The sequence below is a fragment of the Silene latifolia genome, chromosome Y, assembly GCF_048544455.1.
Source record: "Silene latifolia isolate original U9 population chromosome Y, ASM4854445v1, whole genome shotgun sequence".
NCBI lineage: Eukaryota > Viridiplantae > Streptophyta > Magnoliopsida > Caryophyllales > Caryophyllaceae > Silene > Silene latifolia.
Window position 1 is genome coordinate 284,199,022 of NC_133538.1, and position 72,089 is coordinate 284,271,110.

The 72,089-nt window shown below is 37.9% G+C and overlaps 2 protein-coding genes across 5 annotated transcripts; one reads left to right on the plus strand and one right to left on the minus strand.

Moving 5' to 3' along the window:
* The first annotated feature begins 23,278 nt into the window (after nt 1-23,278).
* On the plus strand, nt 23,279-27,779 carry LOC141627013 (uncharacterized). Of its 2 annotated transcripts, XM_074440534.1 has the most exons (4): nt 23,279-23,449; nt 25,083-25,198; nt 26,533-26,986; nt 27,401-27,779. In XM_074440534.1, exons 1-3 carry the CDS (start codon nt 23,342-23,344, stop codon nt 26,960-26,962), a joined length of 654 nt encoding a protein of 217 aa, XP_074296635.1. In that variant the 5' UTR covers nt 23,279-23,341; the 3' UTR covers nt 26,963-26,986; nt 27,401-27,779. The 2 variants fall into 2 exon arrangements, with proteins under 2 accessions (XP_074296635.1, XP_074296634.1); XM_074440533.1 differs by lacking the exon at nt 27,401-27,779 and having other exon boundaries at nt 26,533-27,323.
* A 787-nt stretch (nt 27,780-28,566) lies between these two features.
* LOC141626422 (uncharacterized) lies at nt 28,567-50,602 on the minus strand. Of its 3 annotated transcripts, none has more exons than XM_074440248.1 (4): nt 50,398-50,602; nt 49,172-50,299; nt 31,536-31,913; nt 28,567-29,124 (listed from the first exon to the last, which is right to left on the minus strand). In XM_074440248.1, coding segments are annotated over exons 2-4 (1,401 nt in total). In that variant the 5' UTR covers nt 50,193-50,299; nt 50,398-50,602; the 3' UTR covers nt 28,567-29,122. The 3 variants fall into 3 exon arrangements, with proteins under 3 accessions (XP_074296349.1, XP_074296350.1, XP_074296351.1); XM_074440249.1 differs by having other exon boundaries at nt 28,997-29,124; nt 49,172-50,206; nt 50,398-50,568; XM_074440250.1 differs by lacking the exons at nt 28,567-29,124; nt 31,536-31,913 and adding an exon at nt 44,025-44,417.
* Between the last annotated feature and the right edge of the window lie 21,487 nt (nt 50,603-72,089).

Consider the following 72,089-nt stretch of genomic DNA (forward strand, 5'->3'; position numbering starts at 1 on the left):
AAGAAAGGTTAAAGCACTCCGTTCAGATCGGGGTGGCGAATATCTTTCAAATGAGTTTGATCAACACCTTAAAGACTGTGGAATCGTTTTAGAGTTAACTCCACCTGGAACACCTCAATTAAATGGTGTGTCCGAACGGAGAAATCGAACATTACTTGATATGGTTCGATCCATGATGAGTCACACGGTAGTACCTGATTCATTATGGGGTTTTGCTCTTTTGTCAGCTGCTCTTATACTTAACCGAAGTCCGACTAAAGCTGTCGACAAGACTCCATATGAAATGTGGAGGGGAACGGTCCCCAACTTGTCCTTTATTCAGGTTTGGGGCTGCGAGGCTTATGTCAAGTGGAGACAAGAGGATAAGCTCGACCCGCGATCGGTCAAGACATACTTTATTAGTTATCCAAAAGGAATGTTTGGTCATTACTTCTATTCGCCTACCGAACATCAAGTTTTTGTTGCGGCTAGTGCGACGTTCTTAGAGAAAGAATTTCTCGAGAACAAGTCAAGTAATAGAACCTTCGAGCTGTCGGAGATTCCAGAACCAACAACCGAGGAACAGATGGAGGAAGTTGTTCCTTCAACTGATGATACGGTTAATATTCCTCAGGAACCTAGAAGGTCGGGTAGAGTCTCTAATCCTCCAGACAGATACATTGGTATGGTCGAGGAGAATGACATTTTGCTCCTAGAAAGTAATGAACCCGCTACCTATAAAGGTGCCATGACCTGTTCTGACTCAAAGCTATGGCTTGATGCCATGCAATCCGAGATGGACTCCATGTATGAGAATAACGTATGGGATCTTGGTAATTTACCTACTAAGGTAAAACCTCTACAGTGCAAATGGATTTACAAAATAAAGCATTCTGTAGACGGGCAATCAGATACCTATAAGGCACGACTAGTGGCAAAAGGTTTCACTCAAGTGCACGGATTGCATTATGATGAAATTTTTGCACCCGTAGTTATGCTATGTTCCATTCGGATAATCTTAGCGATTGCCGCTTTTCATGACTATGAAATTTGGCAAATGGATGTGAAAACCGCCTTCTTAAACGGTTATTTGGAGGAAGAGTTGTACATGGTACAACCCGAAGGTTTCATAGATCCTGAAAATCCTAAGAAAGTGTGCAAGCTTAAGCGTTCCATTTATGGAGTTAAGCAAGCTTCTCGGAGTTGGAATCATCATTTCGACCAGGTGATAAAAGAGTATGGTTTCACTCGATCGGTCGAGGAACCATGCTTATATATCAAGTCGAGTGGGAGCAAGATTGTTTTCTTGATATTGTATGTCGATGACATACTCTTGATTGGGAATGACATTCCTCTCTTATCTTCGGTAAAAGGATGGTTGAAGAACCATTTCCATATGAATGATCTGGGTGAGGCACAACGCATATTGGGAATCCGTATCTATCGAGATAGATCACGACGGACGTTATCACTAAGTCAGGAGTCTTACTTGGATAAGATTCTTGAGAGGTTCAGCATGACCAACTCCTAGAAAGGGAACCTTCCAATGACTTCTGGGATGCATTTGACTAAGTCTCAGTCACCCACGACACCTGAACGGATTGAGCGCATGAGTCGTGTTCCTTATGCATCAGCTATAGGATCAATCATGTATGCCATGATATGCACACGTCCAGACGTGGCATATGCATTGAGTATGACGAGTCGGTACCAAAAGAATCCAGGTGAAACACACTGGATAGCTGTTAAAAACATCCTTAAGTACCTACGGAGGACTAAGGAAAGGGTATTGACTTATGGAGGAGATACTAAACTATGCGCAATCGGTTACGCAGATGCTAGCTTCCAAACGGATCGAGATGATTCAAAATCTCAGTCTGGGTTCGTCTTCACTCTTAATGGTGCTGCGGTCAGCTGGAAGAGTTCCAAACAGGATGTTGTAGCAGATTCTACCACTGAATCCGAGTACTATGCCGCTTCGGAAGCAGCAAAGGAAGCTATATGGAATTATGGATGCGTCAATTCTTACAAGAACTTACGATAGTTCCTAGTTCAAATGACCCGATCACCATCTATTGTGACAATAGAGGTGCCATCTTCCAGGCTAAGGAGCCTAAGTCTAGCAGCAAGTGTAGATATGTACATCGGAAGGCTCACCTAATTCGTGATTACGTGGAGCAAGAAGAGATAGTGATTGACAAGATTGCTTCGGATGCCAACATCGCGGACCCTCTCACTAAACCGTTGAATTATGATAAGCATGTAGGGCACGTTATTTCCATGGGAATTAAATGTGTTCCTGAGTTGTAGTAGTTGATTATGAATTCGATACATTATCTTTTTCATATGCTATTTATAACTTCATCGTTTTATTATAATATTTTGTTTTTCATGTGGATTGTACGACAACATTGAACGCCACAAAGTGAACTGAATTACATTATATTTGTTTTGGTCCGTAATTGCCTACATGAGCTGATAACTCTGGCTATTATTTTGTGAAGTCGATTGATGGTGGGTTCAACGAGCCATAAGTCAAACAGTTGGCTGATCGATCACAGATGCGAGTTATAACGATACCTCGTAGGACAAAATATGTGACAACGTAATGGAGTCCTAAATGTTTAAAAACATTCAGTGCCAGGTCGTGGATTGGACGTCCATTGTGTTCCTAGAGTCGATTCTTTTGACTATCGACTGTCTCTTGAGATTAAGGCAGCTTTTGGGTGACTTTGGTTTCTTTCTCATGGTCTGCCGTAATAGGAGGCTAAGCAGATTTTTTCCGGGTCATTTCATACTGTGTTTATATCTGCAAGATTCGAGTTGAAGAAAATATCCAACCTTTATCAGGTTTAGTTATTTCTCAGGACCACTCGAGGAGTTGTAACTGAAATGCATGGCCATGCTCGAATGATGATTCGTTGATCAGTTAAGTTACTCTCTAGTCGGGGAAACCACTCTTGATATTGATCACTTGTAAAATACGACCTTTGTGAATACGGATTTTGCAAATTGTTTTACATTGAGAGGGAGAAATTTTAGGATATGAGAATCGGTTATCGCACATACACTTGTGAGGACAAGTGGGAGATTGTTGGAGCTTGTGTCCTCCACAATTAGTGTGATAACATTTATAAATCTCTTATAGGTTCACAAGGGTATACTTAGTATTTTATCAGTTGATTAACGATTACCTAATAACGGTTGGCTTGCTGGAAAGTTTGACGTTATTATCATACTGATGGCGGTGATCAACTCGTCCCTAAAAGTCACACCTAAGATGTGATTATGAAAATGTAATCACATTGATGCCTAATATGACTAAAAGGTTAGTCCATGTATTTGACTAAACAGTTAGTCAATGTGATGATGAGACGATTATTAATACAATTAAATAATATTAGCTGAGATGAACTAACTGTCAAATTCGTAAATTGAATATAAACAGTTATATTTAATAGTTGTATATAATGTTAGCTTAAACGAATTAAGATGTTAATTCGTAATTAAACGTAACCAGTTATATTTAATTAGCTAATTATAAATATGTTATATTTATAGTTAATGTATATACGAGATTGTCATTATATATATATATTATTACAGACTGGTATTAATAAATCGACTACAAGCAGTTGTGTGTGAACTTATTAATTACGTGATGAAATAAATGGCAATTGATAAAAAATATACGGATTATATACAATAAAAAACCAACCAAAAATAAGGAGATTTCTCTCCTTATTTGGTGTGGCTCACGGTCAAACAAGAAAAAGGAAGAAAAAAAATATCTCCCCTTTCTTCTCTTATTTCGGTTATAAGAGGTAGAAGGGAGATCATTTTTACTCACTTAATTTTGACCTAATATTCTCTCATCAAAAAAACACAAAAACCCTAAATTAATTAGTGAATTTGGGGATCTCATTCTAGCAATTTCAGGGGTATTTCTCGGAGCATCTTGGGTGCAGTGATTAGGCGAATATCAATTTGATATTGTTCTTAGGCCATATTAGCTAGGACCGAAGGTTGATTCTTAATCTCTCTATTTTGTTTATGCTATTTCATTTATGACTCGTATTCATTATTATAATTTTGTTATAATCCTAATAATCTTAAAGGAAGTATACCTATATTTCCTACATGTAACCCACGACAAATTCCCTCATTAGCCGTGTAACACCCATCACCAACACCCACACATACACCCAAACAACCCGTTTTATTACACCCAAACCCGACACAACCACCTTTGACACCTGCCCCACCGTGAGCTTCCACACCCAGCCACCCAATCACGCCCTAACACCAGCTTCAACCACCTCCAACCGCCCCCAAACTCACGCCCTAACTGCTATTCCCACGACCCAACAAAACATTCGAGACCGACGCAACCTTATACAATCACGGTTTTATAGCACTATTCACAACTGCCACCAACAACCGCCACTACTGTCATAACCACCAGCCTTCCCTACACCCTAGCCACGACACAACGACCCACCTACAGCACCACTACAACCTCCCAAAGCCGACAGCAGCAGTAGCAATACCCCCTCCCCTGTTTCACGGTTTTTCCGCCACCACCACCACAAACCACGATATACAGCCACCACGACGCCACCTCTGAGGCCGAACACTCCACCATCTTCCATCCCCACCATACCCAGGTCAATTCAACGAATATTAAAGGGTTCCATTGGGTTTAAACGACAATTATGCCCTAGCTCATACTTCCGGCCAACCACCGTAACAAACACCACTATTGACCACCCTAACACCACCCCTGGGACCGACCAGACACCACGACTCTACCCTACCAATCCCAGGTCAGACGAGTCAGTCTAGGGGTTGCAAACCCGTATTCATTGTGTAACCAACAACCCACAACCACCCTTCGAAATGCCTAATAACAGTCCCCTTCCCACCGGTCAACGGTAGTCAATGGTGGGTCCGGTCACACCCTGGTCCCCCACGGTCACATTCATCATCTTAGCAAGTCATATGGTGGTCTAGGTTACGAGTTATAACATAGTAAAGGTGTATACATGAAGCGGTCTGACCTCGAGTTAATTAGCGATGTAAATTTCGTCTTTATTCCTTCTACGTCTCTCAAATATTCAGTTTGCATATGATAAACTAGAGCAAGGTATTATCTCTATTTATAGGGTAGGTTTGGATCTATAAGAGAGCAATTAGGAAACTATGTAATTTGCCATATTATTAATATTATACAATTACTTCTATTATTATTATTATTATTATTATTATTATTATTATTATTATTATTATTATTATTATCATCATTATTATTATTATTATTATTATTATTATTATTATTATTATTATTATTATTATTATTATTAAAATCATGAGTACACACGTCCCAAGTTGCAACCCAATCCAATTCCCATCTTACTTTATTATTTTATTATTTGATTACCGTCTTGTATACAATTATTAATTATAACGCCTTTAATTAATTATTTGAATTACGTAAATTAGTTATATGAATTCTATTAAATTACAGGGTATTACAATCATCTTCATTTATTCATCATGTTTTGCTTTGTTAATGTGATTGACAACCTTGTTAACATGTTAAACTTGATAATGAGTGAGTAGTTTCCTTAACTAGGGTTAATGGGTAATTAGGGGAAACCAACATGGGGGATGATTCATGCTTAATTTATTATGTTTTCATAATTTATTTGCTTGCTTGTTGTGATCTCAACTTATGCACATGTTATATTTGATGAAATGCGAGCCTGTGAATCCTTGCATTTTTTACCCATCACTTACCTTTTCAATGAGACTTGTAAGACATAAACCAACTCGAGTCTCATTAGACCATGCATATAGTTGAGTAGGGAGGATTAAGTCGACTTGTAGGTGTTGTACCATCTAATCGATTCGGCTCCGGGACCCAAACCTTCCTAGGATTGTAAGATATAAACCAACTCGATCCTATCACAACAATAATTGCTTGCTTATAATTTGAGAATATGTTTGTATGATCAATTCCTATGAATCCCCTATGAACCCATGACACCCTAGTGCTTTTAATCAATTGTTTACATCTCATTTTCGTCATCTTTCTTGTTCACTTTTATTGTTATTTAGTTTAGTAATCTTCTTATCTCAACCCAAATTGTGACACCCCTAGACACCACTACTTGCAATCGAAAATCCTACATCAATACCCGTCCTTTAGGATCCGACCTTTAATTGCCTCTTTACTAGTAGTAGAGTTGTTTGTGAAGTTATAAATATCCCATCATCATGCCCACAGTGCCGGCAACCCTCAGCGCTCACCGACGTCCACCTTGAGTGGACCCAACAACCTCCACAGCCTCCTCTTTGAAGCCCTCGCGCACCTCCTCTGTTTCTCTATGTCGGCCCACCGGCAGCCGACTACCCACACCGGCAGGCACCAACCATAAATCCTCTCTTCCTTTAATGGTCTCGCTACCGGTGTATCCACCGGCAGCCTACTTACCGGCATAAACCACCCACATCTTCAAACCTCGCATCAATTGTGCTCTATGTCAGTTGCCCGACAGCCGCCCAACCGGCATATCACACACAATCCATTTAATCCTCCCTTTGCTCCATGGTCTCGCTACCGGTGACCAGGCCGGCGGGCCGGCAGGGCCCCCTGCTCTGTTTTTGACGGGAATTGGTTCCTTGTGTAAGTGTTGTTTGATTAGTAATAATTTTAGTATTATTGTTAGTATTATTATTAGTATTATTATTATCATTATTATTATTATTATTATTATTATTATTATTATTATTATTATTATTATTATTATTATTATTATTATTATTATTATTATTAGGATTAGATTATTGTTATTAGTCTAACTAGATTTATAATTAGAGGGTGCTATATAAGGCTCATCTCTCCTTTGTATACTCACATTACCACCTTAGAATTAGACTAGAAAATAGAATTATAATAGTTTAGCTTATTTTCCTCTCTAAATATTGTAGAACCCTAATATTTCCTTTCTCATTTTGCTTCAATAAAAAGTTGTAATCTTTCTTAAATTTTTAGTTTAATTATTCCTTTGTTTATGCAAGTTCTTCATTTTCTCAATAGTTTACATTTGGTTTTGGGGTGTAATTTGAAGGAAGAAGACATTCATCCTCCATTTTTATTATCCAAGTTTGTTACTTTCCTCTTAATAGGTATAATTCTCATCTTTTGTTTACATTTACTTCATTTGTTTACATTTATTATGTTGTTTAATCATTATTCATCTATAGTTTCTATCTTTATCATGTTTACAATGTTTACTTGTGTTTTGTTGCAATATGTTGTTAATTTCTCACCCATGAACATGTGTGAGTAGTCCTCATCTAGGGCCTAGGGGGATATCGGGTCTATAATGGGTATGATTTTGGGTTAGAATTATAAGGAATTGGGTGTTTTATTGGTGTCACTTTCTTGCACATGAAGTGTTTGTAGAATTGCTCCTATGAAAGTTTGAGTATTTTCTCACATGTTTAGTTGTCTTGGTGTCTATACTAGTGGATGAACAATCTTGGTGTGTAGAGTATTGGATGATCTTTGTGTATGTGTGTGACGAGTTTTAGTTAATCATACGATAGTGGGTTAACGAATTCTAGGTGTCCTAAGACATTAGGCATAATTCCTTGACTAATTGAATCACCTATTCCCCATATTTGCCTTGTTTCATGCCCAATTACCTGAGTGAACCCGAAAGCTCTAGTCTTTCTCATATTGATTAATTACAATTTCATTTAGTTTAATTTTATTCCTTATTTGCATCTTAGTTTATCATAAATCAAACCTCTTTCATTATTAGGCTAAATTGGGACTTAAACGAACTAAGTATACACCCCCGCCATCTTTGTGTTCGACACCCGACTAAATACTACTTTTAATTGGGTAATTTATAAATTGTTTTTGGTACCGGAAGTGACGGCAAAACCCGGTCATCATATACCCCCCCCCCCCCCCCCTCTCTCACCATTATATCTTCATCCCAGTGAAAGCCCGAATTTATCTTTGTCCCAAAAAATCTTTAATGGGGATAAGTATCAATTGTGGGCAGATGCCGTAAGGAACGGTCTCGATGCTAAAAACAAACTAAGTTTCATCGAGGGTACCGTGAAGCGTCCGGTGATTGAGGAAGGCGCGGAAGAGACTCTGGAAGCCGTTGCTTGGAGACAATGTAATGCAATGGTTAAAGCATGGTTGTGGAATTCAATACATACAAAACTTCATCCAAGTATAGCCTTTTCCGGAACTGTTGTTGAAATCTGGAAGGAACTACGGGATCATTATTCTACTGGCAATGCACCCCGAGTCCACCAACTCAAAAGCGACCTCAACGAGTGCAAGCAAGCAAAGAATCAGTCCGTAGTCGAATATTACACTCAATTGAAGGCTCTTTGGGATGAATTAGCTACTCACAGTAAAGTACCTCAATGTACTTGTGGAGCAGTGGCTGCGATTCTTAAAGAACGAGAAGAAGAAAAAGTACATCAATTTTTGATGGGACTTGATGGCACTCTTTATGGAAATGTCCATTCTAATTTGTTAATGGAGGACGAAATTGCCTCGTTGAACAGAGCATATGCTATTGTTCTCCGTGAATAGAGCCATCATGTGGTCACAATCAAGGTGAAGGAAGAACCCTCGGAAGCAGCCATGGCCATGCAAGGAGGAGCGGGTAGCAGCAGTGGTGATTCTGCAAAGGACAATGAGAACACGGGTGTAATCCGGTGTACCCATTGCAATAAATTATAGCATACGGAAGCTAATTGTTGGGAGAAATTGGGCATTCGAGGCCGAGGCAGAGGCCGGCATGAAGGTCGTGGAAAGGGAGGACGAGGTCGTGGTGCTTCTCAATAGGATAATGCAGCCACTGTGAATGAAGGGGACACGCCAGGCTTCACCCCAGATGAAGTACTCCAAATACGGACACTCTTGAGTAATAAGGCCGAAGGTAGCCAGCCGAAGTCAGGTATGGATGATATATGATGTATTCGTTGGTTACTTTATAGCGAATGCTCGCACCATATGACAGGTAGACGAGACTTTCTAAAAGATGTTTGGAGAGGCAAGGCATCTACCATAAGTTTTCCTGATGGTTCTCAAATCATGACACGGGAACATGGGAGTGTGGTTTTGAACGAAAATTTTACACTCAAGGATGTCCTTTTTGTTCCATCTTTGACGTGTGATCTCATTTCTATACAGCAATTAATATTAGAAAACAATTGTATTGTGACCTTTTATAATGATCATTGTGTTATACAGGACCAATATACGAGGATGAAGATTGGACAGGGTGAGCACAGTGATGGGGTTTATTACTTCAAGGGTGATCAAGGCAATAAGACAGCACACGTGAGCACGAGTATGGATTCTCGATTGTGGCACAAAAGGCTTGGTCATCCGTCTAGCAGTATTTTGCCTCTTTTCTCCGATTTAGTTGGTTTTAATTTATCTTGGAATTCTGACAATATTTGTGACCCGTGTTGTCAGGCCAAACAAACTTGTTCGGTTTTTAAGCTTAATAATAAGAGAAGTGGTGAATTATTTGCTCTCATTCATTGTGATATTTGGGGACCGTATCACACAAGAAGTTTGTCGGGGGCCCATTATTTTCTTACGATTGTTGATGACCGAAGTAGACATGTTTGGGTTCGATTAATGCGGGATAGGGGAGAAGTAAGCCAACTTATGATTAATTTTTGCAAAATGACCAAGACTCAATTTGGGAAGGAGGTTAAAATAGTACAAAGTGATAATGGGACGGAATTTTTATCGAATATTATGAAAGATTATTATAATGAGCATGGTATGATTTTTCAGACTAGTCAAATCGACACCCCACAACAAAATGGTAGGGTGGAATGGAAGCATAGACACATTTTAGAAAAGGCAAGAGCTCTTCGATTCCAAGGAAATTTACCCATTGATTTTTGGGGAGAGTGTGTTTTAACCGATGCGTATTTAATTAATAGAACACCAACTCGTTTACTTGATGATTTGACTCCACATGAAATTTTATATGGAAAACGACCTAGCTTTGATAATATTCGTGTTTTTGGTAGTGTGTGTTATGCCCACAATAAAGATAAACCCAAGGACAAGTTCAATGAAAGGGGTAAGAGATGCATTTTCGTAGGTTATCCGCAACGCAAAAAGGGATTGAAGGTTTATGATTTACAGAAAAAGCAAATTTTTGAATCAAGGGATGTTGTATTTTATGAAAATGTCTTTCATTTTGAGCAAGATCAATTACCCACGAAAAATGCAGAGGCGAGCACGACTAATAATTTCGAATCCACGCCTTTTATGGATGAAATTGATACCAGCCACGAGGTTTTGTATGAGCTTGAGCATGGTGACATTCAAGCAGGGGATGACAGTCTTTTACCAGAAAATAACGAGGGCCAAAATGTGACTGATATGAATGTCGAAGAGCACGTCATCCCTCACGAGGAGCTTGTGCAGGCTGATGCAAGACCCGTGAGTGCAGAAGGGAAAGGAGCAAGTGCTGAAACAGAGGGCAGTAGTGCAGAGGGCTGTGGTGCTCGTAAAAAGTTCGATCCTTATTGGAAGAAAGATTATATCTGCAAATCGACCTGTAATACTCCGTATTTATGGTCTTGGGGGTACTCTATCGAGTAGCCCTTACTCTGTCGAGTAAGGGTATGTTGCAGAATAAAATAGTTTCTGACCTGTTGGGCACTCGATCGAGTAGCTCGGGCACTCGATCGAGTAGGAAATACTCGATCGAGTACCTTGGGTACTCGATCGAGTCGCCGGTTTTACGGGAGAGTTTTCGCGGGTTTTGTTAATTATGCGATTAAGGTATTTAAACCAATTCGTCTTTGTTTTAAAACACTTTTACCAAAACCTAAAACCTGTTTAGAGAGAAAGCAGTCAGTTCTTCTTCTTAATCGCATCCTTAACGATTCCGGAGTTGGACGGTCGATTCTCGTTGTTTTTAGTGTTGTTGGATTCCTTGCGTCGAGGGTAAGCTTCTAGCATAATTTTTATAATGTTTTACTAGTTTTGGTCAAACCCTAATTTAGGGTTTGGGGATTTTATGAGTAGGAATTGAATGGTAGTCTTTATGTGTTATGTATGATAGGAGGAGAATTCGTAGAGGAGCCGTTTTGAGACAATTTTGTTTAGATCGTCTGCGTGTTTGCTTTCCGGTAGGATTTCTACTCAGTATTAGTCCCATAATGGGATATTGGTGATGTGCTGTAATTAGCTGATTGATATGATGATGGTAATTGTGTTTGTGTTTGTGGTTGTGTTCGTTGATGGCTCTCGAGATGCGTTCTCGGCTGAGTGGGGTCACTTGCGGGAGTGATCTCACGCCCTAGTTTCGCCTTCTGTGGAACCCGCCACAGAAGGGATGTGCACATTAATGATACAGGGTTATCGCTCGTACGATGAGCGGGGCTTAGGTGGGAACGGCTGCGGTCCCCTGCGCGAGGACTAGTCCGGTGGACGATCGGTGATTGAGACGGTTGGTTGGTTGGTGTGTGTGTGTGTGTGTGTGTGGCGGTTGTTTGTCTATTTGTCTTCTTGTTGTTATGTATATTGATTGTGTGATTAGTAATGACGACCCGGTGTTGTTTTGTAAAACTGCGGGGATCCATTCGGGATGGTGAGCGAGATATTGAGCGGTATAGAGATGGTCTTGGATAGCCGGGGATGGCCACGACATGACGATAGAGTCTTCATTTGTAGTTTAGCTTTTATTTACATTTCAGTTGAGAACAGACAGTTTGAATAATGTATTACACTTTTAGTTTGGTTCCGAGGATTGTAACTTTTCATTAAAGCACTTATAATAAATGTTGTTTCTATTTTGTCTATTTGATTATCATACCTCGGGCAACCGAGATGGTGACGTCTCCATACCTGAGTGGTCCTGGTAAGGCACTTGGAGTATGGGGGTGTTACAAATGGTATCAGAGCGACGATCCTGAAACCTGTAAGCAATGAACTTAATGAACATAGGGAGTCAATTAAAATGAACCCGGGTAAAAGTTGTAGGAGCTAGTGCAAAGGCTTGGGAGACGTCCTAAAGTCGCAAGGGGTCGCCTACTGACTTTGAACCGGTCACGTGGGGTAAATATGTGTTGAGTCATGTGTGTGCTTAGTAACTTGTGTAACAATGTGATGGAATGTGATGATGGATGGATGTTTAAATTGAAAGTTGATGAGATGAAAGGAAGATGATGATATATATATAAACATTGTTGATAGCATGATGGAATGTTTTATAACGTGGCAATTAATAGCATGAATGTTATGATGTAATGTGATTTTATAAAGTTATCATGTTAGTGTATGACGTAATATGCGGGTAGCTTTTACGTATTAGTGATACTTGATCGAGTAAGACTGACTCGATCGGATAGGTTTTTGGCGAAACTGAGTCCAGAATCGCGTTTTGGGGCACTCGATCGAGTAACTAGGGGTACTCGATCGAGTAGAAATCACTCGATCGAGTAGCCTATATACTCGATCGAGTGGGTTAGTGACCAGGAAGGTCCTGTTTGGTTACGGAGTTTGGGTACTCGATCGAGTACATAGGGGCACTCGATCGAGTAGCCCGTTACTCGATCGAGTGGGTTTGGATACTCGATCGAGTAGGTTCTGGGCAGCGAGTTTTCGTGTTTTGAAGTTTAGTACGCATGTTCATGTTTACCCTTTCTTATATACGTATAGTTTCAAGATGCCGCCAAAGAGAAATGCCTTGTACGCTAGAGCAGAGCTTATGACTACGGATGACATCGTTACGATGTTAGAGCACCAGGACGCTCTTACTGAGACCCTGAAGAGAGTGAATGAGGACAAGGATAAGAGTAAGGAGAAGGAGGTTGACCATGCTAAAGTCAGCCTCTATATTGCGAGGTTTAACCCGAAGGAGTACAAGGGAGTTGAGGAGCCTAACCGTCTTGATAGTTGGCCGAGGAGATGGAGAACATACTAGATTTAGTCCATTGTCCGGATGAGATGAGAGTGGATCGACGCATTCTATCCGAGGGAGGCGGTGCTGGCAAGTGGTGGGATTCGGTGAAAGTAAGTGCCAAGGAGATATATACCAACCGGGGGTTACCTGCTATACCTTGGGAGGAGTTTCGTAGGGTGTGAGGAAGGAGTTTGTGGAACATGTGAGGAGTAAGTTGAGGGAGGAGTTTGATAAGTTTAAGATGACTCTTTGAGATGTCCGTGGTCGAGTACTACGAGCAGTTCAATGAGAAATCTAGATATGCGAGAGGACATGGGTTTGAGTGATGAGAATTTGGCTTTGAGGTTTGAGAGTGGACTAACCACGAAGATTATGGACAAGTTACCCGTGGGAGTCCTCACTGATGTGAAGGAAGCATATGAGAGGGCCAGGGGAGAGCGAGGCGGTGGAGATGGCTCGGGAGAGGTCTGGTGGTGAGAAGAGGAAGTCGGAGAGCGAGGGTGGTGGCCAATCTAATTACAAGAAAGGCAACCACAATCAATCTAAGGGGTTTTCTTCCGGGTCGGGGTTTAGTCTTTGGAACTTCCTTTGGGAGAGGTCGTGGGAATGTGAGCAACAGCTTGGGAGTGACCTGCTTTAGTTGTGGTGGCGTAGGCCACAAGAGACATGAGTGCACGAGTGCACCGGGATCCTTTCGAGACCCGCATGAGCTTTGCGAGCAACGGACCGGCGGGATCATGGCCAAACCGGGAGGTCGAGCTACCGAGTGGAGGCAACCGCAACGGCGGTAGTTCTTATCGAAGACACCGATGAACAACAACAACAACCAAGGGTCGGGTGCTAAGCCGACCGCATCGCCAAGTCTTGTCCGGGAGGTGGGCGGAAGACCGATGGCAAGCTATTCATGATGGACAAGAAGGCGGTGAGGAAGATGAGCATGTTATCACCGGTACATTCCTTGTTAATGGTATTCCTACGTTTGTTTTGTTTGATTCGGGGGCTTCTCAGTCGTTTGTGTCTTCGAGTCATGTAAAACAGTTGGGTTTGAGAGTATATGAGTACGTTAATGAGCAAGTTTTCATACCGTCGGGTGAGTCGTACCTTGTGGGCGGTTGTTTAGAGATGTATCCTTGATAGTTGGGCAAGTTGATTTCCCTGTAGACTTGCTAGAGTTTCCTTTTAACGGCTTTGAGATGATAGTTGGGATGGATTGGTTAGGAAAGTATAAAGCTAAGATAGACTGTCATCAAAAGAAAGTGTCCTTGAGAGGTCCTAAGGGTGTTAGTGTGTCTTACCGGGGGTTTCTAGTCAGACCCAAAGTTAAGTTGATTGCAGCTGTCACCTTGAAGTCTTATCGGAGGAAGGGGTGTCCTTTGATCCTGTGCCATGTGAGAGATGATCGGATAGCGAGTCCAACAGTTGATGAGATACCTGTGGTGGGAGAGTTTGCGGATGTCTTTCCAGAGGAGATTCCGGGGTTGCCACCGAAGAGGGAGATAGATTTCACCGTTGAGTTGAAGCCAGGGACGGGGCCAATCTCTAAGGCACCGTACCGTATGGGTCCTAAGGAGATGGAGGAACTTAGGAAACAGTTGGATGATTTGATAGAAAAGGGGTACATTAGACCGAGTGTATCGCCTTGGGGAGCACCAGTTCTATTTGTGAAGAAGAAAGATGGAACTTTGAGGTTATGCATAGATTACAGAGAGTTGAACCGAGTGACGATAAAGAATAAGTACCCTTTGCCAAGGATAGATGACCTGTTTGATCAGTTGAGTGGTGCAACGGTCTTTTCTAAGATCGATTTGAGATCGGGGTACCATCAGGTGAAGATTAGAGATGTGGACATACCGAAGACAGCTTTCACGTCGAGGTATGGCCATTATGAGTATGTGGTGATGCCGTTTGGGTTGTCTAATGCGCCGGCAGTGTTTATGGATTTGATGAATAGGATCTTTAGACAGTTCTTGGACCAGTTTGTAGTGGTGTTTATTGATGATATCTTAGTCTATTCTAAGACTAAGGAGGAGCATGAGGAGCATTTGAGGATCGTGTTGCAGACATTGAGGGAGCATGAGTTGTATGCTAAGTTGTCCAAGTGTGAGTTCTGGTTAGAGAAAGTGGCTTTTCTGGGGCATGTGATATCTAAAGATGGAGTAGCTGTAGATCCGGCGAAGATTGAGGCAGTGACAAAGTGGGAAGCACCAAAGAATGTTGCTGAGGTTAGGAGTTTCTTGGGTTTAGCTGGATACTACAGACGGTTTGTGAAAGATTTCTCCAAGATAGCTAGACCGATGACGGCGTTGATGAGGAAAGAGAACAGGTTTCGTTGGGATGAGAGTTGTGAGACGGCGTTCCAGACATTAAAGGAGCGTTTGACTACGGCTCTGTCTTAGCATTACTGAAGGAAGCGAGAATTTTGAGGTTTATACCGATGCCTCGAAGAATGGGTTGGGATGTGTGTTGATGCAGAATGGTAAAGTGATTGCCTATGCTTCTAGGCAGTTGAAGCCTTATGAGGAGAATTACCCTACTCATGATCTGGAGTTGGGTGCAGTGGTGTTTGCTCTCAAGATTTGGAGACATTACCTGTATGGAGCAATCTTTAAGGTATTTTCGGATCACAAGAGTCTCAAGTACATCTTCACGCAGAAGGAGTTGAACATGAGACAGAGGAGGTGGATGGAGTTAATTGGCGACTACGACATGGAAATCATCTACCATGAAGGGAAGGCCAATGTTGTTGCTGATGCTTTGAGTAGGAAGAGTGTACATTCCTTGTGTACAGCTCTATCTTTGATGAGGTTGAGGGATGAGGTAGCGAGCTTTGGGATTCATATGATGCAGAAAGGAGATGCCATGGGTGATATGACAAAGACATATGGAGTTTTATGATGACATTCGAGGTAAACAGGCTTTGGATCCTAAGATAGTTGAGTGGAGAGCGGGAGTAGAGAGAGGGACGAGTGTCCGGTTTTCGATACATACGAGATGGTAGTTTGAGGTTCGATGGTAGGTGGTGTGTTCCTAATGATGAGGAGTTGAAAAAGACAATCATGACAGAAGCACATTGCACACCATATTCGGTTCATCCAGTGGAGACAAGCTTTACAAGGATTTGAAGAAAACGTTTTGGTGGCCTGGGATGAAGAAAGAGACAACTGAGTTTGTGTCCCGTTGTTTGACATGCCAGAGAGTTAAAGGGGAGAGAAGACCACGGGTAAGATTCGGTCTTTGGAGGTGCCGAGTGGAAGTGGGAATCCATTTCCATGGATTTTATTGTGGGTTTGCCAAAGAGTCAACAAGGTAACAACATGATTTGGGTGATAGTGGATCGCTTGACCAAGTCAGCTCACTTTGTTCCAATGAAAGATACATGGACTAAGGCACAATTGGCTATGGCCTATCGAAAGAACGTGCTTAAGTTACATGGAGTCCCTAAGGACATAGTGTCTGACAGAGATGCGAGGTTTATATCGAAGTTTTGGAAAGAGTTGCAGGAAGCGTTGGGAACGACTTTGAAGATGAGTACAGACATTTCATCCTGCGACGGATGGGCGACAGAGAGAACAATCAAGACCCTTGAGGATATGTTGCGAGCTTGTGTGATGGATTTTGGTGGTAGTTGGGAGCAAGAGGTTGGATTTGATAGAGTTTTCGTACAACAACGCCTATCACACCAAAGATAGGTATGGCACCGTTTGAGGCTTTGTATGGGAGGAGATGTAGGAGTCCGATCTGTTGGGACGATAGTGCTGAGGCAGTGGTTTTAGGACCAGAGATGGTACATGAGATGGTAGAACAGATTAAGATGATCAGAGAACGGATGAGAGCAGCCCAGGATCGACAGAAGAGTTATGCAGATCTACATCGTCGGGACATAGAGTTTCAGGTTGGGGACAAGGTTCTTCTGAAGGTATCTCCGATGCGTGGAGTTATGAGATTTGGGAAGAAAGGCAAGTTAAGTCAGAAGTTTATAGGGCCTTATGAGATCTTAGAGCGAGTTGGGGAAGTGGCTTATCGGTTGGCTTTACCGGCTGCTTTGGAGAGAGTGCATAATGTGTTTCATGTATCGCAGCTGCGGAAGTATGTGAGTGACCCGTCACATGTGTTGGAGGCAGAGAGCTTAGAGCTGGATGAGTCTTTATCGTACCTTGAGGTGCCTAAGCAGATTCTAGACCGAAAGGTTAGAAAGACCAGGGGTGGTGAGACCGTCTTGCTTAAGATCCTTTGGTCTAACCACGAGACTGAGGAAGCTACATGGGAGGCGGAGGATATAATGAAAGAGCGCTACCCTTTCCTTTTTGATCAGGTATGTATGGTTACGGGGACGTAACCTTGTTTCTTTTAGGGGGGTAGGAGATGATCGCGAGAGTTTTTAGGAGTTTTATACACCTTTTATATGTTGTGTCGGGATGTTTGTCTTGGGTTTGTATCATGTTTTTGTTTGATGGTTGAGTCGGGTATGTTGAGGGAGTACCTTTGTTTTGTTGTGGTTTGAACTTCGGGGACGAAGTTCTTTTTAAGGAGGGAAGACTGTAATACTCCGTATTTATGGTCTTGGGGGTACTCTATCGAGTAGCCCTTACTCTGTCGAGTAAGGGTATGTTGCGAGAATAAAATAGTTTCGACGACTGTTGGGCACTCGATCGAGTAGCTCGGGCACTCGATCGAGTAGGGGGTACTCGATCGAGTACCTTGGGTACTCGATCGAGCGTCCGGTTTTACGGGGAGTTTTCTCGGGTTTTGTTAATTATGCGATTAAGGTATTTAAACCAATTCGTCTTTGTTTTAAAACACTTTTACCAAAACCTAAAACCTGTTTAAGAGAGAAAGCGCGATTCTTCTTCCTAATCGCATCCTTAACGATTCCGGAGTTCGAGACGGTCGATTCTCGTTGTTTTTAGTGTTGTTGGATTCCTTGCGTCGAGGGTAAGCTTCTAGCATAATTTTTATAATGTTTTACTAGTTTTGGTCAAACCCTAATTTAGGGTTTGGGGATTTTATGAGTAGGAATTGAATGGTAGTCTTTATGTGTTATGTATGATAGGAGGAGAATTCGTAGAGGAGCCGTTTTGAGACATTGTTTAGATCGTCTGCGTGTTTGCTTTCCGGTAGGATTTCTACTCGGTATTAGTCCCATAATGGGATATTGGTGATGTCTTTGTAATTAGTGATTGATATGATGATGGTAATTGTGTTTGTGTTTGTGGTTGTGTTCGTTGATGGCTCTCGAGATGCGTTCTCGGCTGAGTGGGGTCACTTGCGGGAGTGATCTCACGCCCTAGTTTCGCCTTCGTGGAACCCGCCACGTAGAAGGGATGTGCACATTAATGATACAGGTTATCGCTCGTACGATGAGCGGGGCTTAGGTGGGAACGGCTGCGGTCCCCATCGCGAGGCGGGTCCAAAGTGGACGATCGATGATTGAGACGGTTGGTTGGTTTGGTGTGTGTGTGTGTGTGTGGCGGTTCATTTGTCTATTTGTCTTCTTGTTGTTATGTATATTGATTGTGTGATTAGTACGACCCGGTGTTGTTTTGTAAAAACTGCGGGGATCCATTCGAGGATGGTGAGCAGATATTGAGCGGTATAGAGATGGTCTTGGATAGCCGGGGATGGCCACGACATGACGATAGAGTCTTCCGCTGTAGTTTAGCTTTTATTTACATTTCAGTTGAGAACAGACAGTTTGAATAATGTATTACACTTTTAGTTTGGTTCCGAGGATTGTAACTTTTCATTAAAGCACTTATAATAAATGTTGTTTCTATTTTGTCTATTTGATTATCATACCTCGGGCAACCGAGATGGTGACGTCTCCATACCTGAGTGGTCCTGGTAAGGCACTTGGAGTATGGGGGTGTTACACGACCCATCTTACAAACCCCACTGTCAATGCTCACTCCTCTCAATCGACATCCAAAGGGAAAGGTACCCGTTATCGTCCTTTGATTAATTATGTCACTACAAATTGTTTTTCTAAGAATTACAGGGGTTTCTTAGCCAAGGTAGATGCAATACGTGAGCCATGTAATTACAAAGAAGCCTCGAAGATTAAAGAATGGCAGGAGGCAATGGCGAAGGAATTTGATGCTCTTGAAACGAATGGGACATGGTCCATTGTTGATCTTCCAAAGGGAAAAAGGCCCATTGGTTGTCGATGGGTTTACAAGGTAAAGTATAAAGCGGATGGAACTCTTGAAAGGTACAAGGCTCGCCTCGTTGCACAAGGATACACACAAGTTGAAGGTGTGGACTATCATGAAACTTTCGCGCCCGTTGCTAAGATGACGAGTGTACGTTGTTTACTTGCCGTAGCAGTTTCGAAAGGGTGGCAAATCACTCAGTTGGATGTCAATAATGCATTCTTACACGGGAATTTAGATGAGGAAGTGTATATGAGGATGCCACCCGGATTCGAGAAAGGAGGATCAACTAAGGTTTGGAAGTTGCTAAAATCGCTATATGGGCTAAAGCAGGCTTCGCGTAATTGATTTGCTAAATTGACTGATTCACTGACGAGGTATGGATTCGTTCAATCTCTAGCTGATTACTCGCTATTCACTTACAATAAGGATGGCATTTTTTTTGGAATTTTGGTATACGTTGACGATATGATAATTGTAAGTGATAGCGAGGAAGCAAGTACCCGTCTCAAACGTTTTCTAGATCGTAGCTTTGGTATTAAAGATCTTGGAAGGCTTAAATATTTTTTTTGGGAATTGAAGTTGCAACCGGTTCCAAGGGTTTATTTCTCAGCCAAAGGAAATATGCTTTAGAAATCATTAAAGAGGCGGGTTTGGATGGAGCAAAGCCAATTGACATACCAATTCAGCCGAATCATTAACTGGCCTTGGCCGAAGGAGATTTGTTACATGATCCCATGAAGTATCGACGCCTAGTGGGACGACTTATTTACTTAACTATAACAAGGCCCGACTTGCTATATGTAGTTCATATTTTGTCACAGTTTGTTCACGCCCCAAGGAAAGAACATATGGATGCAGTGTTGAGAGCTATACCGTATATCAAAGGAAGTCTGGGAATGGGAATTGTAATAGAACGTTACATTGATCTATTATTACGTGGATACTCGGATTCCGACTATGCTCGCTGCCCGTTGACACGAAGGTCCTTGACAGGGTATTTTGTGACACTTGTAAATTCGCCTATTTCAGGGAAGGCGAGAAAGCAAACCACGGTTGCCAAGTCGAGTGCAGAGGCGGAATATCGAGCTTTAGGTGCGGTGACTAGCGAAGTAATATGGCTTAAGTCCTTTATTAAGTCACTGGGAGTTGATCATACTACGCCTATTAAATTGTTTTGTGACAATACGGTCGCGTTAAACATTGCCAAGAATCCCGTTTTCCATGACCGTACTAAACATATCGAGGTTGATTGTCATTTCATCCGCCATGATATTACAAATAAGACGATATCAACATCTCAACTACGCAGTAAAGACCAAATTGCAGACATTTTTACTAAGGCCTTGGGAGGAGAAGCTTTTCGTTTCCTTCGATCCAAGTTGGGCATCATCTTGCCGAGTGCACCAACTTGAGGGGGAATATTGAGATATTCGGATATTATCATATCAAGTGAAGATAATATTCGGATATTACCGTATATTTGTAGCATATTCAGTGTATAATATCTTAGCTTAGTCTATTGTATATTCGGTTTCCTTGTTTATAGGCTATAGAATAGCATCGTTGATCTCCTCTTGTACTTATATATTGACATAGCTTTGTATCAGTTAATGATTCATTCAATAACAATCTCTTTAATCCTTCCTTCTCCTTGTCATTCAGAAAATTAGACCTTTCTTGAATTATTGTCCAGCTAGCTATTGCATTTTTACTTCACCAAAAACTCTACATATTCACCTTTTATCTGACCTTGAAACTATTGAGCGCACCTTCAAGATGATACCGAGAAATTAGCCTACACTCTAAACTAGTTACAGTTCCAAGGAAGGTTAATACCGTGCAAGGAGTTCATTTGAATAGTGCCTCACTAAATTAGGGGCTTAATCACACCTGAAGCAAGATTTTTGGACTTAGCAGTTTAGCACAAGATGCATTATCTTGTGCTTGTCCACTCATTACGGTGCAAAAACACAGAACTAGAAAATTGGTGCAAGCGCGAAAGACCGTTAAAATATTCCCCAGAAAATAAACCTAACAATGCAATCAAGGAATACAGACCAATAAGATTCTGAAAATAAGAAATTAAAAGAAACCCACGTCTTAAACAAGTCAAGGAAAACCCATTGAACAAACACCAATTCAAAGTAAATCCACAACTCAAACATCAAAAATAACAAATACGAAGTATCCTTCAACCAAAATTCAAACATGAACAAGCAAACTCACTAAAACATTGAAAAATCCAAAATTTCATCCAAACCCAACATCAAATTAAATGCAAACAGCTTCATACAAACATCAAGGAGAAATTCAAATTAGGGCGCCTGCGACCAGCTGATTTGTAAGAAATTTAAGGGCCTTCTGGAAAAGATAGAAGTAGGGCTGAGAATCGGTCCAAGACCGGACCAAACCAGACCAAATCGGACCGGACCAAAATTAAAAATTTAGTGGACCGAAGACCATGCCTAAAACTTTCGGTCTTAGACCAGACCAAACCCGAAATATTTGGTCCGGTCCGGTTTTAGACCAAAATGGACCTAAAATTAGTTTTTTTCCAATATTTCGTATACGATAATTACATTTTAATTCCGCTAAATAAAATACATTTAAATTATTAGACGACTTTTTTATGAGAATCATTTACAATACTAATTTATAATGTTTTTTGAAGATAAAATATTAATTTAATTCATAATATTTTAATGTTGCGTCATTAAAAACATGAAATTTGGTCCATTCGATCCGGACCTAAATTAACCTATCTTGGACCGGACCGGACCGAAAACCAAATCTTGAAAAAATGAGGACCGAGGACCGGACCAAACTAATTCGGTCCGATTTTGGTCCAGACCAAATGATCCGGTCCGATCCATTTTTCCGGTCCGAACCTATATTTGTTCACCCCTAGATGGAACAGTTAATGTATTACTCCCTCCATTCAACTCCAAATGGTAGGTTTCTCTTTTGTACACTATTCACAAGTAAGAAGAATCTTCTCATTTCCTCCCAATATATAAGATAAAATATATTCATGCGGGATCTTGTTTTATTCGTCTTTAGGAGTACATTAAAAATATCAATTTTTTATAATTTTTAAAACATTGTAGCTAAAGATATTTACGGTGTAAAACGTGCATCGGCAAACGTGAAAAAAGAAATGTACCATTTGGAGTTGAATGGAGGGAGTATACAACTGGTTGTGGAAGGGTAAATGAGATTTTGGAGAAGAAAATTAAACAATGGTGTTTTAGGAGAAGATAAAGAGTCAATGATGTGTAAGGGAAGGAAACCTTGTGTTAGGAGGAAAAAAGTGCGGATCTAATAGTATTCTTATTACGGAAGCTCTCGCTTTAAAAGAAGGTGTTTTAGCCGCTAAACAGTTAGGAATCTCAAAGTTAATTGTGGGAGGTGATAATTTATATGTTATTAACTCACTTCGTAGTACTTGACAAATTCTTTGGGAAATCTCTAGTATTATCAAGGATGTGAAATTAGACCTTCATTTGTTCGATGAAGTGATAATTAAATATTGCTTTCGTGAAGCCAACAAGGTTGCTGACTTCATGGCTTCTATTGGACATTTATGTTCAACTCTTTCAGGGCGGTTTGAAAGCTGGTGGCTTCAACTTACCTCACTCATTCGAAAGCATGAGATAGGTTGATCCTACCTAGAAGACCAACCTAATTTTCTTACCTTATTAAAAAAAATGTAAATTAAAAAGAAACCGGTGCAACCGGTCGCCCTTCTACCTATATTACATTAAATGAGGAGGGGTGTTAAAGTTTGGTGTATTGTTAGTTACTCCCTCCCATTCATCATAATCTTCTCATTTTGTTTTGGCACAATACTTTAAGAAAAGTATTAAAATATGTGAGTAAAAGAGTTGTACGGGGTTGGTGATAGGAGAGAGTGATGAATTATTAGTAGTTAAATAAAGAATTGTGGGGCCAAAACATAAAGGGAACTAATAAAATAGGATTAAAAAAGTTGTGTGGGGTTTGGTGATATGAGAGAGGAATTAATAAAATAAGAGTAAAAGTTTCTAAAAATAGAAAGAGAAACATTAGTTTAATCCGTTTTGGAGAAAGAGGGAATATTATAGTGACTGAAAGGGAATATAATAAAGCAGAGAATATTTTGAGGAGACTGATAGTTCAGAGGTCTCATTAAATAACCGAAAACAAAAAGTGAAAGAAGGTCGAAGGGAGAGAAAACCTAAAAGAAAAAGAATGGGAGAAAGAGAGAAGATTAGCGAAGAAGACGTGATAAGGAAGCTGAAAGATGATGGAGATTTCGACCGTATTCGTCTCAACATCGTCCGCATCCTTAAACAAAATGTATCATCCTCTTTTTGTTTTCTTTTTCATCATCTTTCTTTTTCAACTTTTCAAGTGGGTAGCAGCATTAGATGAAACAATTGGTTCAAGATTCATGTTTATAACGAGTGCTGTATGTATGATGCAATTAGTCATACATGTTGTTGTCAAATTAGTGCACCCATTATACATGATAACTTCAATGATAACAATAAGGTTAAAATTGACATGGGTTCAACCCGATGAAATTATGTGACATGATTTGGTATGAAAGGTTTAGAGAATACTTCCTCTGTATCGGTCATTTGTTGTCCTTTTCCATTTTGTTGTCCTTTCTATTTGAAGAATGAACTTGATGAACAATTTGATAATTCACGCTCAATTTGTTCCACTTGTCATTTAGTAATTGACCCCTCCTCTTTCCTTGATATTTGTACCAAAACCAAAGGACAACAATTGACCGGGACGAAGGGAGTACATAACTTGTGGTATGAAAGGAGGCGGGGTCGAATGTACATGGCCTTACCCTCTGCTAGCAACGCCATGAGGTGGTTTCCAAATGACTGAATGAAAATTGTGAATTAACAGCTTCAAACTTTCATTATTTCTTTTATCTTTTGTACCTTGATTTTACTTGCTTTCCGTCAAATTACTTGTAATGCAAAGGTTTTCGGTCAATTATTTTGCATAGCGGTGTGTGTAGGCATGTATCACAACTTACAAGTAGACAAACACATTTTATTCTAGGATACAAGTTTATTGAGAATCATTAAATACATGGTGTTGAAACTATCTACGCATATGTTTTTATCAGCTGCTTAGCCATGTACATGGGCGGATCTAGGGGGTGGCCCAGGTGGGCACGTGCCCACCATGAAAATTTAGAAATAAATATTTTTGAGGATCACATATGTTTACAACTTAAATGTGGCTCAGTTGGTTAAGGCTTTCACTTTCTAAGCAAGTGGTGCCAGGTTCAGGCTTGTTTTTTTTGTGAAATAATTTTTAGGTTATTTGAGTCAAGGCCCCTCTCATTGCTAGTTATAATATTTAGTCAAAATTTGCTAGATATGGGATTTGAGCCTTGGACCTCCTGGTTATACATCAACTTATTAACCATCAAGACACTTATGTTTATTGTTCACAATAGTACTAGAATGTACTCCCTCATATTCTCTAACATCTTCCACATTTTCTAAAACGGCAAATTCACAAAGATTTTCCATTTTCCTTATTTGTGTATCATTTGTGGTTATAATAACTTGTGACCTCACATTCTCTCTCTTACTTTTATTTACATCCACATATCATCATACCACTAAATTTTACCCCAAAACAAATGTGGAAGATCATTGTGAATAGGAGGGAGTAATATAACTTATAATTAGAGATCTTACCAGAATGTAATATAACTAATAATAAGAGATTTTATTCGTCATACATTTATTTTAAATTCAAAAAAAAAAATTTATCAGATTACAAAATTACCCCGGATCAATTATTTTTCATTTTTACTTTGTACGACATTAGTTTACGGAGAAAAAAAATCCAAAATATTATTTATCAGATCAAAATTTTTTTTGGTACCCCCCTTATCAAAAATTCCTGCGTCCGCCCCTGGCCATGTATAATGGGGATTTGTTGGTTTCTGCAGGAGGATTTACGTAACAACATCATATCAGCAGTTAAGGATTCTGCAGCACTTAATCATGCTGCTGCTGAAAATATGACTCCTAGGCAACTTTGTGATGCCATTCATGATGAGATTAGGTCATTTCTTATTCTGTGCTCTTTTTTGTCACAAGTGCGACAGCTAGGCATGCAGTTAATCCGCCTTATACCTTGAAATCTTGCTAAACCTCACCCCCACTAACCCAAAAAAAAAAAAACGGAGATGACAAAAGAAAATAAACATGTGCACGATTTATGGGGGTGCCATCCAAACACGCAGAGAATTCCCTTTTGGACTTCCTCTCTACTTAGGAGTCAACTTCTTTGGACATGGGCCACAACCTTTGAGTTTGAATGTGTGGTTAAGTCTTGATAGGATGTAAATGCAAATTACTCGTGGCTTTGATTTTGAAATATTGTTCTCAACATCGTGTGTTAGTGGTAGGTGGCTCTTGTATGTGATTACTTTGTCTTGACTTCCTATAGTTCTATGTTTGGTATCATAGAATCTCTTCTAAAGTATTAGTAACGTGACCTATATCTGACCCCATTTGAACTTTATTTGGGCTCCCATGTGTGGAGATTGTTATGGTGCATATTCTTGAAGTATTTCATGGTTTGGAAGCCTTCCTGCGTACAATACCATGTGTCCATATCCTCGGAATTTGTTAGGTATAGTCCACTTATGTATATTTGCTCGCTAAATGTCAAAAACTGATACCTCGAGGAAAAAATAGGATTGAAGCATGACTGCAGCCAACAGGCAATAAGCTATAAGATGACGGCCACCTTGTCACCTCCACCAGAACTTGTCAAAAGCACATTCAGGCTCTACCCCATGCCATTCCTTGAAGTAGAATACTTCAAGAATTTAGAATTAAAAAGGGTGTGGTTTGATTCGTTAAGAAAAAGATTAAAAGCTAAAGTCGATTGTTAAAGAGGAAAGCGAAGAAGTGGCATGCGGGAAGCAGTTATGGCTTTTCAATGCACATTTGTTTATGGTCCTACTAAGTTTGTCGTATGCTTGGAGTCGACACTGTTTATGCTTAGTCTGTCAGTTTAATCTGTTTTTCGAGCTTTCTACTGTACAAACTAAAGCTATGAACTGCATCTCGAATGGGTAAACTTCTCCGGGTATCCTTTTGTAGTAGGATTTTCCTTTTCTTAAGGGGAAAGGAGTTAAGATATGGCTGGAATAAAGAGCTGGAACACGCTTCTCTTTTTCTACTTTGGCTTTTTTTTTTTCAATATGATGATGCTTATTGTAATCACTGAAAAATGGGTATGCATTTCCTGCTTGTTATTGTTGTGCTTATGCATTTTTTGCCATTTGCATTTCTGTCATCCAGAGATCTGCAATTATAGATTGTTCACTGTACCATTTGTTTCATGGTTTGACTAATTTCTAACATATGGTCATTTGATTCATACAGTGAAAGTGTGATGGTCGAAATTTCAGATGGTCTATGGAAGATCATCCGTTACGAAGAAACCATCAAAATTGAAATAACAGAAACAGTACAGTCAGTTTATGACAGACTACTTAAACCAGAGGGTGAATCTCCAAAGGGACCTCAGTTTAATGGTTGTGAGAAGGTTCTTGATGGAGAGTGTAAAGAACCCCCAGGTTTCTCCCTGCAAAATCATAGAAACCATGATATTTCACGAACCGATAAACCAGGAGTTGATCCTACGAATAATGGAAATACTGTAGAACGAGGAAGAGAATCTTGTTTGTCCAATGGTTCATTGGACCCCGAAGACGGTTCCAGTCCTCCGCCTGGGTTTTTGTTGCATGGAAAGCGCAAACGAGCTTCTAATGGCAATGATGAGGATCCTGATATTCCACCAGGTTTCGGCTGAGTTGCTTGTTATGCAGGACTCAAGGTGGGTGTGACTATTTGTTACATAGATATATACTTGCACCTCAGTTTGTATGCTGTAACTGTAGTTTACTTCCGCCATTATTTTTCCCCCGTCAATCGGCATGGCGTTCTTCACAGAAATTATCTCGCCGTACTTGTGTTAGATGACATTAATGTTCTTGGAAAATCACATCACGCAGATACCCCTTTTACTTCATAGTCAGATGACTACCATATTAGTTTCATTATATTGTAAAACCTTCGCATAAGAAACTTGGTGGTTTGTTGTTTTACAGTTTTGGAAGCATGGTGATTTCATGGAATAATATGCCACAATAAATGTGCGACTAATTTCAGAGTCTAGCCCATTGCTAATCCGTGTCTGTTTCAGACAACTAACCACAGATGATTAAGCATAGTAACTTTCCACTTGCAGTTGTTTTTTTTACTGGTGATGCGGCTTCGAACTCCAATGTTTTCCTTCTTCGATGGTTCAGCATTAAGGATGGCTTCCCGATCATTAAATGAACTTGTGAGAGTTGAGTCTGGAGATGTGAAGCGCATAGAAGACACGGAGTGTGGTGTTGATGAGACCATGTACAAGAGGACAAGGCAAAAGTATGCATCATGGGTTAGGTAAAAGACTAATGCCCTGGCGGCGACTGAAGAATGCAGTTTAAAAACCATCACTCGGTTGTTACACTAAAACCTACGGTTGCCCGAGCCGTATCAATTTGGTTTTGGAAATTTAAGTACGCATCTTTTATTGTTCAAACACCATACATCATTCATCTCAATCGTTACATTTACTGTTATATTGTAGTCTCTCATTATTGTTCATCAGTTGCAGACCTGCAATTACCGATACTTTCTTGTTTAACATGATTAATAACGCTGCATTTTAGGTAGTCACTACTGTACCTATGTATGAGTCATATAATTGGTAGAAGTTGCTTGAAGGTTACTTTCAACACAAAATCTCATTGAAGACGGGCACTATTCGTCACAAGCTGAAGACGGATAGTGCCCCTCTCACAATATGCAAGTGGCCTCCCACTTGCCTTATTGTGAGAGGGGCACTATCCGTCTCCAGCTTGTGACGGATAGTGCCCGTCACAAGAATTGCACGACGAAAGTTTCAATTTCTGCTTCACTATTGTTACATTTTCGTTAGTTACTACTTCCTCCGTTCCAATGAGTTGTATACGTTTGCTTTATACACGTACATCAATGCACGTTTTCTTTTGCTCATATCTTTAGCTACACATTACTAAAAATTATAAAAATTTGATATTCATAATGCACTCGATAAGACAATTTCAAGATTCTCCTCACTTATGAATAGTGCCCAAAAAGCAACGTATACAACTCATTGGAACGGAGGAAGTATAATTATTTAGACTTGATGTGTTTGTTCAGCAACAGAACGTCTGAATGTTAAGGCATTGTAAATTCATGTGGTTAGGATTAGCCTTTTATCATAGATGAATTAAGACTTGCTTTAACTGCGCATAGATGAATTAAGCCTTTTATCATATCAGAGTCCTAGACATGAACCTGGACGATACAAATAAGGAAACAACTAATCATACCATCCTTGAGTTCAACTCTTGCAACGATATATTCACGTAAATAGAACACGTCAAAACAGTAAAAAGTCTGTTAAGTATCAAGCTTTCTACGGACATGGACAAGAGAAAAAGAGGACAACAAAAGCTACAAACTGCAATCCTAATTTCTATGTACAAAACTCAAATCTATGTTTGCTCCTATATTTAAATCTCATTTTAAACTACAACTCCCGCTGTCATACCTAAAAATCTAATACGGAGTATAACATGAAGAACAAACAAAATGCTCCATCCGCCTTCAGAACTGTATCCGGAACAAAGCAGCATTAATGAACCATCTCGGATCTCCAATTCAGACTGCATAACTAGAACCACGTTGTAACCAGCAGAAATGGTGCAAGCGTAGGACCAAGCAGTCAAGCACCATCTGAAAATCCTTTTATATGCCACAGGAATGATCAAAACCTGTTCCCACAGCTTGTAATAGAGTTACAATTTAAGTTCTAGATTACCACGGATAAAGAGCTGGTAATATTTACCAAAGTAGTGCAGGTAATATGGCCAGATAGGTCGGTCATATGGTAAGATCCTGTGCAACAGAAACATGAACATCCATATATTAACAATAGGATTCTGATTGTGGATAAACTAATTGATAATAGCTTAAATTTACAAATGGTACATATAGCCCCCGGTACATCTTACTATATAGCATTGCTCATAAACCGAATTCCGTAGTCTGTTAGTTACTTGACTAACTGTCATTCGCTGGCTAAAGCATTAGGAGAAACCTCATTTTAATTAATGCAATTTACACACCTCCATTCTTACATAATTAAAAGCAACAGAAGAATTTTATTAAGCTTTTGTCTACTTTCTCTCTCTAGATTTTTTCCCCGAATTACATGCTCAGAAAAACAATCAGAAATGAAAGATTAGAAAATAAAAAGCACAGGAACAATGCAGAAACAATAAAACGATCCTAAAATGCTATCGAGGTTGTTCCTAATATGCACTACCAGAAGAGCTGGTTTGTAAAGAACATATCAGATAATAATACGTTTATCAACATTTCCGACATTTGAGTGTAGTCAGGCTCAAATCAAGGCCTGTTAAGCTCTATTCACAATGTTTCAGCTTAGTTAAATTCTACTCTGCACATATGTTTAGGTCAAAGGAGGGTTGCAGTCTCTGTAACAATGTTTGGAAATAAAATAATAAGCAAAATGAGACTGGCAAAATCTTATTTAGCAAAATCAGGTTTAGAAGAGACGCACCATTCCACATGGCGTGTTTCAAGAAGAAAACTCTGTTGAAGATTGTTTCTTTTTATTTGTGATTCTTGTGTTTGTTAAGTCTAAACACGCCACTTCAAGTGATGTGTCTCTCTTGTAAACATGTCACACGAAGTGTCACAGACCTATTTTACTAAATAAATTTGCAAAATATTTTACTTTTCAATGTTATTTTACAAAAAAAAAGGATTCACATTTTCATAACAAGAGGTGCAGGAATGGTGTTAAATGGATAAAATTTTACCCTAGTCCACAGTATCTAAAGCCTAACAAATTCTAATCATGCGCAGAGCACCAAATTAAGCAACACTGCAACACACATGATTATTCAGGTGCCAACTACATTTAAAAAGGTTCCCCCCATCAAAATCCATCTCAGTAGTCAACTGCCCCAACCAGTCAAGAATTCACTAAAAGATAAATATTTAAGTTCTTACAATCCTAATAAAAGACTTTCCTTGGTGACATATACATCCCATCTTAGTCACATTCATCGATTAACTAGAGACGCACCGAGTGCATATTTATTTGGTTCAATTAAAAATAAATGACAAAATCTATGGAAGTGTAATCTGTGGCAGAGTTAGTCTACATTGAAGAGTGCAGCAACAAACTTTTTGTCAACAAACGACTAAATAGGAGCAAGTCAGAAAGACCAGGTTTATGGATTGTCCATTAGTGTATCATATGGACCATTTTCCTTCTCTTTTTTGCTAAATAACGAACAATATACCACGAGAAGACAGTGATGAAAACTCAATCAGAAGACGACGAAGCAAAAGATAAGAGTCACAGACAAAATTAAACCGTAGTGACAGCCTTTCCCAAGAGAGATTTTCATGGTTTTTAGCTCTTTCTTCGAATTCTTTTTCCCCAGAGTAAATATGAGGCAATCTCCTTTGGTTATCAATTTGATGAAATAACCTCGTATTAATTCTCTATAAGGATTTGAAAATGTTCATCAGCCTCCTGCACCCTTACTAGGCATGACAGATCCAAGCAACAGAAACAAGCGTCTGCTTAAACAAGCCTCCCTAGGCACCCACTATATGAATACAGTGGATTGGTCACCACAGGTGTCATCTCATTATCTCCTTCACCCAAATATATGGCAAGTATTTCATATGGTTAATTGGTTATCCAAAAAACTGCATACTCTTGCAAGTTTGAGCTTCTGCAACATGAGAACCCACAACCACCCCTTTTTTAGGTCAGCTGTATAATCATCTTCAACTTACCTAGTACAAGACCACCTATTTTGGGGATTCTTCACCACTTTAAAAATAACATTATGAATCTTTGGAGACAACTCATATTTGGGCTTGGTGTTAACATTCCATTCCCCACGTATAGACGCCACGTGACATATTTATTATGTAACTAGGTTGGGTTTGGGTTTGGGTTGAGTAACTGATGACCCACTTATATGCAAATATTCTTATAATACATGACTTAATTGTGTAAATATATACAGGCTTCTGGTTGAATAACTCATGGCCCGTTTACAGGCGATACAGACATGAATAAGACCCGGCCTAATCGGTTGTCAGGTCTAACTAAAGGACAGCTCACAAAACCTCGCTATTTTACCCGGGCAACTACGTACGGAGTAATATAAAATCTGCCACAGACATGGGATATGGATGGAAGCATGAGATACAATACTCACAGTACTAAAGTCATCACAGTCAGGATATACACTTACAGTGACCAGAGTGTTGAGCTGACTGTCCAGCATCTATGAGACTCAATTCCATGTCGTGCGTAATTGTCCAGCCAGGTTCATACGCTTCAAGAAAACCAATCTTTGCCTTGTTAGGCAAATCATGGGGATGAACAAAGGGGACTCCCGGTGGCCATCCAATCTCCATTCTTATATTCGCGCAAGGACTGTCGAGTAAATGAATGTGATTTTCGCATTCCTTCAAACTGCAAAACCTCAGTTTGATACCCTTCTTATCTGCAATGTCCTGAACTCTCTCTTTAAGAACTCTTTGTGCCTCAAGCCGCAATCTTTTGGAAGGTGGCAGAGGTTTGCATTTTGAATTGTTTTTCCTTTTCCGGAATGATGGTTTCATTGACCCTGTACCAGCATGTCATCGATCCAAGAACCTGCTGTTATGAACTGCTTACTAAGAGTGCTAGCTTACTTCAGAGGAGTTAAATAAAAATAACACCAAAATACTACTCTCTCAATGAACTCATTTAGCTCCATTTGACTTTTTCATCACAATGAAAGTTAAATGAAATTGATGAAAACAGGAGTACATTAATAAGGAAAAAGCAAGCACAAAAGAGATTATGATGGACCCGTAGCTGAAATCTTTGAATGAAGTTTACTTAAGCAAACACATATCTTCCGAGAGTAGAAGATTACAGTAATGCCTTCTGCAACTTCTTAGTTTCACATGAAATAAGGCAAAAAAAAAAAAAAAAAATATATATATATATATATATATATCATCTCACGTATAAGAAGTATTTTCTATAGCCATCCCCTAGCACATGTATCTCTACCATATTCATCTTATGAATGTGGGTATTCTCTCTCTTAAGCAACTCGAAAAAATAGGGATATTGTATTCTGGATTCCAATTAAAATATGAAGAGTTTCTTATTTACTCATTTGCACTACGGAATTAGTGATTTGATTTGACATATATATAAAGTGTGTTATGGATACAAAATAGAGGAAAAGGGGAGACAAGAAGGATGGAGAGGAAGGGGAGGAACAGGAAATGAAGCAGAAGAGTTTTCACTCCCAATCATTCCTATGGTGGAGTGATTGTGCTTTAGGTTTGAAGGAGGCAAAATGAATCCCCTCAATTCCCTCCTCCTCCATTTCCCTCTCCCTCCCCGCCCTTTATCTCCAATTCCCTTTCCAAACAAGCTCACAGTGAATCACAAACACCTAGAAAGTCGAGTTCCCCAAAGGACGGTGAACTTTGTTTGCACACTGGAACCATGTGACATTAATTCAACCAAAACTTATCGACAATTCCTAGAAAACATAAAATCATCAGAGTTACATTCTAGGCATTAGGAATTCATGTATTGAACCAAGAGGCCATTTAGTGTTCTAACAGCATTTGCACGTTCTTCTTGGGATCACAGACTAAAAATACGTATACATCTGGGCCAGGCATATAAATGATACTTCATCCAATTCAATAGGTTCTTTTGCTTTTGGTCTGGTTTTTAGGAAATCACATGCAACTGGGTACAGTGTAATAGGAATCAATTAATACTATATATTAATTCCAGAAACCAAGGGACTTCAATGTAATTAAAGAAATCTATACAAATTAATTATACTATATAGTTTTAAATCGATAGCACCGTGTGATGGACCTGATAAAGGGATCTCAATGTAAATATTATATAGTTTTGGTTAAAAGTATAATATACAGATTCCTTGATAAAAAATATTTATGGAAATTACATTAAATTAAAGTAATTATATTTAGAAAATACAAGAATATAGTGATTTTCCTTAAAATTATAATTAGTATCATCATAGAATTATACATTAAATAAATGTAGTAAAAGTAATAGTAGTAGCAACGAGATTAATAAAATTAGCGGTAGTAATGTGGGAGTAGTGAAAGTTATAATATAATAGTGAGAGTAGTGAAAGTAATTACGAATGTAGTGAAAGTAACAATGGTAACAATGAGAAAAAGTATGAACAATTAAATAATCAATCGACTCAAGGAAATATTTTATTTATTTAAATATAGGCCGGATAAAATTAACGGGAATAATGAATTTAACGAAAAAAATAGAGGAAATAGTAAAAGAAACAATAGTAACCACGGGAGTAGTGAACGTAATGATATTCAGAAAGAATGTCGTGAAAGTAATAATATTAATAGCGGGGTAGTGAACGTGTCTCATAATTTGAAAATAAATTTTACATTTCATCATAATTACAAGATATGCCGTAGTTAAATATATTACAAATAGTAAACGTGTGAGTTAGACAACTCCAACATAGTTTATTTCGTTGAAAATAAAATTTAACGGTAAACAGAGGTAGCTCGGGCGAAGCCGGGCACCAAAACTAGTATTTATAATAGTTGGGCCTCAACCATCACCTTAAGGTGATGGACCATCACCTTAGGCCCAACTATTATAAATATTCCTATTAATCTATCACCTTAAGGTTTTGGTTGAGTTGGTTCATCTATCATGGTATCAGAGCCAGTGTGACCGAAGGTCACGGGTTCAAATCCTGGCAACCTCAAAACCCCTCAAAAACTCGAAGTGGAAACCCAAAGACACGTGATGGGAGCGGTGCAGACAACTAACCACTCTTCAAGCCAAACGGGCATTTGAGTGAGGGAGCGTAATAGGAATATTTATAATAGTTGGGCCTCAACCATCACCTTAAGGTTTTGGTTGAGTTGGTTCATCTATCACAGTGTATGCATTATGTTAAGCAGATTAGCCAAAAAAGGAATATTGTTAGAACACATTTGGTTGATGATGCCAAGTCCCTTTGTTATTTGATTGTTTGCTTTTAGTTGAAATCAATCAATCAATCAATACATATATATAAAGCAGAAACTTTTCAAGCGATATTAGAGAGTCCAATTTTTTTAGAAATCCTATAATTTAAAGAAAAATTTAATAAATTATCCTAATAAGAGTAGATTTCTAAAAAAAAAAATATTAAATTTATAAAATTATCCTAATAAGACTAGATTTCTTAAAAAAAACAAATTTTATTTAATTTTATATCCTAATATAAGTAGATTGAATTTATTAAATCACAAACATATATGTAGATTTTAGTGATTATAAATTTATTTATATGTGATTGTGAGTACCAACTTCTCATTTTATCTTAAGTTGAAAATGAACTAAAATGACATTCAATGTATCCTAATAAAAGTAGATTTATATAAAGAACAAAAAAAAATCAATCAATCAATCATCAATACATATATATAAAGTAGAAACTTTTCGAGCGATATTAGAGAGTCCAACTTTTTTGGAATTCCTAATAAGTGTAGATTTAGCTTTTTTTTCTTAATAATTTATGATTAAATTATCCTAATCAAAGTAGATCTAATAATTTATGAGAAAGTAATCCTAATAGAAGTAAATAAATGTAATATTTTATAAGAAAAAAAATACTAATGGAAGTGGATCTAATAATTTATCGATTATTCTTTACTAACATAATAATAGATTATAAAGAATATTTATTTTAAAAATATTTATAAAGTCAAAAAAAGTCGTTCAATAAACTGTATAAAAGTGTTAAAATTGTATATTTTATACACATATAATTAATCTTTGTGAGAAAAAAAAAAAAGAGATCATAATTTCTTACAAATATAAATATTGTCAAAAATCTAAGTACTATTTGGTGAAATTCATGTAGTAATAAAGATAGTTTTATTTAGAAACTTTTTTGAATATTTAAAAAATTTACAAAAGATTCGAGTTGGTAATTATAACGAAACCTGTAATTGTCTTACACAAAAACCTTAGGAGGAAGCTAAACTTTATTTTAAAAAAAATACTTAATGAAAAAGTAATATGTCATAATAGGAAAAAGAGGTCAATAATGATATTTACTTGGCATTTGACAGAGAAATATTTCTACAATGACAAAATTAGAAATAAAGAACTTCAACGATGGCATGAAATAGTTTTAACTCTGACTTTCTACAACGTATCAAATTTGTATGATCAGATTACCAATAATATTCACATAAGATTAAAAAAATTGAGCTACCATTTAAAAATATTAAATAAGTTTCATATCGATTTTGTCAAATGAGCCAAAAAATTAAATACAAATGAACAAAGTCAAGAATTTCGATTTTATGCAGACTAATATTTCAAGAACCAGCTAACTATGAATAAATCAGTGTAAATATATATACAAATTGTGAGAACAATATATAATCTACTATTATATCACCGAATTGTTTATTCAAACTGGTTTCAAATTCATACCAAATCCATAATAGATATTAAAAATGTATTGAACTGCGAAATATACAAAATTATGCGGTTAGATCAATTTTTACTTTTTAAATTCCAATTCTTCTATGTGTTTTTATTCACTTAATTATTTACCGCGGTTTGCGAATGGCTGGTTATTACTTTGTCATGTATTGATTGTATATTAAAAAGTGCAATAGTTTTTACATAGCTTTTCAAAGGTGTTTTTTTTTTTTTTTTTTTTTTTTTTTTTTTTAAATTTCCATTTTGTTCCCCGAGATTTGGGTTAATTCCACTTTAGTGCCATGGGGTTTGCATTATTCCACTTTAGTGTCCTAAGGTTTCGACTACTTCTACTTTGTTAACTTGAGTTTTGAATAAAATTTCATTTTTGGTGGCCTAAAACATTTAATAGTCAACTTTTATCTTAAGTACTTATATTTTCAGTAAAATGAAGTGCATAATTGGGTATTAAACTGCATACAAAATAGTAATATTGCAAAAAATGCACGATTTGTTATGTTCAAAATATTTTTAGTACTCCCTCCATTATCTTTTATCTTCTCATTTCAATAAAATTCTCTCACATATATTAGAGAAGTGGCCGGGGAGATAAAAGATGATGGAGGGAGTATAAAATATTAAGAATGTTATGTATAGGTCACTTAAGTGGGAAGTAGACCTCAAGGCACCAAAGTGTAATTATGCAAACCTCAGAACAATAAAGTAAAATTAAATTAGGCTGAACCTTAGGGCACCAAAGTGGAAATAATCATTTTTTTTGTTTATGGTTAACTATGGGGTATCCCATAAGGATTTAGTTGAATATAAAGTACTCCTTAGTGTAATAAATTAGGTCAAACTTAAGAGTTTGACCTTAAGATAAAAACATAATTGCATATATATTGGTTAAGAGGAAAAACGATTGTACGTATATATTTAGTAATTTGAAGCAATTTTCTTAAAATTGAAACTATTTTTGAAAATTTGTTCATTTTGTTATTATAACTAAAAAGTAGAATAACAATATAAGATAACGAGACTTGATTTTGTGAATAGATAACATTTCAAATAAACAAAAATGAGTTATATTATAATTTTAATAGAATTAATCTAAAACTAATCTATTTTAAGAGTAGTATCATAATATCCTACTCCCTCGAATCCACACAAAACCCCCGATTTGTTTTTGGAGGTCAAACTTTGCAAAATTTGACCATTAATTCACTTAAAAATATATCTCACATCTAAAAAATTAAATTTCGTATTATATATTTTACATGAAGTTCATAGGGAACAACCAGTCTTAATGGTTAATAGTCAAAAACATTTTTTTATTGTTTAGAGATCTAACAAAAATCCTTCAAACAGGCTACATATATAATTGAGATACATGTTATTTTGCGTACTACCATTCAACATTTACATGGTCGTATGCTTACAAAATGGAACATTCGTAAATGTTATAAGTTAATCTAATTTGTGAATCTTATAAAATCGGCCTCAGTTATCACGTGTTCATTTTATGAAATTAAACCACATTTTTGGGAATAACGTTTTAAATTAACTAAAATCGGTGGCGCGTACAACAATAAAAATAGGTAATTACATAACATAATCGTGTCTTCGGATGCTATACAACTGATATAGTTAATACCAAAAGGAGTAGCTTTTAAGTTAAAGGGATTGATGATCCATCAATAATCAACCCAAAAGTTTTCTATGTTTCGATTTTCAAGATAGTTGGACTTTATTTTTTATCAACTTAATTGACTTTCACTATCAAACCATGACAATGTAAACCAACGTTTGCAATCTGTTGTTCAACAAATTCTTAGAACGTTTAACATGCATATTGTTAAGATGATCCTAATGGGAGCCTCATGCATTCTATGTAATGAGAATCACAAATATTTTTATCTTGTTGTTAGAGACTACTAATTTTATTAGAATTTAGTATGGATTTGATTTTACGAGAAGGTATATAAAGAGCAAACTACTCTCTTAATTGTAGATAGTCAAGGTAAACGTTTGCTATAGGAGATCTAACATTTCTCTAAACACACTAAATATAGATATTTATGATACTCGTTGCTTTACGTAACACCATTTAGTTTTACGTAGTTGTTATGGGTTAAAATAATTTGCAGAACTCATAAAGGTCTGTCTCAGTTATTAAGGGCGGTTCATTTGGTGAGCTGCACTATATTTATGGAGATAATGTTTTGTACGGAGTATTTAAATAAAACCAATGATTTCTATAACAAAAATGGAAAAACTAATTACATACTCTTACTATGTTATTTGATGTTTTACAACTGAAATGATAACTACTAAATGACAAAACTACAATGCTAAAAGCACCGATAGCTCATTGATCAACTACACCAACCACGAACTTTTGTTTATCAATGATTTAAACATAATTGAACTTCTTTTATCAACTATAGAATATATTTATAAAGATAACCCTAATGGCAGCCCCGTGCATCGCACGGGCTTTTCAACTAGTTGCTTAGTAATTGAAGCAATCAAATGGACTTTCAAGATGATCAAGATGAAGCAATCAAGAAGTCCAAACAAAGATATTATCCTAACCTTAGTCGAAAATTGTAAGTGTAACACTCTCACTTATGTCAAGAACCCATAAACTCTTGAAGCGGAGTAGCTTTAAGTTTGAGTGCAACCGGAGTAGGTTGGCGAGTTATTTTCATTGTAAGGGGTTTAGTAAGTTTGAGTAAATTTCTAAACAAATAATAAAATAACGGTTGGACGTAGGCCTCGGAGTAGAGGCTGAACCAATTTTTAAATGTCGTTTGTTCATTTACTTTTACGTTCTTTCAATTTGCTATTTCTCGCTTATATCTAGTCATATTCTGTGTCATAGTCAGCTATTGTCAATGACCTTAAGAATTTAGGTAGAAGTTTTCAGTCCGAGGATTTAGTTTGTAAAATTCTTCGTAGCCTAACTGAAAAGTGACAACCGAAGGTTACGGCTATTGAGGAAGCTAAAGACCTTTCATTGCTGACCCTTAATGAACTTATGGGCTCACTTATGGCTCATGAGTTAACTCTCATGAAGCGTTCTAGTGAAAGCTCTAAAGGGAAAGGACTCGCTCTTAATGCTCTCTCAAGTGATGAGGAGAATGAAGACTATGAGTTCGCAATGTTCACTAAAAACATTGTTAGCATGATAAATGGTCGAAACTCTCAAAGGTATAGCAACAATTCTAGCAAACGTCGTTTTCCTAAGAGAAGATCAAACTCCACTGTTGGTTGCTTTAAATGTGGTGACAAGGGTCATCAAATCAAAGAATGCCCAAAGTGGAACGATATCAAATCTAAGGAAAAACGTGATTTTGCTAAGCGTGATTACAAAAACAAGGTAATGACTGCTATTTGGGGCATGTCTGATTCTGAAGAGGACGATGTCCTTAAGGATGAATTAGACGCCAAATTGTGCATCTCGTCTAGTTCCTCAAAAGGTGATTCCAAATCCTCAAACACAGAAGACATCAAATGTCTTATGGCTCACTCCGCAAATTCCTACTCAGATTCAGACCATGAGGTAATTAAGCTAAAGAAAAAAGTTCGATCCTTCTCTAAAGACAATTTGTCTCCTAGAACAATTCATTGATAAATGTCGTGTCCAAACCAATAAATTGGAAGCTATGCAAATTGAAATTGAGGACATAGCGGAAGAAAATGTTAACTTAAAAGAATGTCTTAATGAGAATGATCAACCTAGTTCCATGTTGAGTCTTGAAAAAGAAATAAAAAAACTTCGAAAACAAAATTTGTTTCTAGCCAATAAGGTTGATGAAACGAATGCCACAGATTCCTGCACTGTTGCATCTGGTTCTAACAAAGGAAATGTGTCGTCACTAACTGAAGAACGTGACCAACTTTTGACTGACTTAGTAGCTCGTGAAAATGAAAAAGATGATCTTGTTAAGATTGCTGAAATGTTGAACGATGAGTCAAGTCATATCAAAAGTGCTTTAGATCGAGTGCAAAAAACAAACGGTGACCTTCTTGCCCAAATTGAGATTTTGAAAAAGGCTGAACAGACTCATGCAACAGATGCTGCTACTGTGGCATCTGAATCAAGAAAAGAAATAGATACTCTCACGAAATTAGTGACTTCTTTAACTAAAGAACGTGACTCTCTTCTAAATGACCTCACCATGTGTAAAAGAGATAACAAGCAATTTGAACAAATTGGATTATTGCTTAGTGATGAAGTAAGGCATGCAAAACAAGCTTTTGACAAAGTTGGTCAACTAAATCTTAATCATCTTGCTAAAATCGAAACATTGACAAAAGAGCTAGATGAGGCTAAGATGTTCTATCTAAAATGGGAAGGAAGTCATAATGTTTTGGAGTTTCTTTTAAAACAATCACAAGAATATGAAACATTTGCAAAGAAAGCTGGACTTGGTTTCAAATGCAATAGTAGCACGCACCACTCAGGGCACAAGCCTGATTTCCGAAGAAGAAAGTAGGACGGTCTTCCTGAATATATTATTTGCAATTACTGTGATAAAACAGGTTATGAGTTTAATGGTTGTGAGAAAAGGGTCCGTGACTTAGAAAGAAACACTAAAATTGCTAAACAAGTTTGGATCAAGAAAGAGGAAGTCAAGAAAGTTGTTGTCAAGAAGGAACCCAAACTTGTTTGGGTTCCTAAACTAAATGTTTGATTTCTTATAAGCATTAGTGAGAGGCAGCAGCAATTGGTACTTAGACAGTGGATGCTCTCGTCACATGACGGGAGATGAAAGTCAATTCCTCTCACTAGAAGCCTACGAGGTGACTAACAAAAAGGGTGAGATCATTAGTATTGGAAAGGTTGGTAAGTCAAAGTCATTATACGTGGACAAAGTGTTGCTTGTCAAAGGTTTGAAACACAATCTCTTCAGCATTTCACAATTATGTGATCGAGGTAATATTGTTGAATTTCTTGCTAGTGAATGTAGAATCATCAATGGAAAAACTAGAGATCTCATACTTGAAGATAAACGTGTCAAAGATGTCTACATGACTAACCTATACTCATTATCGGGTCAATCATTATCATGCATGAGTGTTCAAAAGAATGACCCTTGGCTTTGGCACAAACGACTTGGTCATGTAAATGCTAAAACACTTAACACCCTCAAGAGACTTGATCTAGTTGAAAGCATTCCTAACATTAAATTTGAATTTAAATCACTTTGTGATGATTGTGTTAAAGGAAAACAAGTGAAGTGCTCCTTTAAATCCAAAAAGGTAGTTAGCACTTCCTTACCTCTTGAACTCATCCATATTGATTTATGCGGTCCCATGCGTATTGTGAGTAGAGGTGAAAGTCGTTATATTTGTGTCATTGTAGATGATTTCACAAGATTTGTTTGGCTTCTTTTCTTAAGTTCTAAGGACCAAACATTTGATGAGTTCTTAATTTGGGTAAAAAAGGTTCAAAACAAATTTGGTTATAAACTTATCTCATTGAGATCCGATCATGGAACCGAATTTGAGAACTTGTCATTTGAATCCTATTGTAATGAGAATGGTGTTAGCCACAACTTTTCGGCCGCAAGAACACCACAACAAAATGGGGTTGTGGAACGAATGAATCGAACTCTTGAAAATATGGCTAGGACCATGCTCATTAACTCTAAAGTTCCTAAGAATTTTTGGACCGAAGCCGTAAACACATCTTGCTATATGTACAACCGTGTCATGATTAGCAAAATCATTGAGAAAACACCCTATGAACTACTACGAGGAAGAAAACCTAACATCTCACACTTAAAATGCTTTGGTAGTAAATGCTTTGTGCACAATAATGGAAATGACAACATTGGCAAATTCGATGCTCGTAGTGATAGAAGGAGTTTTTGTTGGTTATTCCGATCATAGTAAAGCATATAAAATTTATAACAAAAGGACTATGAAAATGGAAAAAAGTATTCATGTAATATTTGACGAATCTAGTCTTTTTGTGTCAAACACATAGGTTGATGATGAGGATGATGAATATGATGATGATTTTGAAATTGGAATGACACGACATGATATGGATCAAGTAGTGGAAGAGTGGAAGAGGCTGAACAACAGTTGGAGCCACCGTTGCCTGAGGAGGATGTCCAAAATTCAGGGGGAACTAATCGTCCTCCAACACAAGAAGATGCTAGCTCATCTAGGGGAAATAAGGATGGTGAAGAACATCCCAATCAAATCATAAACGAACCACAATCACCCCTTTCAAACAATCCTCATGCAATAGTCCCCTCCAGTGTTACAGACGAACAAACCGACTCCTCTAACTCACTTATTCCCAAAAAATGGAAACACCAAAGCTCACATCCTTTATCAAACCTAACCAGTGACCTAACATGTGACCTAACATCTGGAATAAAAACTAGATCATCGCTCCAAAATTTATGTGCATACAATGCTTTCCTCTCTCAAATTGAACCTGACCACTGATGAATGGTGGGTGACAGTCATGCAAGAGGAATTGGAGCAATTCGAAAGAAACAAGGTATGACATCTTGTCCCTAGGCCCTCCCAACGTACTGTAATTGGTACACGTTGGGTCTTTCGCAACAAGGTAGATGATGTTGGAGAAATCGTAAGGAATAAAGCTAGACTAGTGGTGCAAGGTTTTAACCAACAAGAAGGAATCGATTATGACGAAACCTTTGCACCGATAGCTAGGCTTGAAGCCATACGAATGCTTGTAGCTTTTGCATCTTATCAAGGTATAAAACTTTTCCAAATGGATGTCAAAACCGCATTTTTAAATGTATACCTTGATGAAGAAGTGTTTGTTGAACAACCTCCGGGCTTTGTAAACAACGAGTTTCCTAACCACGTTTTTAAACTTGATAAAGCACTTTATGGTTTAAAACAGGCTCCTAGGGCCTGGTATGATAGGCTTTCAAAGTTTCTATTGGAAAATGGTTTCTTACGTGGTTCCGTTGATAAAACGTTGTTTATGAAGTCACAAGGAGACGAACTGTTGCTTGTGCAAGTATATGTCGATGACATTATTTTTGGAGCAACTAACAATGTTCTTTATAAGTACTTTTCCGATTTAATGACTTCCGAATTTGAAATGAGTATGATGGGAGAACTTGGATTCTTCCTTGGTCTTCAAATTAAACAAAGTGAAAACGGAACAATGATTCATCAACAAAAGTACTTAAAAGAAATGCTAAGTAAGTTTGGGTTGACTAATTCTAATCCTATGCCTACACCAATGGTGCCTAAAATCAAGCTTGATAAGGACAAAAATGGTAAGAGCATTAGTGAAAAGGTATATCGAGGTATGATCAGTTCCTTACCCTATTTAACCGCTAGTCGACCCGACATACAATTTAGTGTGTGTGTTTGTACCCGTTTCCAATCAAATCCTAAGGAATCACATTTCAAAGCCGTCAAACAGATTTTTAGGTATTTGATTGGAACACAAGGGCTATATCTTTGGTACCCAACTCACTACGAACTTGATCTTGTAGGATTTTCGGATGCGAATTATGCAGGTGACACATTGGATAGGAAAAGCACTTCGGGCACTGCTACATTCCTAGGACCATGTCTCATTTCATGGGCATCTAAGAAGCAAAACACCGTTGCATTATGCACGGCCGAAAGTGAGTATGTAAGTGCCGCTCTTTGTTGTGCACAAATTCTTTGGGTACGTCAACAATTGCATGATTATGGTATTATTTTCGAGACCACTCCCATATTTTGTGATAATAGTAGTGCAATTAACATATCAAAGAATCTCATACAACATTCACGCACTAAACACATCGACATAAGACATCATTTCTTGCGTGATCAAGTCGAGAAAGGTAATATATGCCTAAACTTTTGTAGAACGGAAAATCAAATTGCGGACATTTTCACAAAACCGTTGGAAAGAGAACAATTCGTAAGACTTCGGTCGGAAATTGGTTTATTAGGTGACATGTAGCTAAATTGGATTAATTCTCTCAATGATTGATTAGAGGTTGGATTAACATGTAAATAAATTTGGCTTAATACATTGTTTAATGCATGCAAATTAGCCGAACAAAATAAATCAATAACCTCTTGTTGCATTTGAGATAATTGTTGCATTGAGCCAATAAAACCACTTTATGTTACATCACTTAAAAGTGTAAACCTAGCCTTAAATCTACAACACTCAACCGTCCTCTATCATTACACTCTCCTAGTTAACCACACCAACCCCACATTTACTTCCCATATTCCCACAATAACCTCCTATTACCCACTAAACAAACTTCCCATCAACCCTTTTTCGAACTCCCAAAACCGTCAATACCCCTTCCCTTTGCAATAATTCAAATGTCTACAAAACCAAAATACTCCAAGGAAGTTCTCCAACTTACAAACACCTTCAATCTAAAATATATTGCAAAAAAGAAAATGTCTCCCAAATCCGCTGCCAAAACCGATGAAACCATCCCTGCTACTGCCAAGTCCACCGTTGCACGAAATAAAACAACCGCCAAAAGAGGTGATGGTCGGGGCAGAGGAGGTCGTGGTAGGAGACCTCCAATCTCGCTATAGTTGGACGCTGAGGTTAACTTTGATACTGATGAGGAGGAACCCGCTACCATGGAATCTGAGAAAGTTGAAACAATTGAAAAGGAGGATGAAATTGTGAAATCGAAAGAAAAAGGAAAGGAGAAAAAGAGTCATTCAAGTGAAAAGGAAGAGGGGGAACTTGAAGAGGGGAAATCGAAAGAAAATAAGGAGGAATCTATGGAAAATGAAGAAGAATTAAAAGAAAACTAGTTTTAAACCCGTGCAAAATTGCACGGGTATGTATTTGGACCGGTATTAATGTTTTTGGATGTATTTTTTTTTTTTTTTTTTTTTGCATTTCTAATGTACTTATCTAGTTGGTCTAAATCAGCGATCTACATAATTAATGTTTAAACTTGCTACAAATACTTGTTCACGTGCAATGGTTTAAGAGGAAATAACAAAGGATATATTTTTTTTTAAAATATATCGTACTATCTAGTTTTTAAAAATTATGCATGTAATTTATTCGCATTATATGTAATTCAATCCCGTAATTAAATGTAATTCTTTCTCGTAATTATGTAATTTTATTATTATTTAATTTTTTTTTTTTTAAATTATGTAATTCATTTATTTGTAATTAGTTTCATTTATTCCGATTTGTAATTCATTCCGCTTATATGCCATTAATTTCATTTATTCGGAATGTATAAAATGATTTCATAGTATTTCTTCTAAGACAGAATTTGTCGCATGTTTGTATAGCCGAAATTCTAAAGAAATAAATACATTGCACACTAACGGGTCCCACCATAACATGTATTTCCAAAAAAAAAAGCTAAATTAGTGATGTGACACGCCCTGGATTGAGTATTGTCTTCTGAATTAATAAAGATAAGATGAGGGAAAATCAAATGAAAAGGAGAAAGAATTGATAGAAGAAGAGGAAATATCAAAAGAAGATGGTGAGAAAGGTGATGAACTTGAAGTTATTAATGAAAAGGAGAAAATTGATGACATTGTGGAAGAAGAAATCGGTCATGATGCTAAAAAATTGATGAACTCCCAAATATTGATGCAACAAAGAAGGTGCATGTTGAAGAAATAATCGATGTTGAATATCAAGGGAATGCCGAGCAAGTGTTTGATGATGGGCTTGACCCATTGTTCTCAAAACCGGCCTCTAGAACCCGGTCCAAAAGAAAAATGGTGGAAATATTTGGTGGTGATGATGATTTAACACCTGAATCATCTCCTCCCAAACCCAAAACCGGCGGCAAAAGAAAGAAAGGATCCGGGTCAAAACCTCGGGCTACAAAGAAGCCTCGATATCCACGAACCATAACCGATCTAGAGGAAAGTGTGGCAAATGAAGATGATCTTGTTGATGCCAAAGTTCCACTCAACACATGCACTGCACGGACCTGGTTGTTGCACCCTTTGGAGAATCATTCAAGAATGATGTCCTTAATCATCTTACCTCGTTTGATCTTCCGGAGGAGGTACTAAAACTATGTCACGGTATGCTGGTCTGTTGCTTTCAGAGTGGAAGGAGATACAAAAAATCGTGGTATGATACTTCTCTTGCCTTCAAATATTTCAAAGAAGCCATGTATGCACAAGATTGGGTGAATCTCTTGGACAAGTATAGTTCTATGTATTTGTCCGAGATCAAGTATAGTCCTATGTATTTGTCCGAGATTGATGAGGTCACATCTACCCAAGTCTTAACATCAATGTATTCAAGGGCTTACCTCTTACCCCAAACGTGACTGGGGTGAAATTGATGAGGTCACATCTACCCAAGTCAATGACGACAACGGCCCAACCAACATCAATGCTCTCGAGTTATCCGCACCCGTTAGATTTATCTTTAACCTTGTCTTCCGCAACCTTGTACCTAGCAACAACAGTCGGGGGAGATGCTCTCTTCTTGACATGCTCCTTATTCACCATATCATCAAACACAAACCAATTAACCTTCCCCGTCTTATGTTTCACCGCATTCATGAGATGTCCACTGATTTTCAAAACGACAATTTCGACAAAAATGTCGTGGTGCCTTATGATATGTGGCTCTCCATTATCTTTATGAAAGAGGGGTTGGTAATAAAGGGAAGTCCCGCAATTGAGAAGTTGAGTGATGAAATGACTCCGGGTCTTCTCTCTCGGATGAATATGGAAATAAGGAATGGGAAATTGATGCGGAAAAATCAACTTGGAGGTGGTGCTACGGGTCTACTGTTGAACAGGGGGTGGTTCTTACAAAATTGGATCAACTTGTTGGGCTCGTTAATCATTTGATCAAGGAAAATGCCAAGCTACGAGATAAGGTGGCTGATCTTCGTACCATGAACGAGGATCTATTTGAACGTCTTGATGATAAGAAGCCAAAATCCACGGCTTAAACTCATGCCTACCTAACCCTTTTATTCATTATCCTACTTTGGCTCTTTGACTTTAAAACTCTTATGCCTTTTGGATGTTTTTTTTTATCTTGCTTGACCAATATTTGCGTGTGTTTTGAACTATTTAGCTATCCTTGAACATGTTGATGCTCCCTCCTTGATGATGTCAAGAGGGGGAAATGGTTTAAGTATGCCTATGTGTGATCTCTTAACTCTTAGGCTAACTTTCACCGTGTTTATGTCTTAGCTACCATGATTAGATGTTCTACTTTAGCCAAGCATGTTGCACCCTTCGAATACCTTGATCATGTTTATAAATTATATATATGTTGAAATGACCAAAGACCGACTAACCATGGGCTAAGGGGAATATCACACATGTTTGGACTTGTCATCATCAAAGGAGGAATTTGTTAGAACACATTTGGTTGATGATGTCAAGTCCCTTTGTTATTTGATTGTTTGCTTTTAGTTGAAATTGCTTAGTAATTGAAACAATCAAATGGACTTTCAAGATGATCAAGATGAAGCAATCAAGAAGTCAAGACAAAGATATTATCCTAGCCTTAGTCGAAAATTGTAAGAGTAAGTGTAACACTCTCACTTATGTCAAGTAGCCGAAAAACCATGCAACAGTGTAGTGCACTATGGTTTGCACTATGGTTTCTGATACTACCGTATGGAGGATCTTTTTACACGAAATATTTAAGTGTCAAAATCTTTACAAATTTCATATTCTCAAAGATTTTACATTTGAATTATCCCAGTTTGAAAACAAATAAATCAATTTGCAAATCTCACATGTTGACTCTTCTAAAGTTGTGCATCTACTTTTACATAAATGGAAAGTTGATTTAGTCAAGTACTAAAGCACTCTTCCATTTGTGGTAAGTTATCACTTGTCAAATGTGTTGAAGTTTTAAAACTGAAATAAGAAGCAAAGCAACCTGGTTGTTGCACTCACAAGCAACACATAACACTTACAATCAAATAAGGCTAGTTATTTTATTGTGTGATTAATTAATCTTAAAGTATTCACCTTAAGACCACTATTTCCACTATAAATAGCAAGTCTTAGCATCATTTATTTCTTAAGACTTTTCAAAGCATTTATTGTAAAAATCTTGCAGATCATTTGTGCATTTAAAGCTTTATTCTTCAAGTATTTGCAAAACGTTTTTCAGATTTTAAAGTCTTCATTTGTTTTCGAAAAGCTGTAAACCTCCGAGTATCAGTTCGCTATACTATGACATAATGAGTTTGTTCCATGATTCTGATGTTAAGTCTTAATTGTAATCTCCATGTTCATCAAGTGAACTCTTGAGATTCAAAGATTCTGTACACCTTGTGATAGAATCCATAAACTCTTGAAGCGGAATAGCTTTAAGTTTGAGTGCAACCGGAGTAGGTTGGCGAGTTATTTTCATTGTAAGGGTTTAGTAAGTTTGAGTAAATTTCTAAACAAGCAATAAAATAACGGTTGGACGTAGGCCTCGGAGTAGAGGCTGGACCAATTTTTAAATGTCGTTTGTTTGTTCATTTACTTTTACGTTCTTTCACTTTGCTATTTCTCGCTTATATCTAGTAAGTTCTGTGTCAAAGTCAGTTATATACTCTGACATAAAACGGTTGTACCATCTTGTGAACTTATATTCTATTAAGTTTTTCAAGGTTTATACTTCAAGGTTCTTTACTTAAGTTATCAAGTAACTAAGTTAACAACAAAATTTTAAAAAAGGTACACCTAATTCACCCCCTCCCCCTCTTAGGTGTTTATCGTTCCTAACTTTTCAAATATGTAAAGAATCAATTCAACATGCCAAAAAAAGGAACTAAAGAATCTATTAAATAGGAGGGAGTATTTCTTTTGAAAGATTGAATTACAGCTTCTCTAGAGGATATTTTTTAGTGCGGTCACCGAAAAGCTACATGATGATAATCCACTGCCAAGAAAAGAGAAGTAAACATGGGCGTTGTTATATCTGTTAAGACGCACTGCATTCTCATTTAGTATACCCCATAAACCCATAGTGTGTCTAAACTCTAGCAACTATGAATTTAAGTGTGATCTTGAAATTTATTTTCAGGCATTGGCAGGATCCATTATTCATGAGAACTAATTAGTATTTATATATGCGGTAGAAATGAGCATTAGAGAAAATGAGCCTTTCTAATTAGTATTTTATTAAGTTTGCTCGCGAAGAGGCTTTTTTAGAGGACACTTAGCAAGAGCTCTATTTAATTCACTGGTTTGCACTAAGCACAAACTAATTTGTCTTCAAAACGGAGATATCTAGAGTAGGCAGGTTCTCTATGAGATGGATTGCAACTAATTTCAACCAATATATAACAGCAGGATAGCACAAGTAAATACAAATTCTTAGTAGATATTTTTCTCAGTAATAGCATTATATAAGTAAACACAAGTTGGAATATTTACCATCCTGAGGAGTTGGGAAATTAAAACTCGGAAGACCTTGTTGATTTAAGAGACTACTGGCAGGGTGCGCTCTTTGCATAAAGTCATCCACTGGTACTGGAAGCTGGAACTGTGCATCAACTCCATGATCAGCAGCTCTCATCTCTGAAGAGTTGAGTCTAGTCATAGATTTGGGCATGAGCTTGAACGTAAGAGAGCATCGCCCATACAAGTTACTGTGAGGATTGGTTATTTCAATTCGATGAAGGGCGGGGTTAATGCGGCCCGCAGTCGCCTGGTACAATGCGAGTCCGGGATACATAACTGCTTCTTGGGGGCCAAGATCTGCATCCACCAGAACCCAGTGACCTTGGAAGTCTCTTATATGCAATCCTGGCTTATCCGACTTAACAATCGATATTAAGCTTTTATCTGAAGGGTGTTGTTGGTGAGAAAAGATATCCTCTTGGGGTGTCAAGTTATGATGTTGAGCTCCATGACAGCAAACTGATAGAACTGAAGAGGAAATTTCAGTAGGTCTTAAGGGTACATTATCAAGAATCTCGGTGAAAGGCGAGCTACATAAGCTCCAGTTGAAGCTAATTGCATCTAAAATATCTCTGGATGCTTTTCCTAACAATGGAAAAATATCAACAAGGCCAGCAGGAGACAAGTGAATTCCAGTACCCGGGTCTGTTGGGGTTAACCCCGGACGATAATCATAAGTTTCTTGGCATAATTGAGGATCTGAATGATACCCAGAAGTTCTACACCACTCTTGAGAGTCATCATTGGTATGAATGAGATGTTGATCGGGATATGAGGGCCTGTGGTGAAAATAAAGACACGCGGATTGGAGAGCAGATCGCAAAAGAGCTCCGTCCCCATCAGGAAATTGAAGAATGGCAGCGGAGTATTGAGATAGGGAGTGGCAGAGAGTGGATACAGATAGTTTGTAAGAATCAGAAGGAAGACCTTCTTTAACAACAAGATCAACAAGCTTTACACGGGCCAAGGTTGGCAAGCCGCCATCGGCTGCCATGGAGTAGATAGTAGCTACGAATCAACAAAATGAAAGAAATATGATCAAAGACAGGCAGCAGCAGCAGCAGTCATTGAGAACTCGAAAGAAGGCAGCGGCAGCAAATCCTAGATTAAATGATGATTAATAATAATACAACCCTAACATATTGAGCAATCATTTCAATTATTCTAATTATGGAAAGTAACTACTTGAACTAACATACCACTCAGATGGCGCCATATTTCCAACGTTGAGCTGAATTAGTGGGAGACTGGGAGTAATAAAAACTTTGATACAGCCGCACTAAATAATACTCCGTACACCAGAGGGAGAACCCAAGCATACAAGGTTACAAGCTACCACCGCCTGATATAATCCCCCCAAATTCTCATATGAGACGGACTGTATAATCCCTAGAAATATAATTCACTTTTTTTTTTTTTGTTACAAACATACATATTCTAACATATAAACAAACTAGTGTTTAAGCCCGGGCGTTGCCCGAGTTATATCTTAACAATGGCTTTTTTGAGTATTATTAAGGGGGTGTTTGGTTCGCGCGTGGGTATGGGTTTGGAATCAGGAATCATACCTGGGTGGTATGGGTTTAGAACTTGATTCCTCATACCATGTGTTTGTTTCAATTTCGGGTGGAATGGGATCGAACTTCATCAAAGTTAAAAAAAAATCTAAAATACAACATTGATAATAATTATTTTTGATACTAAAAAATCATGAAAATGAAGAGTTAATCAAATAAATGTAAAAAAAAATTTATTTAAAATGTTTCATTTAAGTTTTTTTCATGTTTTTTGGTTTTAATACTTGATACCCATGGGTATCAATCTCATACCCACCTCCCCCTTGGGTATGAGAAACCCATACCTCATGGGTTTGAGGTATGGGTATGAAACCCCTATTTTTGCCAAACAAACACTTGGTATGGGTTTGGCTCATTCCAAACTCATACCTCATACCTTTATGAGTTGAACCAAATACTCCCTTGAGATTGTTTTTAAGATAGTATTTTATAGCGATCACGTACTCAATTATCCATGTTTCACATTAGAAGTGATCATGGGCCGGGCCGGGTTTGGGCAGGGGCGGACGCAGGAATTTATCGAAAGAGGGGCACAAATTTTTTTCCGATACATTATTTTTTATTTTAAACCGCATTTTTTTATTACGGATTTTTTTCCTCCCAAAAAATAGAAAAATAACTAATTTTAATAATTTTTTAGTTTAAAAATTAGTATTTTATTTTGAACTTTCTTCTAAAATATTTAAATTTGAAATAAATGTACTTTGTAAATAAAAATAAATAATATCTCGTATGATAAGATATATTATATTCTAATATTTAAATAAACAATAAACACAAGTGGCTCAATGGTAGAGAAGGTTGTATGTAACCTCGAGGTCAAGGGTTCAAACCCTGGGAGGAACATTTTTTACATATAAATTGCTACTAACGAGATGGGCCTTGGAATCATTACACAGTTTAACAAAAAAAATTAAATTATTTAATAATAACCTAGGGTACCAAGAATCAAACCTGTGACCTTTCAAAGGTCGACTAAAGAGCTTACCAACTGAACCACATAAATCTATTTATCATTTCTATTCCTTATAAAAAAATTATCCCGAAAAATTCATGGTGGGCACGTGCCCACTCGGGCCCCCTAGATCCGCCCATAGGCCTAAGAATTAAATGAAGCCCAAGTGTGGGGTCGGGCTACAAGTGCGGGCATATTTTATCGGCCAAACCCGGCCTATGCGGGCTTAAAGCGGGCTTTTGGGCCGATTCGGACCAATTCAAGCTAAATATTTTTCCTCTTGAAATAAGTTTAGAAATCCCCATTATGAAGTTAGATACTTTATGTATTTGTTATCAAAATTTTCATATAGAATTATGTGATTTTTTCGAGTATTGTCAATTAAGAAGTAGTAACCTAATGTAGCTTTTATGAACCTACTGCTTGATGATAAGGTTATTTTCAGTCGTTTGCCTTAGTCAAAATAAATCATAGACTACTACTAACAAGATAGCTAGCGGTAAGTCAGGGTCGAATCCACAGGGAGACGGTGATTATCTAGTTTGTTGATTTGATTTCTAACAGCTAATAACAATGTAAAATAAGGATGAATAGCAATAATATTAAAGAGTCTAGGGATTCGGGTTCACTAGGCAGTCATCATTAGTTTAATCCCCTTCTAACAACCTAGATCCCTTTTCACCCTAGATGATAAACTTAGCTACTCATGATGATAATAATAACAACAACAACAATATAAGAAAGCACAATTAAGAACATAATAAGATGAACAATAATGATAGAATAATTATTAAAGAAAGATTTATACCGTAATAAAGGAATGCTTAGATCCGGAAGGAAGAACAATAAATATAAACTAAACTAAGTATTTTAGAGAGTTTTTAGAGTAGCTATGCTAAAACTACGGAAATAAAAGCGTAATTAACCTAGGATACGAGTTTAGGTATTTATAATAATACATAACCGACTTAAGGAAAATTTGCGGGAATTATAGAAACTGGAGGTTCCTCAATCATCGAGCCCTTGGTGCACTCGATCGAGTCACCAATTCCTCGATCGAGCCTGGTCTTACTCGATCGAGGCACCAAATTTCAGGAACCCCAACTCTCGACATTGCAAATTTCAATTGATTAGGTTGGTTCCTCGATCGAGCCTCACTATACTCGATCGAGGAACCAAGTTCCTGCTTCGCGCACTGAACTTCAAACGGCCGCCATTTCTTCGTTACTTGTCAAAAACAAGCGATTTTCACGGCGTTGGAAATCTAAGAAGATAAGCTTTCACCTCCAGTTATAATCACTTGAAAATCAGTTGTAGAACTTAAGATATGGCTCTTCAAAGTAGGCACTTGTAATAAGAAGATCTTTTCTTCGTGTTTTCTTCTTAACTTCTCTTCTTTCATTCTTATGGATTCTCGTGTCATGCTTCGTGTATCCCTTCATGCCCACTCCGCGATGCCCATTTCATTTCTTTGTTCCTCAAATGCATCATTCCTGCATTAAACATCAAAAAGTGGAAGTATCGACATTCTAACATAAAAGGCATGTAAATGATGTAAACTAGCACGAAAATCGTATCAAAAGTAATTAAGGGGAGGCATAAATATGTATATAATTATAACTCATCAAACTCCCCCAAACCATCTCTTTTCTTGTCCTCAAGCAAAGCAACATACAATACAAAAGGCAATCATACAAATGGCGAATAAACAACTCAGAGCTAATATTTAATGCACATACAAATCCCAAGCCATCCATATCTGTAACAAAGTAATGACCAAAGTGTACCAATAAAACCAATTCAAAGGTACGGGAAATAGAAAACGTAGCTTAAGTCTTGAGTCACCATACTATAGACAAATGTCAAATACCTTTCGCTCTTGCAAGACAAATTAGTTGGATTCTCGCGGATTTCACTCGTGCACTCATAAGTATTGTAAGGGTGAGTTATATGTGAAGATAGAAATAAGTAGAAACACTCACTCAAGTTATGAAACATGCATGCAATCTAATGTGATAGAGATTTCCCCAACTAATATGCAATCAGAATGTATAGACAAAAGTACATGTATCAAGGACAATAAAGGTGGCAAATGGGTTAAAGGGATAGAAATGGTTTGTGCCAAAGCACATTATGGATATGTGGAGCTAAGACGGTAGTCGCAGCGCTAAATCAAAACCAAATCTTAAAATAACAAATGAACCCAACTTAGAGAAATGATCTCAACTTTACAACACATGAGAATGAATGAAGTATTCTCCAAATATGCGTTAGACTCTATGACCATCCTTTTGATCCTTGACAAAACCAAATGAAGCAATCTCTTTTCTTTTTCTCTTTTTCTCTTCTTTTCGATTTTTTTCTGTCTCTTTTTCTTTTCTTTTTCTATTTTTTTTTCTTTCTTTTCTTTTGCTTCATATTTTTCTTTTTCCAACACAAGGATACAAAAATTGCTAAAAGTATTTTGCTATACCCACAAGACAACAATAAGTCCCAACCCAACCATAATAGCAAAATAATTATGATAAACAAGCAACTGCGACTGTCCCGAAAAGGTAGGCAAATTCTAGGATTGTAGCTAATAAATGTAGGATATAGAACGACTACAAGGGTTCAAACGGGCTAACAAGAAGGCAATTGTAAGGCTTATTTGAACGGTAAGAACTGCCTATCCACATGTATTTAGTCAAATGAAAGCAATAAAAGTATCAAGAAATCAATGTCACACTTATGCAATTTGATATTACACATTCCACAAGGAGAAACTACACTCAAGCCTAATTGACAATGCGACAAATTTATTGATGTTCCTGGCCTAGGAAGCTCTATAGACCTCAGAATTTAAGTAGTTTACCAACTTAATATTGTCAAATCTAATCAATATAAGGCATGTCAATACAGTTAAGACTTAAATTATGAGCTTTATTTTCATGGCTAACGAGTCAAAACAATGTACATGAACAACTATTTGAGATTCAAATGAAAAAATAATGCAATTTAACATCATTGTTATCTAATTCACCAAGACTCAACCTAAAACAAAGGAAAAGACATGTTTTTGTATTTTGAAATTTTTAATTTTTATGGATTTTTGATATAAAAACACACAACAATAAGTAAATCACATAACATAAATAAACTCCTCCCCCAAACCTAAATGTCACAGTGTCCCAATTGTGACACCTACAACATAGCAATTACACAAATCCAGCAACCTAGAGGACACAACTAACAAGAGGAATGGAAAAGAAATAGATAATACAATTAAAGAAGGTACAAGGGAAGAGAATACCGGATAAGAGCTTATGATTCCCCCAAACCAGTTGCAAAAATAGGGGAAAAAAATCATCAATCGCGCAATTCCACATCGTCAGCGACGAAAAATACCCAAAAGACAAGGTGACTCGATCGAGCCCCATGACACTCGATCGAGGAACCTACTGTCGAGCAAGAAATCTGCATTAAAAACAAATGCGCACACAAATCATAATCAATACAAGTTAAAGCTCGTAATAGTAAATCAAAAAGTAGCGCATGTGCTACACACAAGCATAAGTAGCACCAATAAATAGTCCAAGCAAAGAATAAAAACAATGAAAAATGTCCTGGCTCATCAAACTCAAAATCTAATATAAAATATGAGCAATGTTTATCATTCTTCAGGTCATCCTCTTGAGGAAGGATATAAGGCACTTCGTCTGTCATAGAAGCTTCATCAAAAACTCTAACTGGCTCTTCTCTGAAAATTTCAGCTTCCAAAGCATCCAACTCAGCTTCTATATCAACACTCTCATCACATCTGTGAACCATCTCAGGAGGAGAATCATCTCCACAAATAAGCTTCTCTATCTCATCCACTTCCTTGCTCCATGGATATGACGCAATAGTAGGGGCGTCAGGTGGATTCCTATCAGAACACAAAGCAAGGCAATCAGAAGTGGGATCAAAAACATTAATCATATGATAAGAAGCTTTTAAATCAGGAGGACGTTTTAAAATATTATCAAGAACAAATCTAATAGTGTCATCCCCAACTCTTAGTGTCAGACTACCATCCCTAACATCTATGAGTGCTCCTGCAGTGTGAAGGAATGGTCTATCAAGAATGATGGGTACTTGAGAGTCCTCAGCCATATCCATAACAATAAAGTCAACTGGAATGAAATACTTCCCTACTCTAACGGGCACATCCTCTAAGACACCCATAGGTTTCTTTAAAGATCTGTCGGCCATTTGTAAGGTCATATTAGTGATACGGATTTGACCCATATTTAACTTTTTACATATTGAATATGACATGACACTAACACTAGCCCATAAATCACAAAGGGCTCTATCAATAGCTATACTACCAATATGACAAGGAATAGAAAAACTCCCTGGATCTTTAAGCTTTGGTGGTGAGTTAGCCTGCAATGCGGCCGCACACTCCTGAGTAAATGCTACTGTCTCCACCTCATCAAAAGACCGCTTCTTTGATAAGATTTCTCTTAAAAATTTAGCATACGCCGGCACTTGAGTTACCAATTCAGTAAATGGCACTGTCACTTGCAGATTTTTCACTACCTCCATAAACCTTCCAAACTGCTTGTCCAGCTTAGACTTTTGTTGATGATGCGGAAAAGGTAGTGCAATAGTAATCGGCTCGGCTTCCTTCGCTTTAGAATCAACTTTTTGAAACACCGTCATCGACCATGGAGGTTCCTCGATCGAGCCCTGTTGACACTCGATCGAGTACTGAAGTTCCTCGATCGAGCCTAATGCTACTCGATCGAGGAACCTTGGCAGATTCGCTATGTTGATTTTTCTCGCTTTTATTCTCAGCTCGTGTTTCAACTTTGTCAACTTGTTTTTCATCATCACTTAGCTCCAAAATTTCCAATCCCTTAGGATGCATGTAGGGAACCTCATCTTCATTAGTGGGCATGTTCGGACCGTTATAAGAAGTACCGCTCCTCAAAGAAATTGTATTAACTTGCTCATGAGCTTGTTTACCTTGAGGAGGAAGACCAGACTGTTTTGATGGATTTTGAGCCGCCATTTGAGTAACTTGAATATCCAACATCTTATTATGAGCCATAAGTTCGGAGATTTGAGCCGTTTGCTTTTGTTGCATCATCAAAGTTTGTTGCAATAGAGCTTTTAACTCCGACACCTCATTACTTGGAGCTTGGGGAGGAGGTTAAAATTGTTGAAAACCTCCTTGATTTGGCCTTTGATAACCTCCTTGTGGCTGATTACTACGATTTGAAGGAATAATATAGGTACCTTGTTGAGGAGCTTGAAAGAAGTTAGAATATGGTGTACCTTGCTTGAAAGATTGGAAGGCATGAACTTGCTCTATAGTACTCATCACTTGGCCGCAGTGTGGCCATCTATACCACATCTCTCGCAGGACACTTCTTGTTGAACCATGTGAACCATCTCTTGCTTACCCAAGGACTGGGTAGTCTTCAATTTGGCTATTTGAGCCGTTAGAGCCTCCAGTTGTGCTGCGATAGCACTATCTGTACCACTTCCTCTCTTACTTCTCCTGGGGTTACCATACTCAGCTGTGTGAGTAGCTATTTGATCAATCAACTTCCAAGCATTACCATCATTAGTGTTATCTTGGAATCTCCCATTGGCAACTGAATCAAGTAGAGCTATATGATCATCATACAACCCGTTGTAAAACTGGTTGCAAAGGAACCAAATTTCGAAGCCATGGTGAGGGACGGGCCGAACTAATCTTTTGAACCGTATCCAAGCTTCATTAAAATCCTCAGTAGGACCTTGTTTAAAACTTGTAATCTGTCTTCTCAATGCATTAGTTTTCTGTGGTGGAAAATACCTCTTGTAGAATGCAAGAGCTAGAGAAGTCCAATTGGTAATTGCGTCGAACTCCATGTCTAAGTCTCTTAACCACTCAGCTGCATCATCTCTCAAAGAGAAAGGAAATAAAGTTTGCTTGACTTGATCTTGAGACACCCCAACTGTCAAAGGAATAGAACAACAATAAGTAACAAAATTTTCCATGTGCTTTGCGGGGTCCTCTCCAGCTTTTCCTCCAAATAAATTCCTCTCTATTAGGCTTATGTATTATGGCTTGATCTCAAAAGTTCCCTTATCAGCGGTAGGGAGCTTGAAGCCTTTAGGAATAGAATCAACCGTGGGTTCGGAGTGACTTGCCAACGTTGGCATCTTTGATGTTGTAGAAACTACAGGTGCAGAAATAAGTGTGTCCTCTTCTAAGGACGAGTCTTCTACGAAAGTATACCGCTCGTAGTCAAGTGTACTCAAGTCTTCCACTTGACTTACTTCTCTTTGAAATTTTCGTCTGTAGCGAAAAGTCCTTTCTGGCTCGGGATCAAAAGGTATAATCTCTAACCGTTTAAAAGTAATTAAGGGGAGACATAAATATGTATATAATTATGACTCATCACTTGAGGTGACTCATACAAACTAAATGCACATTTTTTAGTAGTGTAATAATATATTTTAGTGCGGTACTAACTGTATGTTGTTGTAGTATTGTAATTGATTTGATATTTGTTGTTCTTTAGGTTCAAAAACATTGACTTAGCCCGCCGATAATGGTAAAAAATTTATCGGCACTAGTGTGATACAAAATCATTAGCTCATTTTTTATCATATAAATACTGGTAAAGGAAAATACTAAACCTTATCAAACTAATACTTGTAAACAAGTGACTACGGCTTATTTACAATACAATAATTGATTGGTTAATTATTTTACTAAATGCTTATTAACATTCTTAAATTGTACATATTCGTAAATTTTGCGTATGTTCGGGCCGGGCCGGGCCAAAATTCAGGTCGAAAAGGCAGCCCAAACCCGGCCCTATTATATTGAATCGGGTCATGGGCTTCGGAACGTGGGATTTTATGGCCTAAAATCGAGGCCCAACCCGGGGAAAAATCGGGCTAGGTCGGGTCGGGCTAGAGGGCCTGGGCCATATAATCGGCTCTATTTCACATACTTTGTTTGATTAATATTAACGAAGAGTACGGGTGTGTTTGATAAGTCCATTTTAACCCCTTACTTTAGCTCTAATATATATGTCATTTGCACTAATTTAGTGGTTTTATGAGCTAATATTGTATTCTAGTTGTCTTTGCATGGTTTGTCACATTTTGTAGGAACTTGAGCTTTTAGGAGCTTATTTCTAACAAATTTGCAAGAGCTAGTATACAAGGCTAGGAGTGGAGCATGAGTTGGACCAACATTGTAGTGTTGCATGCATGAAGATGTGGATTAAAATGAGAAATGCAAAATGAAGTCAAATGCAAGTCAAGCTCAAAAATTCAAGTCCAACTAGGTGGAAGCTTAGGATTCTAAAATACATTGGATGCCATGTTTTTTGAGCTTAACCGGGTGATTAAACAAGGCATTAAACATCAACTTTGGATTCCTTGAGCATTAACTAGAGGAATTAAGAAGACGGAGCTGGAAAGCCACGACCCCGATCGGAGTTAGACCCCTCTATGCCCGAATGTTACTTCCTTGTTCCCCTATAAATAAAAGCTTTGGTCGACACTTTTTGGGCATCTCTCTTACACACATTTTTCCACATAGAATTCTCTCTAAACTTCAGTAGTTAGATTAGCTTAGAGTAGTTTAGTTTTCATTAGTTTGTTATCATTTCTTTTAAGTATTACAAATTGCAATTTCATTTCCAAGTTATTTCCTTTTGCATTGTTCTTCAATTCCATTTCCATTTCCTTTGTTGAGGTAATTCATTTCTAGTATTATTTCTTTATCATTATGTTTATCATTTTGTTCATCATTAGCTTGATTTACATAATGCAAGAGTAGTATATCTTGTCTAGGGGATAAAGGGAGTCATGCATAAAAAGTATTTGTAACATGATAAATTAGGATGCTTAGGGATCACATAATAGTTTCTATATCATGCTTGTACCTTATTGTTAATCTTTGATTATTGGCCATTGTCTTAGATTAAATTTGTTAATTCGTTTTTATTAGTCGAGAGGCACGAAAATGAATTAGACTAAGTGTGTTTTAATAGACGACCTAGCCATATCGAGAGATCGTTAGGACCCGTTCTATGTTTGACACTAATATCGAGAGGTGGGTGTCTTTAAGCCTAAACAATTATCATTACTATCTAATCCGAGTTTGACATAAAGCATTTACATATATTTGCATGTGTGACCCGACTTCTCTAGACTCTTTCTTTATTATTATTTTTTACATCAACATAAATCAAATCAATCTATCAACCGCGTCGGCTCAAGATAAAATTCACTTCATAACAACTAATTAACAAATACCGTCTCTCTGTGGATTCGACCTCTACGTACTACATTCATTTGTGTCTAGTGTATTTATTTTTGCAAAGGTGTGCGATAGCCTATCAAATTTTGGCGCCGTTGCCGGGGAGCACGGTTTTGTTTGCTAATTAGTTATTGGATTCTATCTTATTTTATTTTGTCCCGGGGAACACTTGTTCCTTGGGATCTTATTACAGTTTCTTTGTAGTTTTAGTGCCTATTTTCTAGGTAATAAAGCTTGGTCTTTCATAATGAATGACAGATTCTCCCCCCAACTCAAAGATGAGCCTTTTTATGACTATCTTGCCCGGTTCTACCATTTTTACGATAGTCTCCTCTCTCTTGGACATGTCCTTGATGGGGATTACATGGTTCAACTCGTGCTTGATGGCATGGATTTTGAGACCCGTGAATTGGCTCTAAATTTGAGTAATGGGAGTGTTTACTACATGATCGGGCTAGAACTTTGGCATTTCTCTGATTTCATGGCTAACCAATGTCAAATGTGGGAGGTAGCACGCCAATTCCATTATTGGCGCATCGAAAAGGAGCTCAAAGTGTTACAGGCTCGTTTGGAAAAAAATTCTCAAGAGAAACCGAGACCACGTGAGCCTATCTTTTCTCATTTTGCCTTTCTACCTCCCCAATGTGAGTTTTTTCAATCTAATAATTTTGAATTATTGGATGACGATGACTATAGTTTGACTTTCTTGGTTGAAATTCCCCCTATTGTCATTCCAATTAACCATTTCGTGGAGGAGGTAGTTGACACACGTGCCATGGATGATGTTGGGCCCGATTATCATGAAAAGGATAAGGTTTTACCCGAGTCTTTTGAAACCTTTGAAAATTCTTTCACATGGGATGTAGTTGACCCATTCGAAGTTGATGGAGGATTTAGTGATTTTCATTTAAAGGTTAAGTGAGATGAACCCCCCATTTTTGATGAGTCCTACCACTTAGAGTTCTCATACCACCAATTTGAGACCATTCAAGATTATAATTTATGCACTAACGGTTATTTTTATGGTCTTAAGCATGATGCTCCATCTCTTGCTGACAAGTGGATTACGGTGGTTCTATTTGAAATCTCTCATGGCCATTTTGATAAGATTAATCCTTTCTTGCCTTTGATATTTCATGCTTATATCTTATCAATTGCTTACATATGCTTGTGTATTGCTCATGCGCAGAAATATGATCAACTCATAAGGGCGTTGACATGCTTTTTAGAGGCCAATGGATATTCATTCAGGAAAATTTGTTCTATTTATGCTTTTTAAGACAATTTACAATTGCAATTTCATTTGGTTTTGATGTAATAGTTAGGACAATAAGAAATTTAGCTTGCTTTTGTATGTAGTAGTTTGTCCCCAGCAGAGTCGCCAAACTCCCCCAAGCTAAACTCTTGCTTGTCCCTAAGCAAGAAAACAAATCCCATCAACTGCAAAATCCTAAAACAAGCTAAGCATAATAATTCAAAACCCGAGACAACATGGGCATAAGGAATAATGCAAAAACATGGATGAGATTTACATGACGGCGTAGCATGGAAGACTTGGAACGAAGCTTTAAGATCTTGCATGATCTTTTGACTAATGGACTCTCATGATGCACTCAAACTCATTTGCATGTAAAAGGATATTTTGTGTGAAAATATTAACCTATCCTCGACTCATGAAAATGTGCCCGCAATCTAATATGGTAATTATTTCAAAACCATAAGTCAAAACATTCAAATGCAAGCATGAAAAAGAAGCCATATGGGTAAGAAGAAGGCAAATAAGTAATGGGTAAGAAAGGGGAACAAATGATTTATATGTGGAGCTAATTCCCAAATTTTTTGATAAAAATCATAAGAATGCTCTCCAAAATATATGAATAAGACATGAGGGCTTCTTACATCATCTTCTTCTTCTCTTCCAAAATACAAACCATGCTTCTCTTTTTTCACATCATGCTTTTTTTTCTTTCTTTCTCATCTTTTCTTTTTCAATTCATTTCTATCATTTTTCTTTTCATCATTTTTTTCTTTTCTTTCTTTTTTTCAATTCTTTTTCTTTTCTTACTTTTTTTCTTCAAGAGCATTAAAACCAAGCTCACAACTATATTTCAAGATAGAACAAATCTCAAATGAGCACCCAGTCACAACTAATCAAAGCTACTAACTCAATAAGGTAGATAATTTTTATATGTAGCTAAGGATAAATTTTATGAAGGGGTTCAAAAAGGCAAATTTAATCATGTGAATGGCTCCAAAATGCTAACAACAAATGAATGCATGCTTATAAAGAGACAAAATCAAGACCATACTTGTGCGTTATTGATGTAACACACACCATAAGGAGACCTACACTCATCTAAGTGAGACCGGAAATGGAATGCACCGGCCTAGGAGGTTCTACCTTACCAATTTTGTATCTTGCCAATAGTCAAGATCAAGCCTATTCGGTTCATTTTCCATCTCCCACCTACTATGTCAAGACATCCCCATGTAGCAATTATCCATCAAATAAGAATAAATCATTAGCTATAAGCTATTATTAGGATAAGCAAGAGGACAAAAGTAGGCTTTAAGCAAGCAAAAGTACACAATTTTCTCAAAATTTTCAGATTTTCCTAAATGCAACCTACACTACAATGCAAATACAATCCCCCTCCCCCCCTAAACACAATATTGTCCTCAATGTGCCAACATGTAAATCACCCAACTAAACCATAAAAATGGCTCAAAGCACATAAACAAGAAGGACAAGGGGTCATATTTAATGGGTTGCGAGAAAATAAACTAAAGTGCAAAGCAAAGAAAACTTACTAGACTAGCTAGCCTCCCCCCAAGCTAGTATGTATACGGGGGACTCTTCCATTCATCATTCATTCAAGAAAAGGGCCAAAAGTTGAACCCCTTTCTCCCTTTCTTCTTACCACTACCACTTCCGGATGCTTCACCACTTCCACTTGGTTCATCACTTTGGAGAGGAGTGACATATTCACCAATGTTTTGCCCACTTCCAAGTCCATCTCCATAGCTACTATAACCACCATAGCCACCACCATATCCGCCACCAAATCCACCAAATCCTCCATATCCTCCATTAAATGCCTCAACTACATAATCCGAACCACAAAAATCCGGACCGGGAGCATAAGTAGTATAAGTACCTGCATCATGGTTAGAAGGGGGGAGGAGGAGGAGGAGGAAATCCACCCGGGGGATAGTTATAAAATGATTGGTGCGGTCCCTCGGGTCGGATTACTCCCTGTCTAGTCACGAATGGCATTAATATTAAGACTAAGTGTAATACTCCGTAGTTATGAGTCTTTGGGTACTCTATCGAGTAGGCCTTACTCTGTCGAGTAAGGGTGAGTTGCGTTTTAAAATAGTTTCTGACCTGTTGGGTACTCGATCGAGTAACTAGGATACTTGATCGAGTAAGGGGGCACTCGATCGAGTACCTTAGCTACTCGATCGAGTAGCCGGTTTACGGGGAGTTATTTCTCGGGTTTTGTTAATTATGTGGTTAAGGTATATAATCTTTTTCGTCATTGTTCTTAAACACTTTTCAAAACCTAATTTACTGTCAAGAGAGAAAGCAAAGTACGTTCTTCACTTTAATCGCATTGTTAGCAAATCCCGGAGTTTGGAAGGTCGGATTTCACCGTTCGTTATACCGTTGGGATCCTTTCGTCGAGGGTAAGATCTATGTACCGTTTTTATAGTATTTCCTTTAAGTTGGTTAAACCCTAATATGGGGATTTGGGGGTTTTGTGTAGATTGTGATTTGGTAGTGTTTATGTGTTTGTATGATAGGAGGAGGTTTTGTAGAAGAGGCTTTTTGATATAGCCGTTGATACCGTCATTGATGTTGTGCTTTCGGTAGGGTTTCCTACTCGTATTAGTTACATAATGTGTGGTGATTGTGCTGTAATTAGTGCTTGTTGATTGGTTTCGTGACGGTTGTTGATTGATTGTTGTTGATGGATGTGATTGTTTGTCTCTGGTTCTCGAGATGCGTTCTCGGCTGAGTGGAGTCACTTGCGGGAGTGGCTTCACGCCCTAGTTTCGCCCTCCGTGGAACCCGCCACGGGAGGGGATGTGCACATTAATGGGACAGGGTTATCGCTCGGTATGATGAGCGGGGCTTAGGTGGGAACGGCTGCGGTCCCCCACTGGCAGGGCTGGTCCAGTGGACAGTCGGTGACGGAGATTGATGGGAGTGGTGTGATTGTGTGTGTGTGACCGTTTGAGCTGTGTTGTTTGTTGTGTTGTTGGATTATATAAATTGTGTGATTAGTACTGACCCCGTTTAAATGTTTTAAAAAATGTGGTGATCCATTCGGGGGTGGTGAGCAGTTATTGAGCAGGTATGATATGACGCGTATGGGATAGCTGGGATGAGTCATCACGTGGCAGTTAGAAGTCTTCATTTTGTGTCGACGATGTTTTATAGCTTTGATAGTTTTAGCGATGAAGACCGTCCGAGAATCTTGTATTTCTTTTTATCGGTTTGGAATTGCTATGTAATCACTTTAAACATTATTTACTTTTAAGTATGTTTCGTTATTGTCTTATGATTATCATTGCCTTAGGAAACCGAGATGGTGGCATCCTTATACCGATTGGTCTGGTAAGGCACTTGGAGTATGGGGGTGTTACAAATGGTATCGAGCGACGATCCGAAACCTGTAACCAATGAATTTAATGAATATAGGGAGTCAATTAAAATGAACCGGGGTAAAGGTTGTAGGAGCTAATGCAAAGGCTTGGGAGACGTCCTAAAGTCGCGAACTCGCCCTACAATTTTGAACCGGTCACCATGGGATATGAGTCGGGATCGCTATGTGTTTATCTTGTGAATTGTGTACCTATATGGTGATGTGTGGCATGAATCAGTGGATGTATGTATGTGGAGAATGGGGAATGTGTAGAAAAGATGGTGATGATGTGATTTCGTAAGCTGTTGATTGAAAGCATGATAGTTGGTTTACAATGTTGTTTTGAATTGTAGGAAAAGTATATGGGAATGATGAATGATGTGGTAGAAAAAGGAAGTAGTTCATATGTGATAATATGTGATGAATGATGATGTTGCAGGATGGATGATTCATAATGTGGCATAATATAACATGTGCATAGGAATGTTGTGTCGTATACGTATATTTGGTTTGCATAAGGTTGTATGATAAGTTTATGTACTTGTCCACTATTGTTCATGTGTATATGTGGTAAGAAGTGTGTAACTGTAATGGATGAATTGGTTGGAAGAGATTAAGTAAGTAATTGCATAAAAATATGAAATTCATGTGTGGAACATGTTTATGTGGGTAATGGATTTTAATAATATTGCAATGTTTGTAACATGTGAATAGGGGATTTTATGTCGTATATTATGTTATTGTGTGCGTAAAGTTATAAAATAAAAGCATGTGGGTAAATCGTGATTGACAAGTTAAATAATCTATGTGCATGATTAATGTTGTTGCTTGGCTTTTGAAAATAGTAACATATGATTATGAATACTGGTTTTATGAGTTTTGGACTGGTATTGTTTGCTTGGTTGTTGTTTAAGTTGTTTGGAAGTAAAATCAAGTAGTTGTGTTTTTCGATTATAAAGAGGTTGTCTTTAAACTGTTATAACTTGAGATTCATAAATGATTTTTATGTGATTCCAATTGGAGGTGATAGCTTGTCCTTTTACGATTCTAACGATAGGTCACACGCCCAAAACGACCAAGTAATGAGTGAGTTATGACTATTTTACGAAAACTGGACAGTGCTGAGAATTGGGGTACTCGATCGAGTAGCCTTGGTACTCGATCGAGTAGGGGGGAACTCGATCGAGTACGTTAGTTACTCGATCGAGTAGCCCTGGTGATTTGTTTTACGTGCTTCTGATCTTCACCTACTCGATCGAGTAAGTCCCTTACTCGATCGAGTGGCCGGTACTCGATCTAGTGACCCATGATTCGGGTCATATGCTTATCTTTGGACTTAGTTGCATATTATGTTTAATTCAAAGTTGTTATTTTGCTTCTGTATGCATTGTTTTACATGTATGTTGGTCTTTATACGTAAGTTACCCAATCTTATGGGGTGGTGAGTGGCACCTTATGGTGAGTATGAGTTTGGTGGGAGGAGATGAGCTATATGTGGTTTTGCCGAGAAGTGGAAAAAAAAAACATTGATGAGCTGATTGAGGCATGGTGCAAGTTTTGGTGAGACATGGTGAGTGATATATTCGCGAATTTGAGTGATGTAAAGACAAGTGGATGTGAGTAAGGAGTAATGTAAGTGTAAGGAATGTGAGACTAAAGGGTTGACAGGAAGGATGTGGATAGTAGCAACTTGAATTGTGTAATAATTATGGAGGGAGATGGTTAGATTGTGTTGGTTAAGAATATCTGTAATGAAAGGTTGTTGTAGAGGGATGGAGAATGGTGGTCTATAGTGAACTGAGATGGAGACATGCCGCGAGGTGGACTTGTAGACAATGAGTGAGTTTGGGAGATTTGGTTTATTAAGAGGTGAAACTAAGGTGTGATTTCCTTGGGCAATTAACGGCATGAGATGAAGTTCTTTAAACAGTGAACGTTGATTTTATAGATAGGTTAGTGGCAAGTGTGAGCGATAGCATAATAAGAGAAGATCCATGGTAAGAAAGAGTGAGATGATATCGACATGAAATAATGGGATTTGAGCTTTGGCGGAATGAGAAGGTAACCGGAGCACTAAAGAATTAGATAGAAGTAATAAGGAGTTAAGCTATTAAATGGTATTGTTGAATGTGAAGAGAAAAGAAGAGTAAAAAGTAAGCTAAGGAAAATTTTCACCGGAGTTATGTGATATAAAGGTAAGGAATCATCGAAATGTGTGATATTATCATGAGGATGTTAGTTAATGGTTATATGGGAGCTTCAGGACAACATGATTAATAATGAGTTTCGAGGAATTAAGGGAGTAAGAGTTGGTGGAGTATTTACACGATATGATATTTTGGTGGAAAGTTAGATGACGATACAATTAAGGATAGTATTGGGAATAATGTTGAGGTAATTTGTTGATGGGTTGATGTTCTTTATTTGGGGATGTTAACCAAAGATAGGAGAAAAACCGTGTCGTTTTGATATGAGTGTAAGAGGTTTGATATACGAGCAGTGGTGGTATTGTGGTGTTGTCACTAGTGGTTAAGGGTGATGATAGATAAGAAAGACAACAGTCCTAGAGAGGTTGATTTCATAAAGGCCGGATTGATATGTATGGTTGTAAGGAAGTATAAGATGTGGTTATATGAGGCGAGGGCTAGTGGTTGAATATTAATGGTATGGCATGAGGTGATTGTTATGCGAATGGGAAAATATGTTATGAGGGGCTTATGAGTTAAGCTCGGGCGACAGGTAACCTTTATCGAGTGGTAACTTACGTGATCAGGATTGACTATTTGGATGTGATTATGGGTCTATGATGTGTATAAATGTTTGTGTGAGGTTCTAACCTCACGAGAAGCGGTATGGTGTGATAGTTATAAAGTTGTTATATGAATGTTTGTGCTATATGTAGGGTACGACAATCTAATGGAATGAGGCTAAAAAGGTAATAATTTGATTGATTTGGCATGGCTAGTTATAATTTTATGTGTATTGATAACACATGCGTATTCCGTGAAATGGTAGAGATGATGTTCATGAGGTGCTTATCTGTTTATCCATATAATATGTTGCGTTGTGATTTAATAAAGTGGATTTGAGTAAGTTTTTCTTGTCTGAGAAGTTATGCTGAGTCAGTGTTTATGGGTTTGAGTAAGTTGTGATGTCTATTGGTGCGGTTGTGATGCCTCGGGTGGTGATCCGGGCACGGTACTTCGTGTTGTGATGCGGGTATTTTCGCACTGCGGTGCGATTGTTGGTGACAGTGTTGTGATGCCGTCACCGGTTGTGGTGGAGTAGGCGGGATGATTATGATACGAGTTTTCGAAAGTGCATACCAGTTATACATAGATTGTTGTTTTGTTTGCTGTTATTCTTTGTGAGTTTTGGTTGAACATGTAGACTGTTGTTTTGTTTGTTGATGTTTCTTACCAGTTTCAACTTGGGTGTGAGGGTAGAGTGTGATATGGGAGAAAGTTGTGTATGTTTTGTTATTGTGATGGTATAGTGATTTTCTGTTGATAGGGCACAGTTGTAAGAGGTTGTACAGAACATTTGATCTTGTTGTAGATGAGAAATTGGTGCACATAGTCATGGCAAGTGATTCGTAGAACATGTGTGGTAATGATCTGAAAGCTGCAGGGTGGTTTTAATCTTTCGTTGGGCCAGTGAGGAAAGGGTGTTTGGATTTAGTGTCTTGTTAAGTCATGTATGAGTTTTGCAGTGATGAAAGAAAAGAACTTGAGGATCTTGTGTGAGTGTACGTAACAAGTGTGGATCGTGAGTTATGCTTTTGGCGATAGAAGTTTTATATAGTCTATATAGAGAGGTATGTCATGTTGCGGTAATGTGGAAGAGTTGGAGTATTGGTTATGCTAAGGGTTTTGCGGTATTAGTTAGATGGAGTGCAGAGTGAATTGAAGTATGAGAACTGTTTAGGTAAGAAAGCCTTGGAAATAGGAATGGTTATAGAAATGAGGTTATAGGCGGTTATCGTTGACATGTGCTGGTGATGAGGATGATGAGATGATTTAACTAAGGATTTAGTATTAGTGAGTTACGAGGACGTAACATTTGTCTTAAGAGGAGTAGGATGCGATAAAAGTGAGTTTCATGGTTGTGCATGTTGTAAAATAATTGGAAGTAAAGTGTTAGCATAGCGTAAAGGAGGGATTTGTTTTGTGGTTGATGTTGTTAAACGGCCATGGCCGTGCTTGTAGTAGTGTGATGTTTAGGAGTTCGAGAGTTTTGATAGTGGCATGATGATGTTTATGAGTGTAAGTAAACTCCGAGGACGAAGTTCCTTTTAAGGATGGTAGAATGTAACATTCCGTTTGATGTTATGGGTATTTTGATATTGGATTGGCTCTGGATGATGTATTACGGAGCTAGTTGGTAGTGTATGGAGTTAGTGTTGAGAGAGATATAATGGAGTCGATATGATATCGTGAGCCATGTTGTGGAGGTAGGAATAGTTAGTGGAGTTGGTGTTACGAGTTCATGTTTGGGTTGGAGATTTGTTTTGAGTTCTTAGTCACGTTGTTGTGTCTTGATCGAGTTAGTATGTTTGTTTTTGAGTATGGTTGAACTTCGGGGACGAAGTTCTTTTTAAGGAGGGAAGACTGTAATACTCCGTAGTTATGAGTCTTTGGGTACTCTATCGAGTAGGCCTTACTCTGTCGAGTAAGGGTGAGTTGCGTTTTAAAATAGTTTCTGACCTGTTGGGTACTCGATCGAGTAACTAGGATACTCGATCGAGTAAGGGGGCACTCGATCGAGTACCTTAGCTACTCGATCGAGTAAATAGGTTTCTGGGGAGTTATTTCTCGGGTTTTGTTAATTATGCGATTAAGGTATATAATCTTTTTCGTCATTGTTCTTAAACACTTTTCAAAACCTAATTTACTGTCAAGAGAGAAAGCAAAGTACGTTCTTCACTTTAATCGCATTGTTAGCAAATCCCGGAGTTTGGAAGGTCGGATTTCACCGTTCGTTATACCGTTGGGATCCTTGCGTCGAGGGTAAGATCTATGTACCGTTTTTATAGTATTTCCTTTAAGTTGGTTAAACCCTAATATGGGGATTTGGGGTTTTGTGTAGATTGTGATTTGGTAGTGTTTATGTGTTTGTATGATAGAAGGAGGTTTTGTAGAAGAGGCTTTTTTTGATACAATTTGTGATGATACCTCCGATCATTGTTGTGCTTTCGGTAGGGTTTCCTACATTAGTTACATAATGTGTGGTGATTGTGCTGTAATTAGTGCTTGTTGATTGGTTTCGTGACGGTTGTTGATTGATTGTTGTTGATGGATGTGATTGTTTGTCTCTGGTTCTCGAGATGCGTTCTCGGCTGAGTGGAGTCATTTGCGGGAGTGACTTCACGCCCTAGTTTCGCCCTCCGTGGAACCCGTCACGGGAGGGGATGTGCACATTAATGGGACAGGGTTATCGCTCGATTTGATGAGCGGGGCTTAGGTAGGAAGGCCTGCGGTCCCCCGGCTGGCTGGTCCAGTCCGGTGGACGATTGGTGACGGAGATTGATGGGAGTGGTGTGATTGTGTGTGTGTGACCGTTTGAGTTGTGTTGTTTGTTGTGTTGTTGGATTATATAAATTATGTGATTAAGATCGACCCGTTTAAATGTTTTAAAAACTGTGGTGATCCATTCGGGGGTGGTGAGCAGTTATTGAGCAGGTATGATATGACGCGTATTGGATAGCTGGGATGAGTCATCACGTGGCAGTTAGAAGTCTTCCGCAGTGTCAGACGATGTTTTATAACTTTGATAGTTTTAGCAGTAGACTGTCTGAGAATCTTGTATTTCTTTTTATCAGTTTGGAATTGCTATGTAATCACTTTAAACATTATTTACTTTTAAGTATGTTTTGTTATTGTCTTATGATTATCATTGCCTCGGAAAACCGAGATGGTGGCATCCTTATACCTGAGTGGTCCTGGTAAGGCACTTGGAGTATGAGGGTGTTACACTAAGGTCACGCATATTCATGTCCATCATATCTATGCTAGAGGTAGAATGGCGTGCTTGGGAGGGTTGACCTCTTGCAAGGCGCTCAACTGTGGAGGGTGTCTCTTCTCTAAGAGGCAAGTGATAAGTGGGGCGAGTAAGTGGGGTATTCCCACTATGGGGTTTGGTATGGACTAAGGGCTTTAGTTCACTTTTCTCTTCCGGTAGTCTAATAGAATCATGACCACCAATCTTCTAAACCATGTGTGGATGATAATTGCGAAACCAATTATATGATTGGAAATATTCATAGTCAAGTCCATCCCCCTTTTCCATACCAACCAAAGGTCTCAAGTCGATGGTCTCTTGGTTAAAATGGCATAAGTGATGTGCAATTCTAGTAACCAACCCACCCATGACAATTGAACTATTTTTAGCATTACATTGCTTGGTCAAGTCGTTTGCAAAGTTGTAGGGAATATTGATTCCCACTTTTCATCATCATTCACATTAAGAAAGGCACCCAAAATTTCAACCTCAATACTCCTCACCGAGTGAGGCTCATTTCTCCCAAAGAAAGTCCACCCCATAAACCTTTGCCAAATACGTATCTCGGGGTAGTGTATAAATTGGTGAGGGACATGATCCCAACCATTAAATGTGTAGTGAGAAACGGCTTCCCAAGTCAATTTCGGTTTATAATTTGCGGGTGAGTCAATATGCAAACCTTGATGTGGTAATTAAAATATCGCGGAAAAATCCGCTAAATCCAAACTATAATCATTGTTAAACAACCGGAAAGTTACAAAATGAACAAAACCTTGCTTTTTTGATTTGTGAAATTCGAAAGAACTCCAGAACTCAAGGATGAGTTCGGGAAAGGTTTTATAATTCATATTGTAACAAGCTTTCATACCAAGGTTCTTAAACAAAGTCTTAACACTCTTTTCAATTCCAATGTTCTTTAAAGAAGCTTGATTGATAAACTTAGTGGCTTTCATACCTTTGTTGCGTAAGATGACCCAATTATCCCATTTTTTCTTATTATTGAAGATGACTCGGGGAAAGGTAGGATCATGCCACTCCGGTGTTTCTTGCATTGGAATATCCTCCGCAGCCCGGGAGGACTCCACATCACCTCTTCTTCTCTTTGAAGCACCTTGGGTAGGAGCTCTTCTTGGTGCCATTTTCTGAAAATTTAAGACAAAAATTCATCTTAAGGCAAACCAAAATTCATCCAAACAAGTATAATAGAATAAATTAATGAACTAATTCATCCTATAAACATTAATAGAACATAATCTAACCAATTTCTAGCAAAAACAAACACAAAATCAGTTTTCCCCAATTTAGTTAGGGTTTGACAAATTTGATTAAACTGGTTATAATGGATGAAAACAAAGAGAAATAAGAGAAATACTTACTTGATGATGTTAAAGGTTGAATGAATCTT

Coding starts and splice junctions, on each gene's coding strand:
- LOC141627013 (XM_074440534.1), top strand. CDS start 23,342: ATGGGAGAAAGAGAGAAGATTAGCGAAGAAGACGTGATAAGGAAGCTG. Junction 23,450..25,082: donor TCCGCATCCTTAAACAAAAT/GTATCATCCTCT, acceptor TGGTTTCTGCAG/GAGGATTTACGTAACAACAT. Junction 25,199..26,532: donor GCCATTCATGATGAGATTAG/GTCATTTCTTAT, acceptor TGATTCATACAG/TGAAAGTGTGATGGTCGAAA.
- LOC141626422 (XM_074440248.1), bottom strand. CDS start 50,192: ATGGCAGCCGATGGCGGCTTGCCAACCTTGGCCCGTGTAAAGCTTGTT. Junction 31,914..49,171: donor TTTCCCAACTCCTCAGGATG/GTAAATATTCCA, acceptor ATGCTGGTACAG/GGTCAATGAAACCATCATTC.